The 71,790-nt window shown below is 44.5% G+C and overlaps 2 protein-coding genes and 1 pseudogene across 6 annotated transcripts; 2 read left to right on the top strand and 1 right to left on the bottom strand.

The window, feature by feature from the left end:
- Positions 1-25,309: 25,309 nt before the first annotated feature.
- PLAAT5 (phospholipase A and acyltransferase 5) lies at positions 25,310-51,219 on the bottom strand. Its single transcript, XM_079104070.1, is given in 7 exon segments — positions 25,310-25,480; positions 25,482-25,553; positions 26,921-27,183; positions 29,136-29,244; positions 47,375-47,483; positions 49,314-49,448; positions 50,341-51,219. Coding segments are annotated over 6 exon segments (681 nt in total). The 5' UTR covers positions 49,421-49,448; positions 50,341-51,219; the 3' UTR covers positions 25,310-25,459.
- Positions 41,579-42,593, top strand: LOC306639586 (CGG triplet repeat-binding protein 1-like; annotated as a pseudogene). Its single transcript has one exon. The product of its transcript is annotated as a CGG triplet repeat-binding protein 1-like (transcript).
- Positions 51,220-59,703: 8,484 nt separating the features above from the next.
- Positions 59,704-69,385, top strand: LOC306639560 (galectin-12-like). Of its 4 annotated transcripts, XM_079103229.1 has the most exons (11): positions 59,704-59,962; positions 60,187-60,398; positions 61,849-61,937; positions 62,045-62,258; positions 62,574-62,738; positions 63,005-63,124; positions 63,636-63,674; positions 63,963-63,989; positions 64,549-64,637; positions 67,092-67,242; positions 67,738-68,022. In XM_079103229.1, exons 1-11 carry the CDS (start codon positions 59,734-59,736, stop codon positions 67,882-67,884), a joined length of 1,482 nt encoding a protein of 493 aa, XP_078959355.1. In that variant the 5' UTR covers positions 59,704-59,733; the 3' UTR covers positions 67,885-68,022. The 4 variants fall into 4 exon arrangements, with proteins under 4 accessions (XP_078959355.1, XP_078959358.1, XP_078959357.1 ...); XM_079103232.1 differs by lacking the exon at positions 62,574-62,738; XM_079103231.1 differs by lacking the exons at positions 62,574-62,738; positions 64,549-64,637 and having other exon boundaries at positions 62,045-62,252; positions 67,738-69,385.
- The last annotated feature ends 2,405 nt before the right edge of the window (positions 69,386-71,790 follow it).

The following is a 71,790-nucleotide window of genomic DNA, read 5'->3' as shown; positions in this document are numbered from 1 at the left end:
CTGTGGAATACTACTGGAGTATTAGTACCAGATGGTACTAAAAATGCTGAGCTGCATTTTTCCTTACAAATATGAACTCCAGTTTCATTCATTATTCTTCAAATGATATGATTTCATTCTTCTTTATGGGTGACTAATATTCTGTTGTGTAAATATACCCAATTTTATTCATTCATTTATCCATTGACAGACATAGGGGCTGATTCCATGACTTGGCTCTTGTGAATTGTGCTCTGATAAACATTGATATGCAAGTATCTTTATAGTATGTTGACTTTCATTCCTTCAGGCGTAGGAGTGGTATAGCTGAATCTCCAGATAGTTCTGTTTTTAGATTTTTGAGGAACCTCCAGACTGATTTTCATAGTGGTTATACTAATTGACATTCATACCAACAGTGTGGAAGTGTTCCTTTTTCCTCACATCCTCACCAGCATTTATTGCTTTTGGTTTTCTTGATGGTAGTCATTCTGACTGGGGTAATATGGACTCTTAGTGTAGTTTCAATTTACATTTGCCTGAAAACTAAAGATGTTGAATATTTTTTCATCCATTTATTGGCCATTTGAATTTCTTCTTTTGAGAAGTGTCTGCTCAGTTCATTTGCCCACTTATTGATTGGGTTCTTTGGTTTTGGGTTAAGTCTGAGTTTATGTATTTTACACATTAATTCTCTATTAGAAGAGTGGCCAGCAGAGATCTTTTCCTAATCTGTAGGCTCTCTCTTCACTCTGATAATTTTCCCTTTACTTCCTTTACTGTGAAGAAACTTTAATTTGATAAAGTTCTATTTATTAATTCTTGAGATTATATCCTGAGTACTGAAATCCTACTTAGGAAGTTGTTGCCTGTGGTTGACTTGAAGTGTTTCTCTTGAAGTTTTTCCTTCTAGAAGTTTCAAAGTTTTCAGTCTTATTTTTAGGTGTTTGATCCATTTTTGAGTTGATTTTTGTTCAGGGTGGAAAAAGGGACTGTTTTAGTCAGAGTTCCCTAGAGGAAAAGATCAACAGGAACTTTGATTATATAAAGGGGATTTATTAGTGACTTAAATGACCAGAAGCTTGATAGTCCACAAAGGCCATCTGCAGGTTGGAGAGCTGTAGGAACCAGTAACTGCATAGTCCAAGATGCTGAAGCCTCAGAAGAAGAGGCATCAACAGTGCTACTCTAGTCCAAGACCAAAGGCTCCTGGAAACTCACTGGAGAATCACTGGAAGAGCCCAATTTGAAGAGTGAGGAAGTGAGAATCTGATATCCTCAGGCTATGGTAGCAGAAAACAAGAATGCTTTCAAGAAAAATGGAGTTCATATCTGCTGCTGCTTCCTTGTTCTTCCAACTCTTATTTCATCCAAGCCACCATCTTATTGATGGTACTGCCCACACTTAGGGAGGATCTCCAGTTCAGTTTGCTATCCCACATGCCAATTATTCCTAGAAACATCTTGACTAACTCACCCAGAAGCCTCTTAATCATCAGCATCTCTTGATCCAATCAAGTTGACAATTCAAATTAACCATTACAGGGACCAAGTTTCAATCTTCTACAGGTGCAAGTCCCGTTTTCCCAGCACCATTTGTAAAGAGATGGGATTTTGTCCAGTGCATGTTTTTGATACCTGTGTCAAGAACCACACGATTGTATGGGTTTGTCCTTGTTCTCTATTCCATTGGTCAATGTACCTGTTTTTATGCCAGTACCAGGCATTTTTTATTACTCTGGTTCTGTGGCATGTTTTGAAATTGGGTGTTGTAATTCTTTCATCATTGTTTATTTTGCTTAGGAATTATTGAACATTTGGGATCCTTTTTGCTTTCATGTGAATTTTCTCATTGCTTTTTCTAGATCTGTGAAGAATATCATTGATATTTTGATGTGGATTTCATTGAATCTGTAGATTGATTTTTGGTAATATGGCCATTTGACAATATTTTCTCAATCCGTGAACATGGGAAGTCTTTCCATTGTCTAGTGTCTTCAGTGTTCTATAATTTTCATTATAGAGGTCCTTTGCCTCTTTGGTTAGTTGTATTCCTAGGGTTTTTTTTAAAGCTAATATAAATGGAATTGTTTCCCTGATTTCATTTTTCAGCTGGTTCAGTATTGGTGTATAAAAAAGCTATTGATTTTTGTATGTTGGTTTTGTACCCTGTACTTTTTTGGGTTTGTTTGTTAGATCTAGAAGCCCTCTAGTGGAGTCTTTAGGATCTTCTAAGGATAGGATCATGTGATCTGCAAAAAAGGATTACTGTATTTCTTCCTTCCTCTTTGTATCCCTTTTAGGCCTTTTGCCTACTTGCTCTGGCTAAAATTTCAAGTACTCTATTGAACAGACATAGTAAGAATGGACCTCTTTATTTCATTTCTGATTTTAGAGTAAATATTTCCAGTTTTTCCTGATTCAGGATATGAATTTTTCACATATAGACTTTGCTGCATTGAAATAAATTTCCTCTATGTATCCCTAGTTTCTTCAGTTCTTTTATCAAGGGCATTGTAAAATTTTGTCAAAGACTTTTTCTACATCTATTGAGATGATTGTGTGTTTTTTATCTTTATGTCTACTTATGATACGCATTATAGTTATTAATTTGCATATTTTGAATGATCCTTATATCCCTCCAACTTGACCATGGTGTATGATATTCTTAATGTGCTATTGAATTTAGGTTGCAAGCACTTCATTGAGGATTCTTATGAATTGTTCATCAAAGATATTGGTTTGCAATTTTCCTTTTTTGTTGTTGTATCCTTATCTGGTGTGCTACCAAGGTAATGCTGATTTTGAGGAATCAATTTGAAAGTGTTCCTTCCCCCTTTTTTACATGGAATAGATTGAGAAGCATTAATTTTAGTTCTTCTTTAAAGATGTATTCAAATTCAGCAGGGAATTCATTTGGTCCTTGGCTTTTCTTTGTTGGGAGACTTTTCATGTTTCAGTTGCATGTTGAGGATTTTTATACTATCTTGGTTCAATTTTGGAGATCTAATGTGTCCAGAAATTTTTTCATTTCTTCTAGATTTTCCAACCTATTAGAATTTAAGTTTTCAAAGTAGTCTCCAATGATTCTCTGGATTTTAGTGACATCTTTTCCAATATCCCCTTTTTGTCTCTAACTTTATTAATTTTTGTATTTTCCCTCTTTCTTTTGGTTAGTATGGCTGGCTGAGGGATTATCAATCTTGTTGATCTTTTCAAAGAACAATCCCTTTCTTTAATAATTCCTTTGTATTGTTCTTTTAGTTTCTATTTCATTAATTTCAGTTCTGATACGCTTTATTTCTTTTCTTCTACTAGTTTTGGCTTTGATTTGCTTTCATTTTTCTTGAGACGCACTATTAAGGTATTTATTTGAGAACTCTCTGTTTTTTATTTTTTAATTGTAGGCACTCATGGCTATAAGCTTCCCTCAGAATAACTTCTCTGTACCTCACAGATTCTGTTGGACTGTGTTGCCATTTTAATTTGATTCTAAGAATTTTTAAATTTCTCCCCAATTACTTCAATAATCCATTGATCATTCAAAAGTGTATTGTTCAATCTCCAGGATATGGAAGCAACCTAAATGTGTATCAACAGATAAATGGATTAACAATGTGGTGTATATACACAATAGAATAATACCAAGTCTTCAAAAAGATGGAATTTCTGTAATTGGGACAGTGTGGATAGAACTAGAGGATATAACTGGATATGTTAATTTTGTTAATTAGCTTGATTGGATAATAGGACCCTCTCAATATCCCTGGGAAAAGCATTTGACAGAATCTGTCATTCATTTAAAAAAAATTCTACCAATTGAAGAGTTTCCTTAATCTGAAAAAGGGAATCTATGAAAACCCAACACAAACAATAGTGAACAACCAGACCATGAGTTAGGCAAGTGTATCTACTCCCATCACTTCTAATCAATATTTTTCCAAACATGGATCACATGCTAAGGAATGGCCTCTCTGCTTGTGAGAGTTTGCAGCCACTTCTAATGTTCCACAGGTGGCAGAAAAATTCATCTTATGACAACCTTTGTGTATGTGCCCCACCATGTCCTCTCCCTGTTAGAATAAAAAAGGCCATTGGCTCGCCTCAAGAATATACCAAGCCATTCTACTGCACAGGTTACTGCCACATTCCTCCCAAATGAGGCCTTTGATCCCACAACTCCACCCCACCCCAAATGTAATTGCCTGCAAATTATTGAGCATAGCAATCAACTGGATCTCTCTGATCCATCTCTGCTCAGCCCCAAGTTAGCACTCTTGGCAGAGGGAGAAGTCTTATGGACCAAGGTTAAGTGTTGGACTGGGCTTGCAGTAGTAAACTTACAATAATCCTTAGAGACTAAAGCACAGCCTCCTGGAAGCTCAGCTGAGAAGATGGACATCATCACCCTTACCTTCACTCTCCCTGGCTGAGAGAAAGCAGCTGGAAATGTACACAGATTCATGACATGCCTTTGGGGTAGTACATTCCCATGGGGCCATGTGGAAAGAAAGAGGACGTCTTGCTGTAGACAACAGAGAAGTCAAACATGTCCCTGAAAACATGCAGTTATGAGAGGTTGTTTAAAGCCTCTTGAAGAGGCAATAATATGTTGTTATAACCAACAGATGGTCTGGAGAGCCTAGTAAATATAAAAGACAAACTGGCTGATGGAGCATCCAGGCAGACAACCAGGATTGGTGACTCCACAGACATCATTGGACCTCTGCTTCCCCAGACTGACATCTCAAAATACACCTTTATATACTGATAAAGAAAGGACTAAAGAATGGGGCTTCACTTTGAGCAAACAGTCCCTGAATGGAAATGCAATGCTCAGGGAGTGATTCAGATTCTAGAAACCCTTCTGTAAACTGACAAGACTTCCACAACAGCACTGATTGGATGGGGGGATGCCACCCTCCAATGCACACAGAAATATATTATAGGACCCAATTTACAAGAACTACTCAACATGTCACTCAAAACTGCCTGTGATATGACAAATAAAATCCAAAGGAAGGCACAATGGTCAGATCTCCACAACAGCACTGATTGGATGGGGGGATGCCACCCTCCAATGCATACAGAAATATATTATAGGACCAATTTACAAGAACTACTCAACTAGTACAGTGAGTGGGGATGGGGACAATCCCTGAAGGAAGCAGGTGGACCATCCCAAATGGGATCCTCACTTGAACTGACTTTGGTTGTTCTCTCTAGAACAAGGGAACGTTAACTTAAATTTCATATGACTTATAATTAAAACACCAATGAAAAACAATATTTTGAATGTGGGGAAGGGTCATTATTATTGGGGAAGAATAGAAAATCATACCATACAGTTGTCAGATCCCTTCTGTGAAGCATGGGATTTTTCATGAATGCCATGGGAATCTGATGCAGGACTAATGATACAGCAAGGGTAACCCTGAACAGGAATTAAATTTGGGTACAAAGTGCTTTAAAAGAGGCTAAACCCCAATATTCCAAGTTAGAGGTGGCAATTGATAAGTGAGGGAAGCACATTATACAATCAATACAAAAGTCGATAGACATGTTCAAAATTTACAGAATGGCTCACTTATGCCTTCAGATCCTCCAATATTTATACCTCCAGGTTATGCAGTTCCATTCTATGATCACCTGTCCCTTCTCACCTTCAATAGAAATTAGCAGAGCAGGAGGATTCAAGATGGTGGACTAGAGGGTGGCTGCGTTTCATGTTGCTCCAGGACTCAGGACTCAAGAAGAGGAGATATAGAGAGACTTGGGACCAACTCAAAGCCGCCGGGTGAGTCTCTCCCGTTGGGGAGGCATCCCAGATGGGGCGGTAGCCCCAAACGCAGGGAACTTTGTGAAGTAGATTTGTCCCACGAAGATACCCCTCCCCCTGCTGGAGCAGTGAACGCAGACAACTGGGAGCATCGGAGAGGAGGACGCTCAGCACAGCGCTTGGACTCGGAGCAACCCACTGGGGCTCTGGGAGGCTGCCCAAAGGAGGGAGTGCATGGTGAACTGTTTGGACTGAAAGCGACCACTCCTAAACACCGGGGGCTGCCCAGAGGAGGAGGAGAGGCACGGGCTCGGCACGTCGCTTGGACTTGGAGCAGCTGCACGAGGGCTCCGGGCGGCTGTCCAGAGGAGGAGCGTGGTGAGTGGTTTGGACTCAGAGCAACTGCTCCTGAACACAGGGGGGTTGCCTGGAGAAGGAGGAGGAGTGCGGTGGGCAGTGGAGCGCTTGGGCTCAGAGTGACTGCACCAGGGCTACGGGTGGCAGTCGGGACGAGGAGGTGCACAGTGAGTTCCTGGGACTCGTGATGAATGCACCAGATCTCTGGGTGACTGCCTGGAGGAGAAGGAGGTGCACGGTGGGTCACTTGGACTCAGAGCGACCACACGGAACACCAGGCGGGAGGAAGAGGCATGTGGCGGGTCACTGGGACTTGGAGCAACTGTAAGGGGCTCCAGGTGGCTGCTCAAAGGAGGGGCCATATAGCCAGGCGATTAGGTGCAGAGCAGGATCCCAGGACCTAGGCAGCTTCTTGGTGGAAGAGCCGCACAGACAAACTGAGGGGCGGAGCGAAGGCTCCAGGACTGCAGGCAGCTTCTCTGAGGAGAGGCAGCCTAAGGAGACTCGTCTGCAAAGGGTGAGGCTTCCAGGACCAGGAGGTAGGTCCGGGTCCCTGGGAACATTGCAGAAGAAGGCAGCCCAGCCCAGGCGGTAGTTGTGAATTGAACGGAACCTCTAAGAGGGGAACTGACCAGCGGGACCTCCCCACTGGGTGAGTCTTCCCTGCCGGGTGAGGTTCTCCCACAAGGACTGTAAAACAAGAGGCACATCCCAAACTGGCCTTGCATCAGCCCACAACCTAGTTCCCCTTTGGATGAACATTCGTCAGCAAGTGAAGGTACCTCTGTCCACTAGCAGGGAATATACCCCACCGGAAGGCCACCACCCCTAGAGAGGCAGCTTCCTTGTGGAGCACCGCATTATCAACTTCCTCCAAGACTTCAGCCTACTGAAGGCTAAGAGGGGATATACTAGAAATCTTCAGGGATATTATAAGTTAATAGAGGAAATCTGCAATATCTCAGCAGTCCAGTGATACCTGTACAGTATGAGAAGCAAGGGAAGAAAATGTTCCAAACAAATCTAGATGTTACATCAATAAAATCCAATGAGAGCATGGCAGAAGAAATGACAGAAAGGGAGTTCAGAATGTACATAATTAAAATGAAAGGGAAGCAAATGATGAGATGAAAGAGCAAATGCACGCACTGAATGATCGCACCAATCGACAGTTAAAAGAGCAAATACAGGAAGCAAAAGATCATTTCAATAAAGAGTTAGAGATATTGAAAAAAAAAAACAAACAGAAATCCTTGAAATGAAGGAAACAATAAAGCAAATTAAGAACTCCATAGAAAGCATAACCAATAGGATAGAACACCTGGAAGACAGAACCTCAGATATTGAAGACAAAATATTTAACCTTGAAAACAAAGTGGACCAAACAGAGAAGATGGTAAGAAATCATGAACAGAATATACAAGAACTATGGGATATCATGAAAAGGCCAAATTTAAGAATTATTGGGATTGAGGAAGGCTTAGAGAAACAGACCAAATGAATGAACAATCTATTCAATGAAATAATATCAGAAAATTTCCCAAATCTGAAGAATGAAATGGAAGATCAAGTACAAGAGGCTTATAGGACTCCAAATATACAAAAGTACAACAGACCCACACCAAGGCACATTATTATGAAAATACCTAACATACAAAATAAAGACAGAATTTTAAAGGCTGTGAGAGAAAAGAACCAAATTACATTCAGGGGGAAACCAATACGGATATCAGCAGATTTTTCAATCCAGACCCTGAAAGCTAGAAGGGCCTGGAACAACATTTACCAAACCCAGAAAGAAAATGGATGCCAACCAAGAATCTTATACCCAGCAAAACTTACCTTCAAATTTGATGATGAAATAAAATCCTTCCATGATAAACAAAAGCTAAAAGAATTTACAAAAAGAAAGCCAGCATTACAGAACATTCTCAGCAAAATATTCCATGAGGAAGAGATGAAAAACAAAGAAGCAAATCAGCAATGGGAGGAACTATCCTAAAGGAATTGTCAAATAAAGGAAGAACCAAGTCGTGTCAAAATAAATAAATAAATAAATAAAATGAGCCAAATGACCAGGAATACAAAGCATATCTCAATAATAACCCTGAATATTAAATGCCTGAACTCATCCATCAAAAGACATAGATTGGCAGATTGGATTAAAAAGAAAGATCCAACAATATGTTGCCTGCAAGAGACTCACCTCATAGAAAGAGATACCCATAGACTAAAGGTGAAAGGATGGGGAAAAACATACCATGCACATGGACTCAGCAAAAAAGCTGGAGTATCCATCCTCATTTCAGATAATGTGGACTTCAAGCCAAAGTTAGTCAGAAGGGATAAAGAGGGAAATCACATATTGCTTAAGGGAACCATAAATCAGCAAGACATAACAATCATAAACATCTATGCCCCAAACAGTGGCTCATCCATGTATGTCAAACAAATCCTTCTCAATTTCAGAAACCAAATACACCATAACACAATAATACTAGGTGATTTTAACACACCTCTCTCACCACTGGACAGATCTTCCAAACAAAAATTGAACAAAGAAACCATAGACCTCAATAACACAATCAATAATTTAGACTTAACAGACATTTATAGAATATACCATCCAACCAAGAGCGAATACACTTTCTTCTCAGCAGCACATGGATCCTTCTCTAAAATAGACCATATATTATGCCACAAAGGTAATGTAAGCAAATACAAGAAGATAGAGACACTACCTTGTATTCTATCAGATCATAATGGATTGAAATTAGAAATAAATGAAAGAGTAAAAGAAGCTACTCAAACACCTGGAGATTAAAAAATATGCTATTACTTGATGAATGAATAACAGAAGATATTAGGAAGGAAATTAAAAAATTCTTAGAGGTAAATGAGAACAAAGAAACATCATATCAAAATCTCTGGGACACTATGAAAGCAGTACTCAGAGGAAAATTTATTTCATGGAACGCATTCAATAAAAGAAGTAAAAATCAACAAATAAACGACCTAACACTACAGCTCAAAGCCCTAGAAAAAGAAGAACAAACCAACAAGAAAAGTAGTAGAAGACAGGAAATAGTTAAACTCAGAGCTGAAATCAACGAAATGAAACAAAAGAAACAATACAAAAAATTGACAAAATAAATAGTTGGTTCTTTGAAAAAATAAACAAAATTGATAAACCCTTAGCACTCTAACAAAGAGAAGACAAGAGAAAACCCAAATCACTAAAATTCGGAATGAACAAGGAAATATCACAACAGATACGATTGAAATACAAAACATAATTAGAAGCTATTTTGAAAATCTATATTCCAACAAAATAGAAAATTTCGAAGACATCAACAGGTTTCTAGAGACATATGAATTGCCTAAACTGAACGAGGAGGACATACACAATTTAAATAGACCAATTTCAAGTAATGAAGTAGAAGAGTTCATCAAAAGCCTACCAACAAAGAAAAGTCCAGGACCAGATGGGTTCTCAGCCCAGTTCTACAAAACCTTTAAAGAAGAGCTCATTCCAATACTTCTCAAAGTATTCCATAAAATAGAAGAGGAGGGAACCCTCCCAAACTCATTCTATGAAGCCAATATCACCCTGATACCCAAACCAGACAGAGACACATCGAGGAAAGAAAATTTCAGACCAATATCATTAATGAACATTGACGCAAAAATTTTCAACAAAATTTTAGCAAATCGCATACAAAAATATATTAAAAAGATAGTGCACCACGATCAAGTGGGTTTTATCCCAGGGATGCAAGGTTGGTTCAACATCCGGAAATCAATAAATGTAATTCACCATATCAATAGACTTAAAGTCAAGAATCACATGATTATTTCAATAGATGCAGAAAAAGCATTTGATAAAATACAGCACCCCTTCATGCTCAAAACACTAGAAAAAATAGGAGTAGTGGGAACATTTCTTAACATTATAAAGGCCATCTATGCTAAGCCCATGGCTAATATCATTCTAAATGGTGAAAAACTGAAAGCATTCCCCCTAAAATCTGGTACAAGACAGGGTTGCCCCCTTTCACCACTTCTATTCAACATCGTACTTGAAACGCTAGCCAGAGCAATTAGACAGACCAAGGAAATTAAAGGAATACGAATAGGAAAAGAAGAACTCAAACTATCCCTGTTTGCTGATGATATGATTATATACTCAGAGGAACCAGGAAATTAAACCAGAAAACTTTTAGAACTCATAAGTGAATTCAGTAAAGTAGCAGGTTACAAGATCAATGCTCATAAATCCAATGCATTTTTATACATAAGTGATGAATCCTCAGAAAGAGAAATTATGAAAACTACCCCATTCACAATAGCATCGAAAAAAATAAAATACTTGGGAATCAATCTCACAAAAGAGGTGAAAGACCTCTACAATGAGAACCACAGAACACTAAAGAAAGAAATTAAAGAAAACCTTAGAAGATGGAAAGATCTCCCATGTTCTTGGATAGGAAGAATTAATATTGTCAAAATGGCCATACTACTCAAAGTCCTATACAGATTCAATGCAATTCCAATTAAAATCCCAATGATGTACCTTACAGAAATAGAGCAAGCAATTATGAAATTCATCTGGAAGAATAAGAAACCCAGAATAGCTAAAGCAATCCTCAGTAGAAAGAGCAAAGCAGGGGGTATCGCAATACCAGATCTTCAACTCTATTACAAAGCAATAGTAACAAAAAGGGCATAGTATTGGTATCAAAATAGAGAGGTAGATCAATGGTACAGAATAGGGGACATGGACACAAACCCAAATAAATACAATTTTCTCATACTAGACAAAGGGGCCAAAAATATACAATTGAGAAAAGATAGCCTCTTCAACAAATGGTGCTGGGAAAATTGGAAATCCATATTCAACAGAATGAAACTAAACCCCTATCTCTCACCCTGCACAAAACTCAACTCAAAACGGATCAAGGACCTTGAAATCAGACCAGCTACCCTGCATCTTATAGAAGAAAAAGTAGGTCCAGATCTTCAACATGTCGGCCTAGGACCAGACTTCCTTAACAGGACTCCCATAGCACAAGAAATAAAAACAAGAATCAATAACTGGGATAGATTCAAACTAAAAAGCTTTCTCTCAGCAAAGAAAACTATCAGCAATGCAAAGAAAGAGCCTACAGAGTGGGAGAATATCTTTGCCAATTATACTTCAGATAGAGCACTAATCTCCAGAAACTATAAAGAACTCAAAAAACTCTACACCAAGCATACAAATAATCCAATCAACAAATGGGCTAAGGAAATGAACAGACATTTCACAGAAGATGCACAAGCAATCAACAAACATATGAAAAAATGTTCAACATCTCTAGTAATAAGAGAAATGCAAATCAAAACCACCCTAGGATTCCATCTCACCCTAATTAAAATGGCGATTATCAAGAATACGAGCAACAACAGATGTTGGCGAGGATGTGGGGAGAAAGGTACACTCATACATTGCTGGTGGGGCTGCAAATTAGTGCAGCCACTCTGGAAAGCAGTGTGGAGATTCCTTAGAAAACTTGGAATGGAACCACCATTTGACCCAGCTATCCCACTCCTTGGCCTATACCCAAAGGACTTAAAATCAGCATACTGCAGAGATACAGCCACATCAATGTTCATAGCTGCTCAATTCACAATAGCCAGATTGTGGAACCAACCTAGATGTCCTTCAATTGATGAGTGGATAAAGAAACTGTGGTATATATATATACAATGGAATATTACTCTGCCATAAAGAACAATAAAATTATGGCATTTGCAGGCAAATGGATGAATTTGGAGACTATCATGCTAAGTGAGATAAGCCAGTCTCAAAAAACTAAAGGACGAATGATCTCGCTGATAAGTGGATGATGACACATAAGGGGGGGTGGGGAGGGGGTTAGTCTTAGGGTTAGGGTTAGGGTTAGGGAGGGGGGCAAGAATGGAGGAAGAAAGGACTGTATAGAGGGAAAAGAAGGGTGGGAGGGGTGGGGGGAAGGGAAAAAATAATAGAATGAATCAAACAACATTACCATATGTAAATTTATGATTATACAAATGGTATGCCTTTAACCCATGTACAAACAGACAAACAACGTGTATCCCATTTGTTTACAATAAAAATAAAGGAAAAAAAGAAATTAGCAGAGCAGCCATCAACCCTTAACCCACAAGAGTTGGGATGGAGTATTGATGATGCAGAGAATTGTAGCCATGCCTATGGCTATCATTCACTAGAAAAAGCCCCTGCCTCCTGAGAACCCAGACCTTGTCAATCATTGAATCTAGCAGCACAAAGTTGACTTACCTGAAAAACTTCCCAAATCTCTCTCCTCCCCCTTGAAGAAGAACAGAAATCAACAGCTCTCCAACTACAAGGTTTCATCGATCATTTCCCCCCAAAGATAAAAACTATTGTCTATAATTAAAAAGAATACATTTTTTTAAAAAGGAGCTTAAAATCTGTGATAAGCTTGTCTAGTCCACTGTATTCCCAGTCTTACTGTCTTACCAAATACATTTTTTTTCCTTGCCCCTCCAGTGACTTTTCTTGGATTCGTTGGGTCCTTTCCATGTGATGAGTGATCAGAAATGGGTTTGTTAACAGGTCAGACATCTCCTTCAGGGCATGATAACCGACCCAAGTTGCTAAGGCATGAGTAGCCCAAGGGAACCTTTAAAGAACTGAGGACTGTTTCTGAATCTCGAGGTTCTCCCTAGTGGCACATTGTAGGAACTGCACCTTTGAGAAAAGACCAGAGCCGGAGGCAATTCAGTAAGGTGATGGATGGACCAACAGTCAGAGACCATGACAGGGAGAGTTATACTGAGGCAGCAGTTAGGGGGACAGACTGCCTCCCTCCTGTGACAAGTAGATACATCCTTGGGGAAAATAAAGAGGAACAAATATTCTAAATGCCTTAATTAACTTAAACTCAAAATAACTGTGTGTACCAAACTCATCTGCCATGATGCAGAACTGGGGTTCTAGGTGAGGTGAAGCTGTATTTTTGCTAAGTTACATTTTTTTGTACAGTCTAGTTACTTATCTTTAAATAAAATTCTTTATGCTATATGCACACTATTGAGTAAAATCTGAACACCCCCAAAATGGAAATTGTCCCTGTATTAGCTTACAGGATCTCATAATAATGTAATATAATGTACAATGTTAAGTGCAGGACAGGTCATACCATGGTCACACCATGCCAAGGGATGGGAGTCTTTTTCATCAGTGAATCCCCAGAAACTAACCAAGTGCCCAGTAGGTGTGGTGGACACTGTTGTGAGCTGCCTGCTCCCCACTGCCTTCAGAACTGAAGCATGCCAGGAGAGTTAGTAGCTCTGTCGTCTCTCGGAGGGTCACCGCCCTCTTCCTTTGTATCCTGCATCGACAGACTAATGACAGGAGGGGTGTAGAGTCTGGGCCTCTTGCCTCTGTTCAGGGAAACACCATCGGGCCTTCTCAGCTGCAGTGCCCCCTGTGGGTTGGTTTAGGCCTTGGCTGTGACTGTCTCACAGTTCAGCTCCTCCCTCTGCCCAGTCCTGCCCCCAAACCTTAGGCTCCAAGTCTGTTTCCCGGGAAACAAGCTCTCTATAATGCTGAATTGAACTGAAACCACAAACCGTGAACCTCAAAACATTTCCTATAGAATGACTTAAGGGGGAAGATCTGTTAATAAGTGCTACTTACGTCTCATTACTAGGAAGCTTTTCGAAGGAATCCCAGGCATGAGTCTGAACAGAAGTAGGAGGACAGTTCCGTATGCCACAGCATATCCTGGGTCCTGTCGGAAGCCAACGTGCAGAGGCCCGAAATCATGAGGTAGGCCAGGGTCATGTGCTGTCTCCATCGCCAGCTTCACCTCTTCTCCACAGCGGGCATGTGGTTCCAGAGAACTGAGCCACCATGTGTTAAAGCCAGGCCATGAAGCCCTGGGTCCCGCCACACTGTCTTCTACTCCAGGATTTGACAGCCACTTAAACCAGAAGAGTCCTCACTTTGCTTAAGCTGTTTTGTCGAGTTTTTGCACTTTGCTTAAGCTGTTTTATTGAGTTTTCTGTCCGTTGCAGCTGAGACAATCCTAACTCAGTTCTACTCATAAGCACAAAATGACGGAGAGGGGAGCAAACCTCACAGGTCAGCACTGTCTTTTATTCAGCAGGGGAGTCAGGCATTGGATAGGCTCACTTTCTGGGTAGAAAATGGCCCCCGGTGACAGAAGAGGTCTGGGGTTTCATAGGTCACACGGAGCAGTGGCTCGTCAGTTTGGGCTTTCAGGAACAGGGCTGCAAAACTTTGAGACTTGTTTTTACTGGGTGGGGGGGTTCAGTGCTCAGTGCTTGGTGCTTATCTTGTCCTCTGGGGGTGGTTGGACTGTCACTGGGGCAGGATTCATATGTAGCTTTACTGTCACTGGGAAAGAACTTCCTGGGAAAGGATCGTTTTGTGCTCTTCCCAGGGACCGCTACTTTAGGATTGATGTGTCTCCTTCCCAGGGATTGTCTTGTCAGTAGGAAAGCATTTCCCGGGGAAGGGTCAGTATGCCTGGCCTTCTCTCCCCCAGCCCCTCCTCCCAGGTCACACTGTCTTGAAGGCTGTCATTTCTGTATCTTTCACTACTTGAGCATCAGGAATGCCTAGAGACACAAGATTAAACGAAGGTTCTTATCCCATATTTAGGGCTTGGCAGGTCAAGCCTTCTGTATACTCCTTTTTTTCCCCCCACTTTTCTTAACAGCATATCTGCCCAGATCCTTGTGGTGTGAATTCTGGGTTCCTGATGGACAAGACGAACCTCCCCAGCCCTCCCTGGGCCAGGCCTTGTGGTGTAGTGGTCCTCAGTGAGTCCCCAGAAGGCTGCTTCCCCAGTGACCTATAAACACCACTAAAGTACTATTTCCCTGTTGCCTTGTGAAGTTCTCGGGTGCCAGGAGAGGTGCCTCCCAGCTTCCCTGGACATTCACCAATGGGGCAGAGAGGTAGTTGAGCACAAAGCCCTCAGCGTCTGCACTTGAAGGAGCCACGCAGAAACTTCTACAGTCCCCTGAGCTGAGATGGTGGTAGAACCTGCTCCAGTTTGGCCAGACTGGGCTCCATGGGGCACCAAAGCCACACTTCTGATAGGTGTCATTGTCCAGGTGAGCTCTGCCAGAGTCACAAGGTTGGTGGCCTCTGTGTGGCATTAATCCACGAAGAGGTTCAGATGTTCCATGGCCCCCTGGTTGCTCCAGACTGACAGGCCTTGTTATTTCAGGTCTCATGAGCAGACACTGAATACGGGTAATCACAGCTCAGCATGCGTTAGCTTTCTGTCACCATGACAAAATGCCTGAGATAACCAACTTCTAAGGAGAAAGGTTTATTTTGGTTCATGATTTCAGAAGTTTCAGCCCATGGTCAGTTGGCTCCCTGGCTTTTGGTCCTGTGGCAAGGTAAAAGAGTATCAAGGTGGGAGCACAAGGCAGAGGAAGCTACTTCCCTCATGGAAGCCAGGAGGCAAAGAAAGAGACAGGAAGGGGCCAGGATCCCAATAGCCCTTTAAGAGCCTGCCCCCCAATGACCTAACCTCCTTCCACGAGGTCCCACCACCTAAAGATTTCACCACCTCCCAGTAGCAAAGAAGCTGGCAACCAAGCCTTTTAAGAAGACTTTTAAGACATGGGCCATTTAAGACATTTATCTAAACCACAGCAGTATCTATACCCTTCTGAGACTCTCCATCCCAAAGGTGCCACAGATCAGTTTTGAAAATGTATCCTACTCACTAACATCAACTACTACTCACCTAATAGCCAAGACCTGATTTAGGATTATCTGCACTTGACTCTGCCTTGCTCCTGATTGCACAGCCCAAACTGTCCCTAGAGAGATGCATCTCTGGCCCCTAACTACCTTCTTCTGTTTTTCTCTGGGTTCCTTATGAATAGACTCTTTGTTTCAGTCTCTTTCTTCCACCCAGGTGGATGGTACCACTCTAAAGGTTTACCTGGGCAAGGTGCAGATGAAGTTGCTTCGGTGGGGCCGGCTGTTGGGGGGTCCACTAAGTCTGAAATGGAAACAATGAAAAAAAGAACACAGAGCCACGGTGTGAGGGAAGGTCCTCCTAGAGATGTTTCCACATCATGGAAGACAGTACCTGGAACAGCATGAACAGTTGTCGTTGTTGGTCTGTTCTCAGGAGCCGAGAGCAGAAACTGCCGCTAAGAGCTTCCCGTCTGGAGAGGCCCCTCCAGCTGCCTGCCCAAAGTGACAGACCCTGTTTTAGTCCCCCTTTTACCCTGAGCAGCAACATCGCGCCTGAGGAGAGGAATCTGCTGCTAATGGAAAGTGTGAAGGTCACAGGGTCCTTATCTTTCTGACTCAGGACTCACCTGAGCACCACTCATGGTCCAGCAGAAGATGGGGACCACCGTGCATCACGACAGGAAGACAAAAAACCTGTGGCCTCCAGGGATTTTTTTTTCAAAAGTTCTTCTTAAATAATAGTTATACTCCATTTGTGCACAATGAATAGAATTTTTTTTAAAGGAGCTCTTCTTATAACAGAGCTAGAAATACCAGAAATTAATCATTTACAAAGCACTCCCCTCATTGCTATATGAACTCACTAGTGCTTTGACTTTGAACTTTAAGCAATCACTTAAAAAACAAACATAGATCATCTGACAGCTGCCAGCAGACAGACTGCAGACTGCCAGTGGAGTGCCAGCTGCCGGCTGTTGCCTGGAAGTTCACTGTTACAGTACCTGCAGGTTTGATTGCCACCATTTTGAGACAACAGCCAGACACCGTAGGACCCCTGGCCGGACTGACTGAGCCCCGTCTCCAGTATCCCTCAGCCCGACAGATCACTCCCTTCCTCTGGGGCCCTCACATTGACTGACTGCTCCCTGCCGCCAGGACCCTCACCAACTGACTGCATCCTATCACTGGGGCCCCTAACCGACTGATTGCACTGAGCCTCCAGGATCCCACAACCACTCCAAACACACCCAACCTCAAGGACCCCTGCCTGACCAACCACACCCAGCCTCCAGGACCTCCAGCCAACCACGTCCACACCCCAAGATGCAGCTCCCCATTTGCCAAGACATTTGGAAGCCAGAGGGGTCATCTTGGATAATCCCAGAAACCTTAGCTCCAATCTTTAGGTGGGGCAAATCCCATCCTGAGATGCCTGCTGGAGACTTGAAGCTCATTGTCAGGTACCTCTCATGCATCAGGCTACTGAAGACTGGAAGTGCTGATTACTATATGACTGTTATAGTGTAGATTTTCATTCTTCTCCTTATTGAACAATTTTAAGTTTTTATTTCTTTACTTTTTTTGGCTCTCTTTTCCTTGTGTTTACCTGTTCCCTCAAGTCTCTTTCTCCCTTTTTGCATGCTAACATCCAATTTCTTTTGATTAAACTCTCACCCTTTCTATTATCCAGAACTTCTGTATATTCTTTTCTATCCCATTAACAGCTACATCCTACATCCCTCTGCATCCCCATTGTCCTCCATTAGAAACTGCAGACCTTATTGCAAATCGGTTTGTTATACCGAAGATAATATTTGAACTTATTCTGTTTATTATGACAATTTTTTTATTGTCTTCATAGGGACTATTTGGTCTAGGATTGCACAGTGTCTGAATTGGGCAATGCTAATATTGATCTCCCCTTAAAGAAAAGACTTTGGAAACCTATAGGGCCACTATAAGCCTATAGGGGGAAATCAGCAATACCCCAGGTCTGCACTGCTAGAGGGGAAGATACATGAACAACATGAAAAATCAAGGGAAGAAAATGATCCAAACAAATCTAGATTCTATATTAATAAAATCCAATGACAGTATGGTAGAGGAAATGTCAGAAAAGGACTTCAGATTATACATGATTAAGATGATTCACGAAGCAAAGGATGAGATAAGAGAGCAAATGCAGGCAATGAATGATAATACCAATAAGCAGTTGAAAGGGCAACTGCAGGAAGCAAAAGATTATTTCGACAAAGAGATTTTCAACAAAGAGATAGAGATTCTCAAAAAAAAAAAAAAAAAAAAAAAAAAAAAAACCAAAACTGAAATCCTTGAAATGAAGGAAACAATAAACCAAATAAAAAAACTCAATGGAAAGCATCACCAAAACACTAGACCACTTGGAAGACAGAACCTCAGACAATGAAGACAAAATATTTAGTCTTGAAAATAAAGTTGCCCAAAAAGAGAAGATGGTAAGAAATCATGAACAGAATCTCCAAGAACTATGGGACATCATGAAAAGACCAAATTTAAAAATTATTGGGATTAAGGAAATCACAGAGATACAAACCAAAGGAATGAACAACCTATTCAATGAAATAATATCAGAAAATTTCCCAAACATGAAGAATGAAATTGAAAATCAAATACAAGAGGCTTACAGAACACCAAATGCACAAAATCACAACAGATCCACACCAAGACATATTATAATGAAAAAGCCTAACATTCAAAATAAAGATAGGATTTTGAAGGCAGCAAAAGAAAAGCATCAGATTACATATAGGGGAAAACAAATACGGATAGCAGCAGACTTCTCAACCCAGACTCTAAAAGCTAGAAGGGCCTGGAACAACATATTTCAAGTTCTGAAAGAACATGGTTGCCAACCAAGAATCCTATACCCAGCAAAACTAACCTACAGATTTGAAGATGAAATAAAATCCTTCCATGATAAACAAAAGTTAAAAGATTTTACAAATAGAAAGCCTGCGCTACAGAATGTTCTCAACAAAATATTCCATGATGAGGAAATGAAAAACAATAATGTAGGTCAGCAAAGGGAGGAACTACCTTAGAGAAAAAACACTCAAAGGAGAACCAAGCCAACCTAAAAACCAAAAATAAGCCAAATGACTGGGAATACTATCATATCTCAATAATAACTCTGAATGTTAATGGCCTAAACTGACCAATCAAAAGACATAGACTGGCAGAATGGATTAAAAAGAAAGACCCAACAATATGCTGCCTGCAAGAGACTCATCTCATAGAAAAAGACATCCACAGACTAAAGGTGAAAGGATGGGAAAAAACCTACCACACACATGGGCCCTAGTAAAAAAGCGGGGGGTTTCCAATCCTTATATCAGATAAAGTGGACTTCAAGTCCAAAGTTGGTCAGAAGGGATAAAGAAGGAACATTTCATACTGCTTAAGGGAACCATAAATCAGGAAGACATAACGATAGTAAATATTTATGGCCCCAAACAATGGTGCATCCATGTACATCAAACAAATCCTTCTCAATTTCAGGAATCACATAGACCACAACACAATAATTCCGGGTGACTTTAAACGCACTGCTGGTCACCACTAGATAGATCTTCCAAACAAAATCCAACCAAAGAAACCATAGAACTCAATAACACAATCATAACCTAGACTTAATACACATATATAGAACACTCCCATCCATCAATGAGCGGTTTCACTTTCTTCTCAGCAGCACATGGAACTTTCTCGAAAATAGACCATATGTTATGCCACAAAGCAGCCCTTAGGAAATGCAAAAAAATAGAGATACTGCCTGTGTTCTATCAGATCATAATGGACTGAGAGTAGAAATCAATGACAAAATAAAAAACAGAAATTACTCCAACACCTAGAGACTAAATAATATGCTATTGAATAAACATGGATAACAAAAAACATCAGGGAGGAGATAAAAAAATTCTTAGAGGTCAATGAGAATGACGATACAATATATCAAAATCTCTGGGACACTATGAAAGTGGTTACTAAGAGGAAAATTCATTGCATGGAGCGCATTCCAGAAAAGAATGAAAAGTCAACAACTAAATGACCTAAACATTACAGCTCAAAGCCCTGGAAAAAGAAGAACAGAAAAACAGCAAAAGTAGTAGAAGACAGGAAATCATTAAATCAGAGCTGAAATCAATGAAATTGAAACAAAAGAAACTATTCAAAATATTGACAAAACAAAAAGTTGGTTGCTTGAAAAGTAAACAAAATAGACAAACCCTTAGCCACACTAACAAAGAGAAGGAGAGAGTAAACTCAAATTACTAAAATTCGTGATGAAAAAGAAATATCATGACAGACACCACTGAGATACATAACATAATGAGAAGGTACTTTGAAAATCTGTATTCCGACAAAATAGAAACTACCAAAGACACTGACAAATTCTAGAGACATATGCTCCTCCAAAACTGAAACCGGAGGACATACACAATTTAAATAGATCAATATCGAGCAATGAAATAGAAGAAGCCATTAAAATCCTACCATCCAAGAAAAGCCCGGACCAATGGATTCTCAGCTAAGTTCTACAAGACCTTCAAAGAAGAACTCATTCCAATACTTCTCAAAGTATTCCAGGAAATAGAAAAAGAGGGTACCCTACCAAACTCATTCTATGAAGCTAATATCACCCTCATAACCAAACCAGGAAAAGACACATCAAGGAAAGAAAATTTTAGACCAATATCCTTGATGAATATAGATGCAAAGATCCTTAGCAAAATCCTGGCTAACCGTATCCAAAAACATATTAAGAAAATTGTGTGCCACGATCAAGTGGGGTTCATCCCTGGAATGCAAGGATGGTTTAACATCCATAAATCAATAAGTGTAATCCATCATGTCAATAGACTTAAGGATAAGAATCATATGGTTACTTCAATTGACGCAGAAAAAACATTCGACAAAATACAACACCCCTTCATGCTCAAAACACTAGAAAAAATAGGGATAGTAGGAACATACCTGAACATTGTAAAGGCTATTTATGCTAAGCCCATGGCCAACATCATTCTTAATGGAGAAAAACTGAAACAATTCCCTTTAAAAATGGGAACAAGACAGGGATGTCCTCTTTCATCACTTCTATTCAACATTGTCCTCGAAACTCTAGCCAGAGCAATTAGGCAGACTAAAGAAATTAAAGGGATATGAATAGGAAAAGAGGAACTTAAGCTGTCACTATTTGCGTATGACATGATTCTGTATTTAGAGGATCCAAAAACCTCCTCCAAAAAACTTCTAGACCTCATCAATGAATTCAGCAAAATAGCAGGCTATAAAATCAACATGCATAAATCTACAGCATTTTTATACGCAAGCAATGAAACAACTGAAAGGGAAATGAGGAAAACAACTCCATTTGCAATAGTCTCAAAAAAAAATAAAATATTTGGGAATCAATCTAACCAAGAGGTAAAAGATCTCTACAATGAGAACTACAAACATTAAAGAAAGAAATTGAGGAAGACCTTAGAAGATGGAAAGATCTCCCACGTTCTTGGATAGCAGAATTAATATTGTCAAAATGGCCATACTACCAAAAGTGCTACACAGATTCTATGCAATTCCAATTAAAATCCCAATGATGTACCTTACAGAAATAGAGCAAGCAATCATGAAATTCATCTGGAAGAAAAGAAACCCAGAATAGCTAAAGCAATCCTTAGCAGGAAGAGTGAAACAGGGGATATCGCATACCAGAACTTCAACTATACTACAAGCATAGTAACAAAAACAGCATGGTATTGGCACCAAAATAGACAGGTAGATCAATGGTACAGAATAGAGGACACGGACACAAACCCAAATAAATACAATTTTCTCATACTAGACAAAGGGGCCAAAAATATGCAATGGAGAAAAGAGAGCCTCTTCAACAAATGGTGCTGGGAGAACTGGAAATCCATATGCAACAGAATGAAACTAAACCCCTATCTCTCACCATGCACAAACACAACTCACATGGATCAAGGACCTTGAAATCAGACCAGAGACCCTGCATCTTATAGAAGAAAAAGTAGGTCGAAACCTTCAACTTGTTGGCTTAGGATCAGACTTCCTTAACAGGACTCCCATAGCACAAGAAATCAAAGCAAGAATCAACAACTGGGATAGATTCAAACTAAATAGCTTTCTCCAGCAAAGGAAACTATCAGTAATGTGAAGAGAGAGCCTACAGAGTGGGAGAAAATCCTTGCCACTCATACTTCAGATAGAGCATCAATTTGCAGCATATATATAAAGAAGTCAAGAAACTCTACACCAAGATACAAATAATCCAATCAACAAATGGGCTAAGGATATGAACAGACACTTCACAGAAGAAGATCACAAGCAATCAACAAACATATGAAAAAATGTTCACCATCTTTAGTAATAAGAGAAATGCAAATCAAAACTACCCTAAGATTCCATCTCACCCCAAGTAGAATGGCAATTATCAACAATACAAGCAATAATAGGTGTTGGAGAGGATGTGGGGGAAAAGGTACATTCATACATTGCTGGTGGGGCTGCAAATTAGTGCAGCCACTCTGGAAAGCAGTGTGGAGATTCCTTAGAAAACTTGGAATGGAACCACCATTTGACCCAGCTATCCCACTCCTTGGCCTATACCCAAAGGACTTAAAATCAGCATACTACAGAGATACAGCCACATCAATGTTCATAGCTGCTCAATTCACAATAGCCAGATTGTAGAACCAACCTAGATGTCCTTCAATTGATGAATGGATAAATAATAATAAAATTATGGCATTTGCAGGCAGATGGATGAAACTGGAGAATATCATGCTAAGTGAGATAAGGCCAATCTCAAAAAACCAAAGGAGGAATGATCTCACTGATAAGTGGATGATGACACATAATGGGGGGGGGGGGGGGGGGGGGGGGGGGGTTGGGAGGGGGGCAAGAATGGAGGAAGGAGGGACTGTAAAGGGGCAAAAGAGGGGTGGGAGGGATGGGGGGGAGGAAAAATAACAGAATGAATCAAACATCATTACCCTATGTAAATGTATGATTTCGCAAATGGTATGCTGCTACCCCATGTACGATCAGAAACAACATTGATCCCATTTGTTTACAATAAAAAAATTTTTTTTAAATAACATAAAAACTTTTCAGTGTTTTCTCCTAGCAAACTGAATAATCTTGAGTCAGCCAAAATGTTTTTAAAACACACACCAAAAAAGACCACTGGAATCAAGGAAAAAAAAAAAAAAAATGAGTGGTTTCCACTAAAGGAGCTGCCAGGTGACAGCTGGTTTCAAAAAGCACAGGAAATAGAAACTTTGAGAACAGAATTTCAGGTGGGCTCTAAACAGCTTCTTGGAGATTGTGTGTCGTTAGTTATTCTGCTGAAGTAATCAAAGAGGTTTCTATAGAAACATCATGAGGGTGGGAATGGGCTGAGGTCACCAGAATGCTGAGCCTGGCTCCTCCTCCCTCGGGCTGTGCCCCTCCATCCACATACTGCAGAGACTCCGGCATCATCCTTCTCAGAATCTTACTGTTTTGAACAATCCTCCCTTACTGCAGGACCCTCGGGAAATCCAGTCCTCTCTCAAAGATTTCCAGAGGTGGCTTTGTTTTCAAACCAGTATGGAACCTCTGTGCTCTGCTGGTTTCCTATGGAGCATCCCTGGTGGCCCGGAGCCTCTTCTCTCTAAAGCTACAACTTTCCTTGGGTACTGCAACCGTGGACACTGGCTCTTCTCTGTAGTCCCCACGCATAGCTGATAGCAAAGTTGAAGAAGGCAACAGGTGACACCGCCTAAAAACTGGTCTCTGTTCCTGGTCTCTCGATCCCTCCAGCCCTTTTCCTCTGCAGCCTCTGGCCTGCACCTCTACTGGTGGGATCCCTGACTGACACGTTCTCCACTCCTTATCTCCCTACCTCCCAGCTAGCAACACCAAGCCCCTCGAGGCCATAACAACCTCTGCAAAGGTGTTTCCTGACATCAGCTTTCTTTCACTGAAACATCTGGCTGGCATGCAGCCCTCGCTGACTCATGCGCAGTCACCCTGGGCCTCCCTCACCACCAGGGAAGGTTCATGTTCTCTTGGTTCCTCGCTTTCCCTACAATTTCTTCCTTCCTGCCCCTCTCCTCCTACTATCATCGGTGGGCATGTGCCTTTGTCTACAAAACTAAAAGGCCTCATCCAAGAGTTCTTACTCAAAACAGAGATTTCCATTTCTACTCTAAAATGCAGAAAATGCTACAGGTTTAAAAAAATAAATGAATGAATAAAAAATTTTAAAAAACCTCTAAGAAACCCTCACCTCCCCATCTTCAAGATGTGTGATATGCATTACAGAGCTCCCGAGTTCAGAAGCAGAAGGGTCTACTGTCCAGCAAGTGGCCTGTGCCCTGTGTCCCCTGCTGCTCTGACTCCTCCCAACTGACTCAGAACTTCTCCTCTGGCCAGCCCAAACCAGTGCTCACAGACTCAGGCAAAGGCAGGGATTCACAGGGCTTGGTACTTGACAGACACTCAAAAATGTCCTTCCCATGAATGAGTGAGCACAGCCCCCGATAATCCAGTTTGTCTGCTCCACAGAGTTCAAACCAGACTGAAGCCAGAGATATCTTTCTGCTCCAGATATAAGCAAGGGATGGATGAGTTTATCATTTAAAAGTCACTAAACACTTGTTGGTGGGTGAGATGCTGTTAATCACACAGCATCCAGTTAGTTTGGTTAGAGATTAATATGGTCCATAAATTCAAAACCATCTTGAGATTAAAGGGTTCACTCAAAAAAGGACAGGGCTAGTTTAAAGCTAAAAGGAACAGACTTCATTAATTATTATAAATTCCTGGTACTTGGAAGTACCAAGTCTCAATATAGATCCCATAATGAGTAAAGAGATGGAAGAGGTGATTGGAAGTTCACTGATTTTCCAGGTGTGCAGAAATGAGGGTCTGCTCTGTCTACAAGCACCCAGGACTACCCCACAGGCAGAGAGAGAGGCTGCTTAGGAAGGTAAGAGAGCAGGCCAACGAAGACACATGCCCAGACTCCAGCATCCAGGACGCAGTCGAGTATGGATCGCGAAGAGGCCAAAAAACTGAAGCGTCTCATTGAGAAAGGCCACCAGGCAATCCTAACCGATCTTATCTGAAACCCTCCCAGAGTTCCACCTTGCTGCTCTTCCATGTGCTGGGTATTTTGTGTGCATCTCCAGAGCCACAGGGGAACTGGGCTCTAGTTTCTTGGGTGGTCAGCCTAAGAAACGGCATAGCTCCTTCCTCCCCAAGGGTCAAATTCCACAGTCCGTGAAAATGCCTCACACAGGCCTGGCGCATAACAGACACACAGTAGAGAGGGGTTCTTCCCATTTTGAGAGTTCGTGGTCACATATATTGGGTGTATTTCTGGAGGGGGAATTGGATACATTCTAGATTCTTCCAGAAGCTCACAATTTTCTTAACAGGGCCATTGAGAGAGGGAGGCAAGGGAAGGAAAAGAGGCATTCTCTTTTTGCAGTGCCAGTAGGTTTTTCCTCGATGTGAAATTTCCAGCACTTTCAGGCAGTTACCGGTTTGGGGCCTGATGCTGTCCACAACAGCTGAGATGACCGCGCCTGCAGCCTTTGCTCCTTCCATCAGGGCGTGCTCCACCTGCAAAGCACAGCGGGTCGGCAGGGCTGTCAGCACCCACTCTAGCCTGGCACTCTCTGCTGCCGCCACCCACCCCCATTCCCCTCAGGAAACCAGCCTGCCCGGAGTCTTTTCCCAGATAAGGAACCAGCCCTGTGGGTTCCTGTGGGTTCCTGTGGGGGAACCTCAGAGCCAGGGAGGGGAACTCACTTGGACAGAACTGCAAAGTAAACTAAATATCCAAGGTTAGCCCTGGACTTGGACCCCTGACTTCTGGGCCCAGAATTCCTCAGAAGGCCCCAATCGTGGCCTCAATCCTTGGGGTCTTTCTTCACATACATATGCTCATGGGATGGGAGATCCCTCACGTCAGAGCCCACCTGGCCCCTGGCACTGGGGGAGCACACAGAATGGAGTGCAGGAGCAGAGGGTGCAGAGACCAGAGGAGGGAGCCCAGGAAGCAACAAGGGGACGGGGAGCAGGTTGGAGGCCTGGCCAATGCTCACTGACAGGAGACCAAGAGTAGGATTTGAGCCCAGTCTGTTCAGAGATCATAAAAAAACAGAAGAAAAAATGGAAAAAATTGTTGATCCACCTTTAAACCTTGATGTTTTGCATCCATGTAAAAGGGAACGATACACACTTCCTCCGTTTGATATCATGAGGTTTTATCAAGGGTCAGCTACTAACAAGAGCAGCTCAAATTCTTACAGATACATGGGCTTCCCAGATCTCTCGTGCGTGTACTGTATGCCCACATTTAATTCATCAAGGGGGTGGGAGTATCACACGGCCAAATGCAACAGAGAGACAGGCTGGCAGGTACCAGAGAAGAGCCAGCAAGTGGCACATCATGCCCCTAAGATCCACAACCAGGTTCTGCAGAGGCTCAGTATGCAAGAACACTGGCCCAATGGCCTGATAAATTGGTCGTTCAAGAAAAGCTGGAATCCAGATCTCTTAATGCAAAATTTCTATATTTTTCAATGTTGGCAAGTAACTTTAAAAATACATAACAACAACAGATCATCCAAAATGGGACCAGCAGTCTGCAACTTTAACAATACGGCATCTACCTCATTCTGTCCCATTTTGGAAAGGAAGACACAGTCTCAGACGTGGAGCAACTAGACAGAGAGGCCACCCTGTTACTGGGCTGAGCTGGGACTCCCCCCCGGGGGTTTCCCCATCAGCCCAGCACTTTTCCTGCACCTCCCTGGGGAACGGAGGTGGGGATACTTCCTGAACCACACGGTCCTGTGAAACCAGAAAGCCCAGCTAGCACAGATAGTATAATGAAGCCAGTGAGGCCGTCCCCATCCCTGATGAGTTGACAGAGCCCAAGAAAGCTCTAGGAGAAGCCACCATCGGAGCAAGCAGAGCCCCACCTGCTGGCTCCTGTGCACGCCGTATCTGAGGTCGTTGACGAAATGCTCACAGTTCCCTTCGATCAGGCTGTACTGCACGATCTTGTTGACCATGTTCTTGGTGCGCTGGATGATCCTGTCCACCGGCAGGGGCACGTAGGTCCCGTCCAGTTTGTTGTTGATCTTCCAGGAACACCCCTGCAGCACATCCTCCAGGCGGCTATATTTCACGACTGCGCGGTTGCTAAAGACAGAGGTGATGCTGCCAACCTCAAATTCCTCACCTAGAGAGCAAAAGGGAAATAAAGAAAAAGTGGGAAGGCGGCTGGGGGGGGGGGGGCAGGGGTGGCGCTGGCTCAGCCAACCGCTTGGGGGGGTGTGGATCAGACGAACCCCAAGGACCCTCTTTCCAGAGAAGCCTTTTGCCTGCACTCTACACTCCCACGAGAATCTTTTAATATCCATTCCAGACTGACCCGACCAAGCCTGAGGACTTGATTCTTGCTTCCTAACCAGAGTTCACTAATCTCTACCCTCTGGGTAGTGTCAGCTTCTGGGTAAGGGGTGGTCACACTCACAATCGCATGCCTCCCTCTGTGTGGCCACTGAAGGGGCACAGGTGGGGCAAGGCTGTGAATGTCCACTTTCAAGAGTGCCGGCCCAGAGTCCCTGGACCTTTATCTCTAGTCAAACATGGGGATTTTCACAAAGGGTTTGTTTGCAAATGGGCTACACAGCTTTGAAAAAAAAGACATGTGAAAGCTGCTGCCTTATGATAATTAAATCCTTGGCAGGGATAGAGAATCAGAGGGTAAAGAAACTGCTGAAGGCCAGTGCATGGTCATTTTAAAAAACAGCTGGAAGAGAGGACTCTGAATGTTCTCACAAAAACAAATGATAAATGTTTGAGGTACTGGATATGTTAATTACCCTGATGCAATAATTACGCATTGTGCACATGTATCAAAACACCACACTGTACCCCATAAGTATCTACCATTAATGTGTCATTTACAAATGAAACCAGAAAAAAGGGTTTTTGCTGCAACTACTTGGAAAGGCAAACCCATTGCAAGTTGTCCAAGAGCATGAACTCTTGTTCTTCCCTTTATGGATCTGAAGGAAATGTGCTGACTTTCTAAGATCCAGGGGTAGGCAATTCAACATCCGGGAACAGAGATGGCAGAATTCATTTTCACAGATAGATCTGAGGGAGTGCGTAACTGTTAACCATCTCTTTGTTTATGAACCGAGTCTGGAAAGGAGAGGTGGAGAGGAGTTCTTCCATTCTTCAGTTAGGCTCCTAGACAGGGAGGGAGGACAGGAAATGGGGGCAGGAAGTGGGTGGGGCTGAGAAGAGAGGTAGGTGGCCAGAGAGGGACTCAGCTCCGAGGGAAGGTCCCAGCAAGGTGAGAGACTGAACCAAAGCAAAAGGACAGCAGGTGGGGATGAGCCTCCACAACAGGCTGTGGCCAAAGGCCTGGGCACAGTATTCTTTGGTAATTTCATTCTGAACAGGCAAGACTTACACAGGACGCAAAATTCAAAAAATTCAAAAGGTGTTGTAGAGTAGTGTCAGAGTAACTTCCTCCCCCACCTCCAACCTTGTCCCCTGGGTCTCATCTCCTGAGGCCACCACTGTGCAATTCAGTTTTGTTTCCCATCCTGTTCCAGTACCTCTCCGCTCAAATCTCCACTAAACTTCAATTCACTACAAGTTCAACTTGAGGCTGGAGTTAATGCTGCTTTGAGAAGAGATGAGCCCTGGTCTACATTTGGGGTGGAGCATCCTGGGGCACACTGCAGCCACAGGACTGCAAGGTGAGGAGCAGGTGTCATGGGTGATCAGGAGCAGGAAGCAGCATTTGGGGACAACAGGAAGCAAGTGAGATGTAAGCATCCCCCCTCTCGGGGTATTCACAGAAATATGAGGAAGGAGGTTGAACTGCTGTTGGTACAGAATGGAGGCTCACATTCTTAAATCTGTACTCTGAGAGGGTGCTCTAGAGGGCCAGGGAACTCGGGGACACTCTGTATTTGTGTCCCTCTCAGGCTAGACACTCGGTGGCTACCGCTGAACAAAGACCAAACTCTACTTCACAGTTAATGAAGGTCCAAGAATGTTCCAGGGTGTTTTTGCCAAAGAAAGGCAGTAGCTGAGGAACACAGCAATTGATTCTACTTCTACTTATACTGATAACAGCAATGTCACTATTCCGGTAGTGCATTCTCTTACTCGGGGGAGCCAGATGGACCACACAGTCATCTTCTACGTAAATGGCCCAGTGCTCATAGCCAATTCGAAAAATCTCAATTAGGTCTCCGGGTCTGGGTCTTGGTTTGACCTGTAATAGGGGGAAAGAAAGAAAGATAAACTGCACACACCCAAGGAACTCCCAAGACCCCTCTGGGAGATGAGTGAGCTACCGGTCAGCTTATAGATCCCCTCCCTGAAGTTTGTCTCTCAACAGAAAGAAACTCAAGCTGGAAGAAGCTCACAGAAGACTGCTGGACCCTCTCCCCGCTACCATCCACGTGACCAAGCTGTCAGAGCTGTCTGCACCCGCGATCACGCACGACCTCGGCTCCACAAGCACAGTGTACCCCCTAGTGAGTAGCTGGGCTACTTGCAGCATTTCCCCTTTGACGTGCGCATGCTGTGCTTCATGGGTAGAAGGCCCGCAGGGGTACTGCAAGAGGAGGGGCCCTGCAGAGTTTGGGGCCAGGAAAGGCAGGACACTGGCAAGTGGTATGAGGACGGCTGACCAGTGGTATGAGGTAGAGCTCTGCCTCAGCAGGGAGCCCTCGGCCCTATCCACCCTGCAGTCTTGACCTGGTCATAACGCTTCTGGAGTCCACTCAACGGGGAAACCAGGCCTGCTTGCACACAGACTGCACACCAGCTCCAGCCTGGCAAGATCAGTGAACCCCGTTATCAAGGGAGTTGGGTCACATCTCCCCGACAAGCTCTGAACCTCTTCTGCAGGTGTCCCTCCTTGAGTACTCTCCCTCAGCCCTGGGAGACCCTCATTTTCTTTAATCATGGTTTCATAATTCTTAAAACTCCTCCTGTTTAACTACAGCGTGGCTTCTATCTCCTGATTGGACCCAAACTACCAATAGACTGTCAAAGAGGAGAGAGTGTCCATCTAACAGGGATTCTGTGTGTGTGTGTTTGTGTGTGCGCGCTCGCACGCGCACGCACGCACATTCCTAATTTTGTCAATTTGAGTTCTTTCTCTCTATCTATCTAAAGATTTGTCAATTTTATATTTTCAAAGAACTAGTTTGTGGCTCTGCTGATCATTTTTCTCTTCCTTTGTTTTCTATGTCATTGGTTTTTGTTCCAATAACTATTTTCTTCTTTGTCATTGCTTTGGGTTTAGTTTACTTTCCAGCCCCTCCATCCCAGTTTCCTAAGGCAGGAGATTATTGATTTGAGTCCTTCTTTTCTAATAGAGGTATTTACAGTTATAAATATTCTCCTAAGCACTGCATTTCATAAAACTTCATGTTTTGTTTTCACTTTCATTCAGCTCAAAGTATTTTCTAACGTCTCTGCTTCTTTTTTGACCCATGAGTTATTTAGAACTGTTTTATTAATTTCCAAATACTATGATTTCCCAAACTGATATGCTGTTATTGGCTTCTAACTTCTAATTTCATGCAATCAAATAAAATATTTTGTATTATTTCAGTCCCTTTAAGTTTACAGAGACTCGTCTTATGGTGTAGAATATGGTCTAGCCTGAAAAACATTCATGGACACTTGTGATGAAGTTCTGCTGTTATCACTAAGTGTCAGGACAAGCTGGACTGTTGCTCAGATTTTCTATGTTCTCATTGATTTCTTGTGTAGTTGTTCTGTCCATTATTGAGAGTGGGATGTCGAAGTTCCCAAACTATTATGTCTGAATTGCCTATTTCTTCCTTTAATTCTATCAGGTTTTGCTTCACGCACTATAGGGTTATGTTGCTGGGTGACCCTATGTTCATAACTGTTATATCTTTCCAGGGATTTAATCTTCTGTCATTATAAACTGTCCCTCTTTCTCTCATAATATTCTGACACTCCTGCTGTAGTTACCATTTACATCTTTTTATATCCTTTTACTTTCAACCCATTTGTGACTTTGCATCCAAACTTTGCATGGGATATAAGTTGACCTTGTGCTACCAAGTCAGATGACCTCGCTTCTTTTGAAACATTTAATAAAATGGATTTACATTTGTCTTTTTGCTATTGGTTTTCTATAAATTGCATGTCTATTTTTTTTTGTTCCTCCAATAATCTTTTACCAACTTTTTTGTATTAAATGCATACATATCTTCTAATGTATCACTTTAATCTCCGTTGAATTTTTATATTTTTTAATTATCCTTTTGCTGATTGCTCTGTGGGTTGTTACAATATGCATCTTTACTTATCACTAGCTACTTTAGGTTAATATTAACTGAATCCAGTAAAGTGTAGGAACTTTGCTCTGGTCTCGCTCCTTTCCCTCCCATCTCCCTTGTTCTATTATTGTCGGACATATCTACATATGTTGTAAACCCAATATCATGTTAGAAATATCATTTTATACAAACTTCCATTTTTTAAATTAAGGGAGGAGGGACATACATATTATATATACATGTACATGTACATATACATGTATTTCATATTAACTACATATCTGTCCTCTCTGGTGCTACTTCTTCCCATCTAGTTTCATATCCTGATTTGAACTACTGGGTCCTCCCTGCTTTGCACTACTGTTACCACATTTATTACATCTTTGCACGCTAGAAGACCAAGAATAGAACTGATAATTATTATTTCCTCCAATTTCCTTTTAAATTAGCTTCATGCTCTTTTATAACGTAATAACCTTTCTGGTACTGTGATGGTGTGGATCTGGAATGTCCACCAAAGGCTCATGTGTGGAAGGCGTGGTCGTCCGTGCAGCAGTGTTCAAAGGTGGGACTTTGGGGAAGTGACTGGCTCATGAGGGCTCTAACCTCATTAGTGGATTAATCCATTGGTGATTTCATAGCTGAATGACTATTAGGAGGTAGAATCAGTTGGAGAATGTAGGTCCCTGGGGCATGTCCTAGAGGGGTATAGCTTGTCCCTGGAGCTGGTCTCTCTCCCTTCTCTCTCCTCTCCTCGCTGGCTGCCATGAGCTGAACAGTGTCGCCCTGCCACACCCTTCAGCCATCAGGTCCTGCCGTGCCCCAGGTCCACAGCCGTGGGGTCAGCTGAGCATGGACCGAAACCTCTAAAACCGTAAGGCAAAATAAATCTTTTCTCCCTTGAACAGTTTCTAGTAGGCATTTTGTTAGAGACAGAAAACTATACAGGTGCTCTGCATTTCTTCATGTGGATTAGAATTACTCAGGTCAGGCTGCCTGCAATCTTGGCCTTCCATGATCCTTTGCACTGAGATAACCACTGTTTTCAACAGGATCTCCGCCCATGGAACTTTCCACACTGTGCTCCTAACAAAGTCACTTTCCTCCCAGGCCACTGTCAGTGCTCCCGCTGTGCCCCACCCACCCAGGGCGCTCCGAAACCCTGCAGGCCTCTGCTGTTCTTTCTGAGATTCTGAGTTCAGGAGACCTTCTCCAGTTAAGCTTCTTGAGTACTGTACGCTTTTGACCAAACTTCCAGACTCTTTAAGTGGTGCCTTGAGCGATTCTGTCAGGCTTTACTTTGGCTTTGTGGGGAGAGGATGTGCTAGGATCTGTACTTCGCTATTCCAGAAATCCTGCAGTCTGTGGGAGGATGACTTTTTATGGGAACAAAGCAGACGGTGTTCACCACAATACTTCAGAGAAGGAATCGAGGCCAAGAGAAATTAAGAGATTTTCCCAAAGTCACGTAACACAACCCCGACCAGAACTAGGTCCTAGCCAAACCAAATCTTAAATGGGAAATGTAGTGGCAGGCTAGCACCCGCTAGAGGGCCCCCCAAGCCAAGCTTCTCACCCAGAAAGGAAAAATACAGTACAGAATTGAAAATGGATTTCATTTTCTTTTGCCATAGGACCAGGAAAAGAGAAGTGGATGTAGCCCTCCCTAAACTCAGGAAGGTGTATGTCTGGGAGCTCAGGGTTGTGAGGACAGCATGCAATGGTGACACTGATCAGAAGTGACACGATGGTGGCAAATGGCCAGTGATGGATACGGAGAGGCAAAGGCAGCAAGAAAAAGTCACAAGAGGGGAAGAGCAGAGGAGAGCTTCCTCATCCTTTGTGAGAATATTAAAAAGCAGCAAGTAGCAAATTGAGAAGATTCTCCTTGTGATTCAAATGTTAATAAGAATGTATCATTTTAAGCAACTGCCTCTGCCTTGATAAATAGCAGAGAGATCTAAAAGCAATGTTTTAAAATGTCCATGAGGAAGTCTGAATCCCACCCATTTTGAAACTCTTTTTTAAAAATGAACACAAGGGTCACAGTGGCTCATGCCTGTAATCCCCGCTGCTCAGGAGGCTGAGGCAGGAGGAGTGCAAGTTCAAATCCAGCCTTGGCAACTTTGCGAGACTGTAAGCAACTTAGCAAGACCCTGTCTCTAAATAGAAAATCAAAAGGTCTGGGGATGTGGCTCAGTGGTAAAGTGCCCCTGGGTTCTATCCCGGTACCAAAAAACAAAAAAAAAAAAAAAAATCAACATGGGTTCAAATTTTGCACATGCTGATGCAGGTAAATAGTTGAATTGCCTTTAATATATAATTTAAGTACATATAGCTCTTTGATTCATGGATTTTCTAATTAGTTTTTCCATTTGCACGAAGGTAAACTGAGAGGGGAAGATAACTTGCTCTGGTTTAATGTCATTAACTGGACATAGGCACTGAGCCAAGGCCATTTCTACCCGCTATACACATGATACCCAAAAGCCGGTAGGCCTGTCCTCACTGACATGGTTGCCTAAAGGCCACTAATATCTCAGTCCTGACTCTGGATGAGAAAATAAGAAAGGTCCAGGGGCAAAGGAGGAGCAATTTGTGTAGATGCAGGTTCAGAAGCTCAAATCAAATTCAGCCCTTTCTGGCACCGACCAGGATGGAGGCGGAGGTGGCAACAGCAAAGCCATGGGGACGGCTTTGCTGAGTCAGCCCACGGGACACCCAGGTGATACGTGTTACCCTTGAGCCCGACCCCCACCTGACCTCGCTCTGCTGAGTGGCAAACCCCAGCACCCACGTGAGTCCTGCCCGTGCCACTCCCCTCCACCGGCCAGCGACTTCCCACAGCACCCACGGCACAAGAAGAAGCCAGCCATCTGAAGATCCCTCTTGGTCTTTCCTGGCATGAACCTAGTCAATGGGTAAGCAGTGCTGGTCTAGGCCAGGGGGAAAACTAGTGAAAACCGACTTCCTGCCATGCGGGATGGAGACAAGCTTTGTGGGACAGGGAATAGAAAGCCCAGGGACTGGGGGCGGGGAGCCAGTTTGAGGAGTTGAAGGACTTCTCTTTCTTTAAACACTCTCTCACCTGCATATTGCCCCTTGGTGGGGCAGTGAGGTCAAAACTGAACCAGATGCACAGACTTTGGATTCATCGAGTTACCCACTCTAAGTTTTCTCCCACATGTGAACTGATCGTATCAGCCTGGTTCTCATCTCGATTCCATCTTGGGATCACAGTGGCGCTGTGAGAGGGTCTGAAGGGCCTGGAGTATGGCCTGGGTGCGGAGTTTCAAGCCCTGCCACGGGTGATAGTGAATGCGGTCGAGGTCACCCTGCTCTGGAGACTCTTTCGGGTTCCCCTCCTTCTCTTTACTGTCCCATCTTCCTGGCCTTTTTGTGAATCACAGAACCTATTGGGCCTCCAGTCCCACCGGACACTCCAGTCTTCAATTCCAGGGTAAGGTTTTCTGGACTTCTCCTCTCCTGGGAATAAGCTGTTACTTCAAAACCCTCCATTTGTGAGCTATTTATTGCCTTTGCCCAGGCTGGCAGCTCAGCTCTGGCCCTTGTCCCCTAAGCGGGTGCCCACTTGGAAAAACTGGTCTTACATAAGGCCCCCTGGGTAAAAACGGGCTCTGGACGTACTATAAATTCAACAGGTGTGGTGCAGAGAAAGCGGGGGAGAGTTTTTTTCTGCCTGTAGCAAGTGACAGGGAAGCAGGTCAAAGATCACAAAGGTCGTTATTTTCAATTCCTGGGACTAAAAATATGAAGCCTCTGGGCTGTTTCTGGAACACACTGACTCCTGGCTCAATCCCTGACCAGGCACTGGAGCAGATGCAGAAAGCTAAAAGCAGAAGAAAATCCTCTGTTAGGAACTCTGCTTTCAGATGATCCTGATTCAAATGATATCTCAGAAGTGAACCTGGGGCCTCAAAAGTCGACATGACAGAAAATATAAAATATGCATAAGAATAGTTCCCCACCCAGCCCTCAGTACCACTTTCCGCAGTTGTCCTCTGCAGTCACCACCGTCCCAAACTGTTGGATGGAAATTTCCAAATTCCATGCAATTTAAATTGCCTGCTGTTCTGAGCAGCATGTCAGATGAGACTGGGAGTAGAAAGGGAGCGGACTCTGGTGGAGACTGAGGTCTTTCTAGTGTGGACTCACCAGGAGACAGAAGGTGAGAAACCAACCGGAGGCAGGAGGCAGACAACTCTGCAGGTGCTGGTTGTGAAGGGAGGAGACACAGGGGGAAATATGGGATCCACGGGGCCTGGGGGTGGGGGCGTCTCCTAGACAGGAGAAACAGCCGCAGGGTAAAACCTGGAATGAGGCTCCGGCAGAGGCGGGGACATGGCAGATGGTAGAGAAGGAAAGGTAATCGGCACCAAAGGAGTCCTGGGGAAGAAAGAAGAGGGGCCAAGATCAAGAGCGTGTTGAGGAGTCAGCCTTCATAGACAGAGAGCTCAGGGAGGGCCGCTCTCAAGACAGAGGTGTATTCTCGTGAGTTGCTCACAGCCTCTCCTGACCTTCTCCTCCCGACTTCCTTCAGCCACACAAAATGCTCCCAGCCAGTCAGTCTCTGTGCTGCCCTCCAGGTGGACGATCTCCCAGATCGTCCGTCACAGGATTTTCTTCTCCGTGCCTTTGAGATCCCAGCCTGGGTCTGACTTCAGAGAGGTCTCTCCCCACCATGCAGTCCAGAAGCCATCGACTGGGTGGCTTGAACAACAGACATTTACTTCCCTGCTGTTCTGGAAGCTGGGAAGTCCAAGATCAAGGTGCAGCAAGGCAGGTGTCGTTCTGAGGACTCTCAGAGAGCTACTGTCTCACCGTGAACTCACGTGGCCTCTTCTTCCCGTGTGTCCACAGAGGGCGGGTGGGGAAGAGAGAGAGGGCTCCTTGGTGTTTCCTCCATCTCCCTCTCCCTCCTCCCCCCCCCCTCCCTCTTTTGTACCAATTGTTTTTCTAAAGGACACTAGTCCTATCAGCTTGCCCCCTCCCCATGACCTTGTTCACCCTTCACTACTTCCTCACTCCAAATGCAGCCGCACTGATGGCTGCGGCTTCACGCACGGATTCTGGAGGAGACACACATATGGAGTGCCTGCCACCACCTCCGGGCTGGATGTGGAAAACCAGGGGAGAGCAGTTCTGGCAACACAGAAAGCCCCGAGGACAGGAGGAGAGAAAAGGCTGGCTCATCAGAGGAAGGCAGAGAAACAGAGGAGGCTGGGGTGGCTGGTGCAGGTGAGCCGGGGGAGGAAGACGGAGATGATGCAGGATGCAGGGAAGAGAAAGGAAAAGGCAGAGGATGTGGGGGTGGGGTGGGCCTAGATCCATGTCCAGAAATCTCTAAGGCTTCACTTCCGGAAAAGAGCAGGTGTTCCTCACATACTGGGAGGACAAGAAGCCTTCATTTCATCTGCCCTTCTCTCTTGGTATGAATTTGTCCTCTACAAAAAGCACTAATTGTATGCATTTTAAAGGGGAGTATATGGCTTGGTGGCAGCAGCAGAAACAGGAGTCCAATAGTTGAAGGGCTGCCATCTGGGGCTGCAGAGCCGCCTGGGAGAACCAGGAACATGAGAGAAGGTAAAACCAGCACACCCGTCAGACACCTGCAGAGACACAGAGCAGCCTGAAGGGATCTGCCACCATGGGCTTTAGTCACGATACTCCACAATAGAGAAAAGTAACCAAACCATGTGTCCGAGTTATACGGGGTCCCCTGTGGGGAGCTGGTAATCATGCTGCTTTCCCCCCTTTTACTGTAAGTTCTTATTTTCTTCCCTGTTTCCCCAGATAATCCGGGAGGACCTGGAGAACAAGGACGAGAACATCCTTCCAAAACTCTGCTGAACTAAAAACCACAAAGCAGCAATGCCACGGACGCCCCGTCTCATGGTTAAGTCAGATCCTTTCACCTCTTACTTCATGTTTTGCCAGTAATATGTTGTTCTACAGATCTACTCTATGCTTATAAGGTTACCAAGTGGAATTCCACAGCCAACCCTTAAAAATGCATGTCTTTACAAAAATTCTCCGAAGAAGTCAGGAAGCGTTGAGAGGCAATGGCCACCCTGCAGCTATGGTAACTTTCTGCATCATAAAACTTGCTGAAGAAGTTAACGTGATATGGTTAAACTGAAAACATTTATCAGAACGCAGACCTTTTGCTATGCCATACGGAGGCCCTGTGAATATTCTTAACTTGTTCTGTCCTCTGTTAATTTAAATCGGTCCTCGGAAAAAATCGTTTGAACAAATGGTCTTGAAACATGCTAGAAATTGTTGGGGTATCCTGTGAAAATTCCCTCCTGGGAGAACCTGAAACTCTCATTGGTTGTTGAGCTCGATAATTCATTAGTTTGACAATAATGTTGTAATGACTGACATCTCTATAATTCTAAACCATCAGTCTACAGACTCAATTGATGCTTTCCTCTTCTATCGCATAATGAGAACTAAAAACCCATGACTGCTAGAATGACTATCTTTCCAAAGAGATCAGGAGTCCAATATCATTTCAAAGAAAACAATCTCAGGACCATGGTGAGCCCAGCAGTACCTGTACAGTCAAGTTCTTCGGCAGATCCTGAGTCCCTGCAATCATATCTCATGAAAACTACTGCTTGAGGACCCCTTACAAAACACTGGGTCCAAGCCCTTCATATTCCTTATAATCACAAGTCTCTTAAAAAGATACTACATAACATATATTATAATTATAAACATGTATATCTCCAAGGGATCTGAAAACATGTCTCCATAAAAACTTGTACATGAACGTCATAGCAGTTTATTCATAGTAATCAAAAGGTGGACACAACCCACATGTCCATCAACTAATAAGTGGATAAACAAAGTGTATATACATCCAATAGAATACTATTTGCCAATAAAAACCAACGAAGTATGATCCATGCCAAAGCATAGATGGATCTTACAGGCATTATGCCAAGTAAAAAAAGACAGTCACCAAAATTCACATATTGATTCTCCATGCATGAAATGTCCAGAATAAGTAAACCCCAAGGACCAAAACCAAAAAAATAAAAATAAAAATACAACAACAACAAAACAACTCAAGAATTTTTTTAAAGTTTTTTAAGTTGGAGATGGACACAATACCTTTATTTTATTTATTTATTTTTATGTGGTGCTGAGGATCGAACCCAGTGCCTCACACATGCTAGGCGAGTACTCTATCGCTGAGCCACAACCCCAGCCCTCAAACAAGAATTAAAATAATAAAATACAAGTAGTTCTAGCCAATAGGATATAAATACAGTAAAATAGAATCACAAGAAATACTAAAAACGTCATCAAAAATAAGAGAGAGCAAACAAAAAACAGATGAAATAGCAAATAAACAATGAGATGATAGGCTTAAATCTAACCATATCAATGGTCATATTGAAGTATTGGAATAAGTACCCCAATTAAAAGATTTTTAGACTGGGTTACAAAAGTAAAACCCAACTTTATGCTGTCTACAAAAAAAAAAAAAAAAAAAAAAAAAAAAAAAAAAAAAAAAACCACTTTAAATATAAAAGCATAAATTGGTTAAAAGTCAAGATTCAGGTACCTTGCTAACACTCATCAAAGAAAGGTGGAGTGATTACGTAAACATCAAGCAAAGTAGATTTCAAAGCAATGACCATTATGAGGAATGAAGAAGGTAATTTCATAAAGATAATGGGGTGAATTCATCAAGAATAAATAACAATCTCAAATGCTTACATGGTGCTCTGGTTTGGATATGATTTAATTGTGTCCCCTCACCAGAAGGATGGTGTGATTGAAGCTTGCTCCTGGGGGGAGCTATGTGGCTTAGTGGGAGACGCTTGGGTCACTGCAGGAGAGCTCCTGGAAGGGACCCATCTGGAACCCCTTCAGTTCTCAAAAGAAGATTGTTACAAAAGTACAACCCTGGCTCCGGCTCTCTCTGCACCCCTGGTTTGAGACTACTCATCCTACAACACTCCAACCATAATGAGATGCCACACTTCACCCTCTCTTGAGGCCAAATCACTGGGGACACCTGCTATTGAACTTTGAGCCTCCCACGCTGTAAGCTAAATAAACCTCTCTTCTTCATAAGCTGGCTGCCTCAGGTACCTCATTGTTGTAAGGTAAAGCTGACTCATATACATACCTAACAACAGTCCATCACAATTAAGAGTAAACAGCATTGTGCAGAGAAATAAACAAATCACAATTATAGTCAGAAATGTTAATACTCCTGAGTAATAAAACTGATAGAAAATGTAAACTGAAGGCATGAATAACACTATGAACTTGTTTGCCTTAATTAATATTTATAGAACATTCTCTCCAATAATAAAACACAGGTTTTTCTCAAGATCTAATAGAATGCTTACCAAATGCTACAATTGAGGCCATAAAACAAGGCTCAATAAATTTAAATGGATTTATGTGATTCAAAGTACACTTTCTGACCACAACAGAATAAATCATAAATTAATAGCAGAAAGATATTTCAAAAAATTTCAAGCCTTTGAAAATTAAATCTTTTGCATAACCAATGGGTCAATGAAGAAATCAAAAGGGGAAAAAGGAAGTACTTTGAACAAAAATGAAAACACATATATGAAAACTTAGGAAATTTCACTAAAGGAGTGCTTTGGGGAAAAGTTTATAGCAATAAATGCCCATAATAGAAAAAGAAGGAAGGTCTGAAATGAATGACCTCTACTTCTACCTTAAAACCTTAGAAAAAGAACAAATTAAACCCAAACTAAGCAGAATGAAGAAAATAATAAAGAATAGCAAAAAGCACAGAAAACAATAAGAGAAAAATAAAATAAAGAACTAGTTGAGAAAAATCAATAAAATTGATAAAAAAAAAAAAACTATCCAAATTGATCAGGAAAAACTCTCACCAAACTGATAAGAGGGAATTCACAAAACACCAATATCAGAATGAGAGAGATGACATCACCACAGATTCTATAGATAATATGTTGTTTTTAGAAGACCATTATGGTTACAGTTTGGACTTGAATGTCCCCCACAGGTCTATGTGTTGAAGGCCTGGTCCTCAGCCATGGTGCTATGGGGAGGTGGTGGATCCTTTAGTAAGTGGGGCTTAGTGAAAGGAAGTGAGGTCATGAGGTATGCCCTAGAATAGGGATGTTAGGACTCCAGCCCTTCCCTGTCTTTCTCTTTGTTTCTTGGCTCTCACGGCCTCCTCTTCCACCATGAAGTACTGTGCTGCCACAGGCCCAAAGCAACAAGGACAAGAGATTATGGGCTGAAATCTCTGAAACCATGAGCCAAATAAACTTTTCCTCCTTTTAAGTTTATTTATCTCAGGTTACTTGTTGCAGTAACCAAAAACTGACCAGCACAATTATGAACCACTTTACACCAAAAAATTTGACAAGTTACTGTACTGAAGTGGAGAAATTCCTTGAAAGGCATAAACTATGAAAGCTCACTCAAGAAGAAATAAATAACACAAATGTCCCCATAGCTAATCAAGAAAATTGATTTTGCAGTTAATATTTTTCCCACAAAATAAACTCTAGGCCTAGATGACTTCCCTGGTAAATTCTACAAAATATTAAAGGAGGAAATCATGCCAATGTACACGAGAGAAATCATGAAGTAGGAATACTTCCAAATTTGTCTTGTAAGGTTATCATTAGCACGATAACAAAAGCAGACAATTACAAGAACATAAAATTAAAAAGATTGATATGTTTTAGGAACATAAATGCAAAAATTTGAAACAAAACTTTATAAATTGAATCAAACACTACATTAAAAAGTATAATCCATAAAGGTCACATGGAGACCAGAATTGCAAGGTTGGTGCAACGTTCAAACATCCATCAATGTTATTAAAACTGAAAAAGAAAATGTGATTACCTCAACAGGTACATAAAAAGCGTTTTTTTTTTTTTTTAATTTAACATTCATTCTTTTTTTAATTATTTTTATTTGGCTTTTAATTTTTTACAGACTGCATTTTGATTCATTGCACACAAATGGGGTACATAATTTCGTTTCTATGGTTGTACACAATGCAGATTCATAACATTCATTCTTGATTGGGAAAAAGAAAACTTCCAACAAAGAAAAGGAATTTTCCTCAATCCAATATATAGTATGTACCAAAAACCTACAATTTACATTAATTTAAACACTAAATGCTTTCCCTTTTAAGGAAATTAGACAAAGAGGGAAGGGACAAGGCGCCACAGGCGGGCGCTCCTCCTCCCTCACCCCCTGGCTCCTCCTTTCTCCTCCTTTTCTTCCTCTTTCCTTTCCCGCCGGGTCTTGTCCACTTCCCCCAACAGCGGCCTGGATTTTATGTAAAGGCAGGACTTCCCGACACCTCAGGGAAAATAGGGTGCAAGCCCAGAAACTATTTCCCCACCACCACTTGTTGAAAAACTGATTTGAAGGCGCCTCCGGGTCCAAACAAACGAAAAGTGCCAGAATTTGATGTGTCTCAAGTTTTGCGCTGGAGACCCTTCACTACTAAGTATCAAGAAAAAATACAACTGGAAACTAACCCGAACCTAATTCAAGGTCAAAATGGAACGATTTGTAGTAACAGCAGCACCTGCTGGAAACCGTTCTAAGACTGCTTTGTCTGTGACACCCCTGATGGTGTCACTGAGCTTGGAGGTGAGCTTCATGAAGGTGGAGGAAAGCTCTTCTGCACTTCTTGCAATGTGGTTCTGAATCACGTTCCCAAGTCTGCTACTAGTGACCACCTCAAGTCAAAGACTCATACCAAGAGGGAGGCAGAATTTGAAGAGCAAAATGTGAGAAAGAAGCAGAGGCCCCTCACTGCATCTCCTCAGTGCAACAGCACTGGGCAAACCGAGAAAGTCAGCGTTATCCAGGACTTTGTGAAAATGTGCCTGGAAGCCAGCATCCCCCTTGAGAAAGCTGATCGCCCAGCAGTCCGTGCTTTCCTGTCTCGCATTGTGAAGAATGGAGGCTCCATACCTAAGTCAGAGCAGCGGAGGAGAGCATATCTGCCTGATGGATATGAGAATGAGACTCAACTCCTCAGCTCACAAGATTGTTGACAAGGAGGTTACCACCGTTGTGATCAAGATAAATAATGTGGAGTGTTAAAGTTACGTGTTGATTGTGTGGTTCATTTTTATATTTATTTCATGTAAAATCATGTGATTCAGAATAGTTTTGCAATGTGTATATAGTTGCAGGCAAAAAAAGAAAAAGAAAAAAAAAAACTCACTACAAAACTTATTGTTAATTTTAGTCACCAATGGTATAAAGCAAAACTTAGATATAAGAGTGCTAGGATACCGACAGAGAAATAATAAGGAAATTGCTTTCTACACTTTTAATTTTTCCATAAAATTTTATAAGTTTATTTAGGTAAGTAGACTAGATTAGAAACAAGTTTACTTGCTTTCATTTTTATCTGCTTTGCCTCTGGTGGTGTAAGGTTTTTTTAACATGAATGGTAAACAACTGGCTAGAAAATCTGGTGAGATTTTTGTAGTGGAGATCTGGTAGCATTCTGCATAGCTGTTTGGGTGAGGAAATAGTCAGTTCTGTTAAAGGCCAACCACATTCAGAAAATGATCTCTTCCTGAATCTCCCTGTCCTGTAAGGTTGTAAAAGTAGTGTGGCCCAGCTAAGTTCTCTCCATCAGAGATCCAAATTATATTTTTAAAAAATTTAACAGCTGAAAACTTGAACCAGAGTTTAATAAAAAATTGTTAAATATTTGAAAACATTCAAGTTAAAAATGTTTATAAAACATATTTCTATTACAGAGCAGCGACAAATGATGCCCTGTGTGACTTTTAGCGCGAGTTTTCTTTGAGGTCATTTTTGCTACATATCTTCATTTAAAAAAAGAAAAAACCAAAGTGAGAAAAATACTGAACATCTTAAGTGTCTTAAAAATTTAAGTTTCTAATTCAAATTGTTAATGGCTGTCTGATTTTAGATTTTGTTTTGTTTTCATTTTTAAAAGCCTGCTACTAAAATCACTTGTCAAAATTTGAACTTTTAATTTTTCTCATGTTTGGTTATGTTAAAGTAGCACAATAATATCCTAGAGGAGTGCTCTTATTGGTAAAGCACACATTCAAGGAGACCAGCAGCAAAACCCAAAATGTGTTTTGCTTTAAGTTCCTGAAAAGAATTTGCAGGCAACCAAGTTTAATTTAAATTTTTTAATATGGTAGAAGATCTAAGAAGCTAGGAAAATAATTGAGTTATATAGAACTGTTTTTAGAATACAAAAATAAGGTTAGATATACAATCATTCCAACTTTTTGAAACTCCATGTGATTCAGACTACTCCCTATTGTTTGGGTTATTACTTTGCACTACTAGTAACTGTGTAATGGAAGACCAGGTTAGAGCACAGCAGTGATTGATGTTACACTAGAAAAATGAGTAGTTCACATTTTCTAGCAGTTATTTCTTATTTGAAGATAATTTGGGTTCTCTTTATTTTAATGTGTTCTTTCAGAACACATTCACTATATCTAGGGACATAGCCATTCTGTTAGGATTATATCATGTCCTTAGAAGACTTTTCCATCCTATAGTGGTAGGTGTATTAATATTAATGTTTCTTTACTGATTATGAACCATTCATTTCCTGAAACTGGTTACCTTTGTCTTGTGGTTAAATAAGAATGATTGTTTTAGCCTGCTCAAACTGATACAGATCCGTGAAACCATGATTGACATATGTTAGGTAACAAATGAGAATGTCCAAGAGGCATATGCTGCTTTGGAGGTAAAGTGAACGTGTGTACAGAAGCTTTCAATCTTAACTATATAGTGTGAGTGTGATGCTATCCTATTGGAAAAATAGCAAAATTTTTTTATTTTATAAGTTGTATGCATAAACATAAGATTTGTAATGTTTCATTTATAAACTGCCTTCAACACATGCTTAACTGCTAATGGTGTTTTCCCAAAGTATGGTAGTACGTCTTCCAGAATTTCACTATATGCTTACAGTAAGTAGTTCCTAGCTTGTTGAAATGTTGAATTTCTTAATTGGTTTTGTTTTTGATTATATGGGGCATATAGCAAGGCTGAAGGACATTGTAATCATTTTTACAGGGTGAAAATTTAGAAAGATTTTTGTATGAGAGCCTTTATATTTTATCCATTATCATCTTTGATTAGGGCTTCCCCCCCCTCCCCCAAACACTACTTCCAGTTAATACATTTGACCCTACCGAATTTCAGGGACCAGCAAACCTTTAAAAAGTTCTGCATCTTACCTGCTGTAATCAACTAAGTATCAGTGTGGGATTGTTCTGAAGTATTAATTGCTTAAAAGCTATTTTAAGTACACTTGTGAGATCTTCAAGCTGAAAGTTCCATGTTAAAACTTTTGCCTAAAAGAATTTGTTTGTGCGTATTAATGGAAAATACCTACAAGCAAAATAAAATTTAAGGTGGCCCAAAACAAAAGCCACAGTTTACCATTTGAGGCTTAGTCTTTGTTAGTGCTATTTTGACTCACTTCAACTGCCATTAAATGAGGCAGATAACCTTTAAACATGTTAATTTGATTCATTTACATGGAAGATTAGTTCTATAATTTCATTTAAACCTTACCTAAAATTTCTTTAGCTTCTGGTCAGCACTGATTAAAATGTGAATAGTGAAGTGGCTCTTTTTAACCTTGGTTTATATCAACCTATACTATCATAGATTTCTGAGATAAATAAAGTTCTTCTCTAGTGGTATTCTACTTGTATCCAGAATACTGTATTAATTAAAATTTTACCATGTTAAAAAAAAAAGAAATTAGACAAAGATGCTTAATAAGCATTATATAGAAGGTTCTAGCTAGCATAATTTAAGAAAAATGAATGCATCTAGATTAGAAAGGAGTGAAGCTGTCTTTATTTACATTTGATATGAACATCTGTCAAAAGTCCAATGGAATCCATCAAAGTAAGTTACTAAAGCTAATAAGTCAGTCTAACAAGGTTGAAGAATAAGAGATAAATATACAAAACTAATTCCATTTACTAGCAACAACCAAAAATCAAATTTTTATGTTAAATTTGAAGGGGGGTGGAGTACCAGGGATTGAACCCAGGGGTGCTTAACCACTGAACCTCATTTTGAGCCCTTTTTATTTTGAGACAGGGTCTTGCTAAATTGCTTAGGGCCTCACTAAATTGCCGAGGCTGGCTTTGAACTTGTAATCCTCCTGCCTCAAGCCCAAGTCACTGGGATTACAGGCGTGCACCTATAGGCCCAGTTTAAATTTTTTAAAATTCTAATATCATTCCAGTAATATTGAAAACATGAGATACTGCCCAAAGATCCACAAATATTCCAAAAGATGTAAAATATATGTACAATGAAAACTATAAAACATTGCTAATATAAATTAAACAAGATCTAAATAAAGAACACTTTTTTTAGTGGTGGGACGTTTCCATACTGTCATTGACGATTTTCTAAAGATTCAGTGAAATTTCAATCAAAATCTCAGCAGACTTTTGTTAGAACCTAGAATGGACAAAAAAATTTGAAAGTATTAAAAAAAAAAAAACAGAGTTGGAGGACTGATATTACTTGCCTTCAAGAGTTATTATAAAGCTACAGTAATCAAGATAGTGTGATATTGGCTTCTCAATAGACACACAGAATCAACAGAACAAAAACAGAGTCCAGAAGGGACCCTCAAGTATATGACAAAACACAAAGGCAATTCAATGAAGGAAAGACAGTTATTTTAACAACTGATACCAGAACAACTGTATATTCTTAAGGGAAAAAATAAACTTTGATCCATATGTCACAAAATATACAAAAGTGAATTCTGGATACATTAAAGATAGAAGGGTAAAATATAAAAAACTATAAAATATCTAGGGGAAAAAAAGAGAAATTTTTTGTCACTTTGGAATTAAACCGAGACTTCTTCAAATACAGACCAAAGACACACATTGATAAAAGAAAAAAATTGTAAATTGGGACTTCATGCAAAATTTAAAAACTTGTTCTGAAAAAGATAAGCCACAGAGAAATATATGTAAAGCATAATCTAGCGAGGGATTTATATGTAGAAATTATGAGAAATTATGAAAACATACAAACCAATAGAAAAAAAAATTGACCACAGATCTTGAATACTTTGCAAAGAAGGTATACATGGATAAACATGAAAAATATGTTCAGCAGCATTCATCATAAGAAAAATGCAAAATAAAACCATAAGAGATATTTAACATCTACTAGAATAAATGCGGATGAGGATGTGGGAAAAACTGGAACACTCAGACACTGTTTGGGAGAACGTAAAATGACACCTATCTGGAAATCAGTGAGGTAACAGACACCGGCCTTTCATAGCATCAACCCATGGAAAAGATGTACATGTCTGTACAAATCCTCATACACAAATGTTTCACAGCTGCTTTATAGTCGTAGTAACCGACAATGAGAAACAACCCAAATGCCCATCTACAGCCGAATCAATAAACAAATCAGGATACATCCATACAATGAACTAGTGCTCAGTAATTTAAAAAAAGAAGAGTACTGACAAGCAACCACAAGGCTATAACTCAAAAATAATCATTGTAAAATTCTGTGAAAGAAGATGGACAAATAGAGCACATACAACATGATTTCACTCCAATAAATCTCTAGAAAATGCGATACTGATCCACAGAGACAGAAAGAGATTGGTTGTTCCCTGGAGGTGGGGGCATGGTAGGACAAGGGAAGGCAAATATAAAGAGGCAAATAAAATTTAAAAAAAAAACTTTGGTGCTTGATGGAGATGCTCACCATTCAGTCATGGCAATGGCTTCACCATTATATACGTATGTCAAAAGCTATCAAATTACACATTTTAAATAAGTGGAATCAAATATGGATCAATTATACCATGGTAAGATTTTTTTAAAAAAAAAAAAAAAAAAAAGCATAACCAACATCCCAATCATTGTGGATTCTTATTAGATGCGATCTAAATAAAATACAGTGTAATATACAGAGTAATTTCCAGAGGGTCAAAATACTCACTCCAAGAAAGCTTGCTAGACTTACCTCAGCTGCTTGATTCATTGACTTGCCCTCCCTCTCAGCCTTGGGTGTTGAATTCAACTCTACTCTCTTCTGGGTGGGTGTGGTCTCCAGGTTAACGATGGACTTCTCTCTAAATGATTTTGCAATCACATCCTTAACAACACTATTTCACAATCATTGAGAAATCTGTGTCTCCATCACTTCAGACCTTTTTAAGACCTTGCAGTTTTGACTTGGTAGGAGACATTTCTTTCCTCCAGGCTCATTTCTGTGAAGCCAATCGCTTTCCTACAGAACAACTGCTACTTCTTGCTTTTCTGCTGACTATTTAAAATGCTAGTCATAGCCATGAGCAGCGTGAAAGTGGTCAAGTTCAAAATGGAGCCGCTGATGTCAACCCCACAGAAACAGAGCTGGCCAGACGGAGGCCACCAAGGAAGTGCTCTCGTGCACAAATTACCCAATAACAGAAACGGGGAATTCCACAAAATAACAACCTTTCATAAAGACCACTGCCACCTGGAACCAAGACTCTCTGCAGGGACGCCTGCCCAGCAACGGGCTGTCCAACTTGGATTAGCGCCACCTTGGCCCTGGAATGCCCTTATGGCTAGAGGGTATTGTTTTAAAACCGTTTATGTGATCTGCCTCATCTTCCCTTTAAGTTTCCCCTTACCCCGCTGCCTTGGAATACATTCATGGTTTCCACAGCATGTACAATAGTCCTGCTTATTCCCAAATAAACATCATTATTCTTTAGAACTGATTGATCCTCCCCTCCCCACTTCCTTCCCTCCCTTCTCTTCCCCTGCCTCTTCCCCTTCCTTCCTTCCTCCCTCTCTCTCTCTCTCTCTCTCTCTCCCCCTCTCAGTTGATGACAGTTTTCAGGGTTTCTTTTTTTATTTGTTAATTATTCTTTTTAAATATTTGCCAAAGTGATACTATAATATGGACTGAGAGGCTGCTTTTGCTAAAAGCAAAAACTTTACTTGGGCTTATGAGTGCAAACAACTTGGCATCTTGGGCTTCATTTTGCATCTGTCTCATTTGCACTGAATCAGTCGACTTGGATTCCAGCGACCGCAGGTCCGAACTGTAAACACCTTGAGATATGTGGAAACTACCCCCCCAAGCAATGGCAACGTTCTCATCGCCACCTACCATGCCCTGTGCAATCTACGATGATCCTGAGACAATGATCAACGAGACCACAGTTGATCCACAAGACTACTGGACCCTGCATACTTCTTTCTGGTACCCCTTGCTATATAATCTGGGTGCTCACATCAATTCCCCCAGAAACAGCTGGAAATAGCTCACTGGTGAAAGTTCCTTTTCTGCTTTTCCTCATTATTTTTTTTCCCATTTGGTTTCTGGGGTAAGTGGCCAGACTTGATTTGCTGGAGGCCCTTAGTGCGCCTTCTGGCCCAGGAATCAGGTAACAATATTTGCACACTAACTAAAAAAAGGAGAAAAAAAAAAAAAAACAGCACCTAAGATTTTATAATGAATTATAAAATGATCCTGAGATAATGATCAACGAGACCACTTCCCTTCTCATCCCAGGGGAAAGCCCCCTGAACTCTTCAGTTGTTTCTTCCAATAATTAACTGAGAAATCTTCTTAAGCCACACAGCACTATAGCTGTGTGAAAGCAATGTGAAAGAAATCAGCACATTTTGTCCCTTGAAACAAATGTTGCCAAAGAGAACTGAAATGGAAGACCAGATCGTGCCACTGAGATCATCTATCTGAGTGAAATATTTTGAAGTCAAAAAAAATTCCAGGTATGAATCCTACTTCTGGTGCCCGCTATTCAAACTTGAGCTAGTAAATCAATCTGCCTGAACCTTTAAAATGGGCAATATCTGCCTCACAGAGCTGTCCAGAGAGTGAAATGAGAAGGCGTGTGTACACAACCGCTCTACCACCAACTCCACTCAAAAATGGCTTGCTTTACCTTTCCCCAGGACTTGGCTCCTCTCCAGAATTACAGGTCTCTTCAACACAGGTCTTCCCCAAAATTTCAGCCACGTGGCATTTTTTTTTAAAGGAAGCAATCGTCATATTTTTAATGAAAGTGAATTGAGTCAATCTGCAAGAAAAATTCCATCATTCATTGTTGAGTGAGACCAACCAGCAACACCATAAGCCTCCTACTAAAGGGATTCAAGTTTTAGAAGTCTGGAGAAAAACCCAATGACTAGAAACCGTCGCAAGGCATGCCACAGCGAGCAGGTCCCAAGCCTATGCCATCTGTTACCAGGAACACGCCAGTCTCCTGCTCGATACTGTTGGTGGTAGGCTGACTCGCACAGAAAGCCCCTCAAGATTTGTTTTACAGAACACCCAACAAAGTCAATTCCTCTGTGAAAGAGTAGTGACCCCCTTATAAAGAGAAAAAGGTAGAGACCCTCTGATATAAAACAAATATGTCTAGTTAAGATTGACCAAACCAAAATGGGTGCAGATGAAATCACTGAGCTGTGCTGACTGTGGTAAATACAAGGACAGTACCCGAGATAAAATAATGTGGCCATGAGTTAAGGACATTGTGATCAATTCTGTGAAGCAACCCATCCCTTCAGAGGCCCCAGAAGCTGCGGTTTCAGATTTGGGTAGTCTGGCTCCCCACCAGGTGCAGCCTGAAACAGGTAAGTTGGAGCTGGCTGCTTGCACTCCTGGGGGGGGGGGGGGGGGCCGGAGGATAAAGGCCCCTCTTGTAAGCCTGCCAGGATTTTTTATGGTTTTCAACTTTAAAAACGAGTTTGCTGAAGTCACTCCCCACTACTGCCCCACTTGGAGTAGTGGTCCTGACATGTCTGTCTGTTTTCTTTTTCTTTTTTTCCTCTCTTTTCCCAAAATAAACTTTTTTTTTTTCCTACTTTAGTTTCTGGTGGTCTCACTATGTGTCGATTACGGGACCCCACAACATTTTATAAGCTTCCTCCCATCCAAAGACCCAGCCCTTTCGTACAAAGACTCACCCCTGGTGAATGCTTTCGCCCTGTTCTGACGAGTCCTGCTGAGGTTGCTTGGGCAGGAACTGGACCAGTGCTTGGGATCCCACGGACTCTTCTAATTCAGGAGGGGGAAAACGTTACTTAAGCCACAACTGCCCTCTAAGGGGCTGAAACCTGCCAGGGGAGTTCCAGCCCGTACCCTGAGCTCTGCAAGTGTGGACTTGGAGCTCAGGTCTAGAACGGTGCCTGTCTCCTGGTTCCTCAATAAATTTTCGGATAAAGGAGGTGCCCGCGGGAGCACAGCTCTCCGAAGGGGACACTTTGGGATTGTCGGGGAGAGAACCTTTGGGAGGATGAAGATAGATAGGTGAGAAGGGAGTACCCGGATGCCTGGCCCGCTTTGGTTAACTTATTTAACATGATCAAAAACCGTCTACAAGAAGGGGTCCAAAGGCACCGAGCATGCCCAACGACCTGCCAGCACTTGGAAAGCAATCCAGGAAGGCTTCCAGGCCCCCAGCTCGTGGGGAGAAGGGGCATTTCTGGGGCCGACCTGGGTGGGGCACCGCTGGACGTCCTGGCTCAGGTCGACAGTCACTTGGCCGGATGCTGGCGGGTTTTCGGGCGGGCTTGAGGCGCGGCAGAGGCAACTTGGCGAGGTGGCGCACGTACTTATCCCTCGCAGCCGGGCTCAGGCCCATCCCGCTGCTGCGGCCCCGCCGGCCCCCAGGCCTCGCAGGGGACAACGCTCCAGGCGAGTTCCCAATCGGCCGGCCGGGGGTCCGCGGAGCCGCGGGATGATGGCACTGGGGCCGGCGCGGCGAGGGACAGTGAAGGGGGGAGGGCAGAGGAGCGTGGAGCCGGGAGCGCAGCGCGCAGTAAACGGCGGCGGGCGCGCGCGCGGGTACAACGGCGCGGACGCGGCGCGGCGGGCGCGTCCTGGAGCGGAGAGGGGTGTGGACGCGGGGGCTCGCGGCGCCGGGGGCTCTGCGGAACTTGAGAGGCGAGGCAGGGCTGGGGCTTGGGGGCAAGGGCTCCCTGGTGGCGCCTAATTTGCCTGGAGAGGAGTCTGAGAGCAGATTAGAAAGTTCCATTTTTTATTTTAAAAAATTAAGATAAATATACAATGTAATATGCGATGCGTACAAAATCACATGGAATGTGGTTATTAAAATTGCCCATGACTACTCCGTCCTGCTTACGAATTTGAACACACCTGCTACGCATGCTTCACCTGCCTTCCTCCTTCGCCCTACCTCCCTGCCCCTGCGCCCTGAGTTTTGTGTCTATGCGGTCCTTGTTTTGCTTTGGGTTTTGTTCATTGTTTTGGTTTGGCTTTTTGAGACAGAGTCTCACTATGATCAACAGGCTGGCCTCGAACTTCTGGGCTCCAGCCATCCTCTTGCCTCAGCCTCTGGAATATCTGGAACAACAAGTGCATCCTGATGCCCCTGGCCTCGCCCTTTTTCTTTAAGTTTCTAGATCCCTTCTTTGCATCCCTAGTACACTGTTTTTTGTTTGTTTGTTTGTTTGTTTATTGCATATTTGAAGCTTTCTTTAAAAAAAGGTGAAGCCCTTGGGAAGAAATTAGGTCTTGAAAGCAGACCCTTCACGGAGAGGATTAGTGTACTTACAAAGGAGGCCCCTTTGTGTCGGCCATGGCAAATAACTCATTGCTTTGAACTCCACAGACTTGGACAGTTTGATAGCTGCATCTGGGAAGCTCTCGGTGTGCCGGTCCTGAAAGACACACCCATTTGCAGGTGAATGCTGTTAATAGGGCCCATTCCATACCTGGCGTGGGATTTATGGTTTCATGGCTTTGAATTCAGATGCCTGCTTCCCTGGGGTCAGAGAAATAGTGCTCTCAACAGCCTTGAGGCACCAGCTGTCTGGAGCAAGAATAAGAAAACCCACAAATAGATGAGCCCCAAATAAACTCTTCCTGCTGACTTTGTTTACCTTGAAGAACCCTTCCTGACAATAAATCCCTCTCATGTGCTTCCCTTTAAATAAAGGATTCACGGGCTTTTTCCTTTGCTAGGGATCAGACCCTTCCAGTCTAATCCACCTACCAAACCCCGACTTGTGAAACTATATTTCTTGTCTTTGTGTCTTTATTTCTTTTTTTTTTTTTTACATTTTTTAATTAAAAATCATAAATTTACAAAGGGCAATATTGTTTGCTTCATTCTGTTATTTTTCCCATCCCCCCCACCCCTCCCACCCCTTTTCCCTCTATACAGTCCTTCCTTCCTCCATTCTTACCACCCTCCTTATCCCTAACCCTAAACCTAACCCTAACCCTAACGCTAACCCCTCCTACCCCCCATTATATCCTCATCCGCTTATCAGCGAGATCATTTGTCCTTTAGTTTTTTGAGATTGGCTTATCTCACTTAGCATGATATTCTCCAATTTCATCCATTTGCCTGCAAATGCCATAATTTTATCATTTCTCATGGCGGAGTAATATTCCATTGTATATATATGCCACAGTTTCTTTATCCATTCATCAACTGAAGGGCATCTAGGTTGGTTCCACAATCTGGCTATTGTGAATTGAGCAGCTATGAACATTGATGTGGCTGTATCTCTGCAGTATGCTGATTTTAAGTCCTTTGGGTATAGGTCAAGGAGTGGGATAGCTGGGTCAAATAGTGTGTCCATTCCAAGCTTTCTGAGGAATCTCCATACTGCTTTCCAGAGTGACTGCACTAATTTGCAACCCCACCAGCAATGTATGAGTGTACCTTTCTCCCCACATCCTCGCCAACACCTATTGTTGCTTGTGTTCTTGATAATCGCCATTCTAATTGGGGTGAGATGAAATCTTAGGGTAGTTTTGATTTGCATTTCTCTTATTACTAAAGATGTTGAACATTTTTTCATATATCTGTTGATTGCTTGTACATCTTCTTCTGGGAAGTGTCTGTTCATTTCCTTAGCCCATTTGTTGATTGGATTATTTGTATTCTTGGTGTAGAGTTTTTTGAATTCTTTATAGATTCTGGAAATTAGAGCTCTATCTGAAGTATGAGTGGCAAAGATATTCTCCCACTCTGTAGGCTCTCTCTTCACATTCCTGGAAGTTTCCTTTGCTGAGAGAAATCTTTTTAGTTTGAATCTATCCCAGTTGTTGATTCTTGCTTTTATTTCTTGTACTATTGGAGTCCTGTTAAGGAAGTCTGATCCTAAGCCAACAAGTTGAAGATTTGGACCTACTTTTTCTTCTATAAGATGCAGGGTCACTGGTCTGATTCTGAGGTCCTTGATCCATTTTGAGTTGAGTTTTGGGCAGAGTGAGAGATAGGGGTTTAATTTCATTCTATTGCATATGGATTTCCAGTTTTCCCAGCACCATTTGTTGAAGAGGCTATCTTTTCTCCATTACATATCTTTGTCTAGTATGAGAAAATTGTATTTATTTGGGTTGGTGTCCATGGCCTCTATTCTGTACCATTGATCTACCTGTCTATTTTGATACCAATACCATGCTGTTTTTGTTACTATTGCTTTGTAATAGAGTTGAAGATCTGGTATTGCGATACCCCCTGCTTTGCTCTTTCTACTGAGGATTGCTTTAGCTATTCTGGGTTTCTTATTCTTCCAGATGAATTTCATAATTGCTTGCTCTATTTCTGTAAGGTACATCATTGGGATTTTAATTGGAATTGCATTGAATCTGTATAGGACTTTGAGTAGTATGGCCATTTTGACAATATTAATTCTGCCTATCCAAGAACATGGGAGATCTTTCCATCTTCTAAGGTTTTCTTTAATTTCTTTCTTTAGTATTCTGTAGTTCTCATTGTAGAGGTCTTTCACCTCTTTTGTGAGATTGATTCCCAAGTATTTTATTTTTTTCGAGGCTATTGTGAATGGGGTAGTTTTCCTAATTTCTATTTCTGAAGATTCATCATTTATGTATAAAAATGCATTGGATTTATGAACATTGATCTTGTAACCTGCTACTTTACTGAATTCACTTATGAGTTCTAAGAGTTTTCTGGTGGAATTTCCAGGTTCCTCTAAATATATAATCATGTCATCAGTGAACAGGGATAGTTTGAGTTCTTCTTTTCCAATTTGTATCCGTTTAATTTCTTTGGTTTGTCTAATTGCTCTCGCTAGAGTCTCAAGAACAATGTTAAATAGAAGTGATGAAAGAGGGCATCCCTGCCTTGTTCCAGTTTTTAGGGGGAATGCTTTCAGTTTTTCACCATTTAGAATGATATTGGCCATGGGCTTAGTGTAGATGGCCTTTACAATGTTAAGGAATGTTCCCACTACCCCGATTTTTTCTAGTGTTTTGAGCATGAAGGGGTGCTGTATTTTATCTAATGCTTTTTCTGCATCTATTGAAATAATCATGTGATTCTTAACTTTAAGTCTGTTGATATAGTGAATGGCATTTATTGATTTCCAGATGTTGAACCAACCTTGCATCCCTGGGATAAAACCCACTTGATCGTGGTGCACTATCTTTTTAATATGTTTTTGTATGCGATTTGCTAAACTTTTGTTGAAAATTTTTGTTTTGATGTTCATTAAGGATATTGGTCTGAAATTTTCTTTCCTTGATGTGTCTCTGTCTGGTTTAGGTATCAGGGTGATATTGGCTTCATAGAATGAGTTTGGGAGGGTTCCCTCCTCTTCTATTTTATGGAATACTTTGAGAAGTATTGGAATGAGCTCTTCTTTAAAGGTTTTGTAGAACTGGGCTGAGAACCCATCTGGTCCCAAACTTTTCTTTGCTGGTAGGCTTTTGATGACCGCTTCTATTTCATTGCTTGAAATTGATTTATTTAAGTTTTGTATGTCCTCCTCGTTCAGTTTAGGTAATTCATATGTCTCTAGAAACTTGTTGATGTCTTCAAGGTTATCTGTCTTGTTAGAGTATAGATTTTCAAAATAGCTTCTAATTATGTTTTGTATTACAATCATGTCTGTTGTGATATTTCCTTGTTCATTCCGAATTTTAGTAATTTGAGTTTTCTCCCTCTTTCTCTTTGTTAGTGTGGCAAAGGGTTTATCAATTTTGTTTATTTTTTCAAAGAACCAACAATTTATTTTGTTAATTTTTTCGATTGTTTCTTTTGTTTCAATTTCGTTGATTTCAGCTCTGATTTTCACTATTTCCTGATTTCTGGAATTGAGAAGGATTTGTTTGATGTACATGGATGAGCCAATGTTCGGGGCATAGATATTTATGATTGTTATGTCTTGCTGATTTATGCTTTCCTTAAGCAGTATGTAATGTCCTTCTTTATCCCTTCTGACTAACTTTGGCTTGAAGTCCACATTATCTGAAATGAGGATGGATACTCCAGCTTTTTGCTGTGTCCGTGTGCATGGTATGTTTTTTCCCATCCTTTCACCTTTAGTCTATGGGTATCTCTTTCTATGAGATGAGACTCTTGCAGACAGCAAATTGTTGGATTTTTCTTTTTAATCCATTCTGCCAGTCTATGTCTTTTGATTGAAGAGTTCAGGCCATTAACATTCAGGGTTATTATTGTGATATGATCTGTATTCCCAGTCATCTGACTCATTTTTGTTTTTTGACATGATTTGGTTTCTCCTTTATTTGGCTATTCCTTTAGGCTAGTTCCTCCCATTGCTGATTTGCATCGTTGTTTTTCATCTCTTCCTCATGGAATGTTTTGCTGAGAACGTTCTGCAATGCTGGCTTTCTTTTTGTAAATTCCTTTAGCTTTTGTTTATCATGGAAGGATCTTATTTCATCGTCAAATCTGAAAGTAAGTTTTGCTGGGTATAAGATTCTTGGTTGGCATCCATTTTCTTTCAGGGCTTGGTAAATGTTGTTCTCGGCCCTTCTAGCTTTTAGGGTCTGGATTGAAAAACCTGCTGATATTCTTATTGGTTTCCCCCTGAATGTAATTTGATTCTTTTCTCTCGCGGCCTTTAAAATTCTGTCTTTATTTTGTATGTTAGGTATTTTCATAATAATGTGCCTTGGTGTGGGTCTGTTGTAATTTTGTATATTTGGCTTATATTTTGTATAAGCCTCTTGTACTTGGTTTTCCATTTTATTCTTCAGATTTGGGAAATTTTCTGATATTATTTCATTGAATAGATTGTTCATTCCTTTGGTTTGTTTCTCTAAGCCTTCCTCAATCCCAATAATTCTTAAATTTGGCCTTTTCATGATATCCCATAATTCTTGTAGATTCTGTTCATGATTTCTTACCATCTGCCTCCCGGGCAGAGCTTCACTGGTTGGGGGAGACTCACCCCGTGGCTCTATTTTAGTCTGAGTCTCTCAATGCCTCCCCTTCTTGAATCCTAGGTTCTGGAGCGACTGGAGATGCAGTCACCCTCTAGTCCGCCATCTTGGGTTGCCCCCTGTGTCTTTATTTCTAAATATTTCTTCAGTCCTTTAATTTTCCCAGCTGACTCAACCCTCCTTTTGGTGTTCTGGCCCTTGCTGCCCAGATGGTAACAAGACCCTAGAGAGCTGGATAGCCCCTTCCATCATGTCAAAATGTTGAGGTGGCTGTCTATGAACCAAGAATCAGCTGTAGGGCTTGGGCCTCTTGGCCTCCTGAGAGAAATAAATCTCTGCTGATTTTAAAGTATTCTTTCATAACACACCAAACAGATACGAGAAATGATATCATGCTATATGTTCTCTTCCGCAACTTTCTCCTTTCAAGACCATTTCTATAATGTATTGTTGTCTAGAATCGTAATGCATTAATTCATTTTCTTTTCCTTTTTTAAATTTTTTTATTTTTTGACTGGGATTAAACCCAGGGTGCTGTACCACTGAGCTGCATCTCCAGTCCTTTTTTGAGACAGGGTCTCACTAAGTTGTTGAACCTGGCCTTGAACTTGTGATCCTCCTGCCTCAGCCTCCCCGGTCGCTGGAATTAAAGGCATGGACCACCATTCCTGGCTCCGAATTCATTTTCACTGTTATAAAATAGTCTATTATGTGCTTATACGGTGATTTATCAATCCAGTGGCAAAGTCACTGGGTTGGCTAGTTGTTTGACTTTCCGGTTTGGAGTTGGAAACAACTGAAAAGATAGCAAAGTGCGCCCTGGTGTATGCATGCAAGAGATCCCATGGGATTTACTGTGTAGGAGGAAACACAACTTATCAGTTTCATCAATTTCGGTTCCATCTGCAATTTGTTAGAATTCTTCTTTATTTTACATCTTCTTCACTACTTAGTACTACAACAATTCTTAATGTTTCCATGTGAGTCAACATAAAATAGTCTTTTACTAAAATTTTAATTTGAATTTTTCTGGTCACTGATAAAAATTGAGACATAGACACACAAGTATATACATATTGGCCATGTAGATTTCTTCCTTTTAAAAAAGCCAATCAACCAAAACACCATAGGAGAAACTAATAGGAAATGGTTGAATAAATTCTAGTAGATCAAAACAGTGGATTTCAAAGGAGTCATGCAAAAAAGTGCTTTCAAAGCACATACGCCTATCTGGGGTATTTCATATGACGTATTAAGAGAAAGCCCACAGCACAGTAGGCTGTTCACTCTTGCATAACAAAGTGCATGTGACATGCACATATATAAAGAAAGACAAAGAGTAAGTATACTAGAAACAAAGCCCAAAGAAAGACATTCGTGTCTTTTGCCTGCTTTTCCTCAAAAATATCTTTTTATTGATTTGCAGAAGCTCTTTGTATATCATTGATATTTACCTTTAGACCATTATACTCATTTGGATATATAGTCAGCCCTCCATGTCTTCAGGATCTGCACACTCAGATTCAATCAAGCACATTGAAAAAAATAATTGTAATTATATGCTCCCCAGCAGAGATCAGTGATAGAGCAATTGCCTGCCATGCACAGGTCCAGGTTGGATCATTCCACACTTAAAAAAAAAAAATTATGTCTATATTGAACATTTACAGACTTTTTTTCCTTGTTATTATTCTCTAAACAATACAACTATTTACGTAGCATTTGCACCTTAATCTTGGACTTCTGGCCTCCAGAACATTTAGAAATGTTCTGTTGCTTAAACCACCCAGTGTTATTTTGTTATGGGGGCCCTACCCAGGAATACATCCTCCCTCTTTATTTCTCAGCAAACGAACCGAGTCTGGGTGGGGAAAGGGTTCCTGTGACCGTGGGCCACGAGGTCTCTGGTGCTTGGGGCTGAGACCAGGATCCAGGTCTGATTCATGCAGGCTCCCATGTCCCCGCTCAGCTGGTCGCTCCACCTTCGGTTTTCCTCCCAGTGTACATAGATCACTCTTCCTCAACACACCCCTGATCAGATTTCCCCACAGAAGCACCTTCTGCCACACAGCTCCTCCCACCAGCAGGGTCTGAACACACTCCTGGGCTCAGTACCCAGAGCCCTGTCCCTTAGCCGGAGCTTCTCAGACATTAATGTGCTCCAGAGTCGCCTAGAGGGCATGCTCCTGGGCCTTGCCTCTGGAGAGGCCTCTTCCACGGGGCTGGGGGAGATCCCCAAATTTTGCCTCTCCAACAAATTTCCAAGTGCCCTGAATGCTGCCGAGGAGCACAGGTAGGGTAGCCATGGCTCAAATACCTTATCCCAGGACCTCGTGAACTCTCCCCTCCAGCCCAGAAGCGGCTGACTCTTGCCCCATACACTTGACCCTTTGCCCAGCTGGTCCTGCCAGGAATTGCCCACTGCCAAGTCTGACACTGTGGTCAGATCCAGGGACCTCCCAGCTCAGGCTAAGTTGAGTTGTGCTACTCTGGTGTGTGCCTGTGTGTGTGTGTGTGTGCACCTATTACACATATACAGAAAGACCTTTTGATCAGCTCCACTCCCTGGTACCTTCCCAGCCTCCCTCCTTCCTCCCCTGCCCCCCTTTATGCCACAGGCCATGCTCCTATTTCCATGGGCTCCCTTCCCCCAGCCCCTGGGTTTTCCTGTGGCCTCTCTCCACATGTGAGGGAAAGCATATGGATACTTACTTCCTTGGGTCTGGTGTATTTTGCTCAAAATAACGGCCTCTGGTTCCATCCGTTTCCTGCAAGTGAGATGATTCTGTTGTTCTTCATGGCTGAGTAAAACTCCACTCCAAGGGCAAGTCTTCCTGACGCTCAAAGCAGGACTGGGAGGACTCCTACCACGCAGAGGCCTGAGCCCACTCAGACACAGGCTGCTGAGGACACGGCAGTGGCCACCCTCTTATATGCAGGTGAAGAGAAGGAGGGCCAGAGAGGAGTCAAGCTGCCCCAGGGCACACAGTGCAGGGCAGAGGCTGAGCAGGAATCCAGGTGTCCGGGTGCAGTGCCTGCTCCCCCTGCAGCTGGCTGCCTGCCTGAGCCAAGGCCTGGCCTCCCTCCCTTTCCCCACTTTCTTTTTTTTTTTTTTTTTTTTTTTTTTTTTTTTTTTTTTTTTGTGACCCCAGCTGGTACTTGGCACCATGGCTGTTGCTGAAATGGAGCCACAGGGGTCCATAAAACTTGGGAAAAGGGGAGTGGAGAAAGGGCAGGAAAGGAGGGAAGGAGAAGAGACCTTTGGTGACCAGGGGAGGAAGAACGGGAAGCCCCGCCCCCGCCTCCCCCGCTCCACTGTCCAGGAAGCTGGGGACGGGGCTGCTGCTGGAACCTGCACGCCTGTCCAACCCTTGGTCCGACCCACTGAGGACTCAGGTGAGCCCGGAGAAACAAATCCAAAGAGGCCAGCCTCTGGCTCCCCTCCGTGTGGTCACGTGCTTCAGACCCAGGGGGCCAGTTCCTCGGTGGCTTAGTGCCAGCGTCCCACCCTGGACGCGGAGTTTCTGCCGACCAGTGGCAGTGCAGTCAGAGCGGCAGGCTTTGCTCGGCACCCTCCGGCTGGGCGGGTGTGGCTCTGCGGCTGGACCCCACCCTGCCAGGTTGGCTCCAGGCGGCGTTAGGACCCTGCGGAGCACAGGTGAGAATAACAGCTGGAAGAGCTCCCTGGCCGCTGAGGACCCCGCAGGGGAAGGTGGGTCCTGGATCAGGATCCGCAGCCCCAGTAGGAGCGGCCCCGCCCCTCATGTCACCGGGAGAAAGCCTGGACCCGGTTCCTGACAGCTTCATCCTGCAGCCTCCAGTCTTCCACCCGGTGAGCAGCTGCCTGCATCTGGGACTTCCTGGGCCCCAGGAACCTCCCTTGCCCCTGGGCAGGGACTCCCCCTGGGTGCTGGGCTGGAGAGGACCTCAGGCTTGGGCCCTGCTTCCCCAGCACCTGCCCAGTTCTAGAAGGCTCTCTTGAGTTTAGCACAGTGAGTGGCTGAGCAGCTAATTGCATGTGAGTGGCTGCTGGACATTGGTAAACTGGTGACCCAAGGCTGTGCCCCTACTGGGAGAGTGGCTAGCAGGATGGGGGAGTGGGTGGGATCCTTGCAGGGGACACTGATAAGTGGGAAGGGTGGCCTCATCTCCAGGCTGGAAGGGACAGTTCCAGGGGACCCTCCCAGCCAGAGGTGGGGGTGGGGGTCCCTCTCCTCCTCCTCCTGTTCATGAGACTTGAAGCCAGGCGATGCCCCAGGGGACACCCCGCTGGCACGCACTAATCCTGGCTTTGCCTTACTTGGCGCTCTCCTCCCCCGAGGGCGCTCAGTTAATTACACACCCTGCCTGGGCCTGTGCAGTGGAAGCCACTGAACTGCTGAGCCCTGCTAAGCTGCGGGTGGGCACTGGCCAGTGGGGACCCTGGCCTTCTGTGTCCCCCCAGGAGCCTGCAACCTGGACTGAAGCAGGTGCCCAGGCCCCAGGACTGCTTGCTTCACAGACTGGGGTCTGTGGCCCGGAGGGCAGCGCTGGGCACTCCAGCTCCTTCTGGGTGGTTCGCTGCGCACTGCTGGGAGTCGGAAGCAACGCGTGAAGGCCGCCCTCTGAGGCTGCCCGAGTTCCCTGCTGTGCCGTCCACATCCTGCAAACAGCTCTGTGGGACCCACGGTGCCAGGCGGGGCCTGAGCCCAACAAAGGGAAAGATGAGGCTGCAGCTCTTGGGAGGCCTGTGGCCACCCAGGGAAAGCAACCAGAGAGGCAGGGACTGGGACGGTGTGGGGTTGGAGGAAGGCCAGGAGGAAGGCCAGGAAGCCTGCGGGCCACTGCGAGGTTCCCCGCAGGCTGCTCTTGAGGGGCAGCTCTCAGCTCCAACTCGTCCATGCTTTTTGCCTCAAGGTCCCACACTCTGGCCATTAAACAATCCTCAAGAAGCCTCAGTAGCAGGCTTCGGGGGACCAGGGTGGCACCAGTGAATGACAAGCCTCACTGGGAACACAGCAGCCTGTTGCGCCCTGGGAGCTGGGGACGGCTAGCTGGTTGGTGCTGCAGGGGAACCAAAGGGGAACCAAAGGGGCTTCCCCAGCATACGCAGCTTTGATTTGTCCAAGACGGGCAAGATGGCGGTGGAGGGCGTTTCAGAGAGAAGGGATTTTTTCCTGTAAGGACGTTTTCTGTTTGGGGTAGGAAAGCTGATTGGTCCTGTTCCTCCCTCCCCACTTGCTGTACATGGGGTCTCTTGGGCCTTTCTCCAACCTGCATGCATGGTTTCTTCCCTCCTTCAGGTGATTCCGTATGTCACAACCATTTTTGGTGGCCTGCACGCAGGCAAGATGGTCATGCTGCAGGGTGTGGTCCCGCTGCGTGCCCACAGGTAAGAGGGAGCTCAGCTCAGGAGGCATCAAGCCAGGGGCTCCTCTCTGCTCTGGGAGCTGCTGGGTCTCCGCCCAGAACAGCGCTTGAGAGCCGCCTCCCCCAAAGGTTTCAGGTGGACTTCCAGTGTGGCTGCAGCCTGTGCCCCCAGCCGGACATCGCCATCCACTTCAACCCTCGCTTCCACACCACCAAGCCCCATGTCATCTGCAACACCCTGCTCAGCGGACGCTGGCAGAGGGAGGCCCGCTGGCCCGGCCTGGCCCTGCAGAGAGGGGCCAGCTTCCTCATCCTCTTTCTCTTTGGGAACGAGGAGGTGAAGGTGAATGGAAGGGATGGCGTCCAGGGTCCTGAACTTGTCTCCTTCCACCCATCCTTCCCTGGACCCGCAGGGCAGCTGGAAATCTGGTGCTGGCTCAGGAGAGGCCTCGACCGCCACGGTCAAAGGCGGCACTCCAGCTGCCAGCGCAGGCTCAGCCTTTCCTTCACGGGGAGGCAGGTGGATGCGAGGGGGAACCCAGGTCAGAGCGAGGCTGTGCCCTGAGCCGCCCCAGCCCCTCTAAGCCACTGAATGCTCAGCTCATCGAATCCACCCTCCACCCTGTGAGGTGGGCACTTCCTCATCCCCATCTTACAGCTGAGGCAGCCGGGACAGGAGAGGGTTGCCTGCAAGACCCTGGCCTCTGAGATGAACTCCTGCGGGAAAGACAAGGCTCTCCAGAAGCCTCAGGACCAGGCAGCCAGGGAGAGCGGGACTGAGGGCGAGGACAGCGCCAGCCTCTCCAGCCTCGCTTTCCTCCCTGTCAAAGGGTTTGAGGACGATGCTGTGGGTCTGCTGAGAAGGGGACGGGCTTGCTCGGAGGCAGGGAGGGACATGGAGCGCCAGCGCTGCCGTCTGCCAGCTCTGGGACCTTGGAAGGCCTCTAACTCCTCTGTACAGTGTGCTCTCCCTGCGGAGCTGTGTGAAGCCACATGAGGACACCTCTAGGCTGAAGTCCTTGCCAGAGCTTGGGACAGTCATAAGCCCGCGAGGCTCAGCTGCTGAGCCTGGCCCGTCTGCCTCTCCAGGTGAGTGTGAATGGACGGCACTTTCTCCACTACCGCTACCGGCTCCCACTGTCTCGGGTGGACACCCTGGGCATATTTGGTGACATCTTGGTGAAGGCTGTTGGATTCCTGAACATCAGTGTAAGTGCTCTTGGGCCAAAGCGTGGGGTGTGGTGGCCAATCGCCAAGCAGGCCTGGGACCCTCGTACCCACCAGACCAGGGGACAGAGAGGCCTATAGACCAGGAATAGCCCCGGGGCAGGGGTCCTCCGAGGTGTCCCATGTGAGCGGGGTGAGAGAAGAGATGGTGACGGCAGAGAGGGAGCAGGAGCTGGTGGCAGGAGTCTGCTGGCTGTGGGGTCAGGTTGAAGCTAGGAGCAAAGATCAGAAGGGGAAGAACTGGCACGTGGGCCCCCAGGCTGGCTCGCTGGCTCTGTCGTTCTCCCCTGATAGACTGATTCAAAATACAGGTCTCTGAGACCTGCTCCCCGAGTGTCACTCAGTGAGTTTGGGAGCCTAGGATTTGGCAGGTTCCCAGCACGAGATCTGGGAGCCACGAGGGGCTGTGTGGGAAGCAGGCAGGGCGGCTGGGGGCCAGGCAATGGCTGGGGCATTCAGGGGTCCTGGACGTTGTTCTCCTCTTTCTGGACAGCCGTTTCAGGAGGGCAGCAGAGAGTATCCCATGGGACACGTGAGTCTCGGGGGCAAGGCTGGGCCCTGTGGTCGGGCACAAGAGTGGGTCAGTCCCTGCTCCCCTGGGGGGCCTGCAGCTGCACTGCTCGGGTCCAGCTGCCTCCCTCCTGCCGGGGTCTGCATGGACGGGGCCTCTGGGTTCAAGAGGACCCACTGGAGCTCCAGTCACTCACCCTCTGCTGTGAGCGACGCAAACCCCAAAGCATGGCCAGGGTGGAAGGAGGGTAGCGAGAGGGACCTTCCCCAGGCAACACCAATGGCCTCCTGTGCCTTTCCTTCCTGACAGCCCTTCCTGCTGCAGAGTCCCAGGCTGGTGAGTGATGCTCCCTCCTTGTGTCCCCTGGAGGTTGGCCTCCTCTCTGCTCCCTCAGGGCTGGGCGGACGACCTGAGTAGGAGGCTGTGAGCTCCCGGCAGTGGGAAATGCCCCTGGTCTCGGGGTTTCCCTTCCTCTGTGGGAAACTGCAGCTGTGGGTGGGCCAGGCAGCTGCAGCTGAAATCCATCCTCGTTTGACCTTTTCTGCACTTATTCTGTAAAAAGATATCTGGTGTTCTCTGTGCCAGGCCAGTGCCAGGCTGCACGACAGAGGCACGCGGCCGTCCTAGCCCTCCATTCGGCCATTGTAGCTCAGGTCACAGCCTCAGGTCTGGCACATGGTGCTCAGACGCTGGGGCGCTGGGCTGGGCCTGGACGCAGGGGACGCTCTCAGCAGCCTGTACCAGTGTCCAGTCAATGAACAGAGCTGTGTTTCCCTGTGCGGCAGACACTTGGCTGGCCCAGGGTGCGCCCTTGGCCCTGGGGGTAGCCCGTGCGGCTGTTCCTGGAGGCAGGCGACCCTCCCTGAGCTTTCCCGTTGTCCCCGCGTTCCTTCAGCAGGTGCCCTGCTCACGTGCTCTTCCTCAGGGCCTCTGGCCTGGGCAGGTCATCATAGTTCGGGGACTGGTCTTGCAAGAGCCCAAGGAGTAAGTATCCAGCAACCGTCACCCGCTATGTTTCCCAGCGCTACCGTTTCACCCCTCTTATGGTGGGGAGACAGAGGAGCAGGGAGATGGCCTGCCCAAGGCCACAGAACCATGGAACCAGCGGGCCCAGCAGCCCCAGTGCAGGAGCCTCTTCCCTCCTGGTGCCTCTGCTCCAGCCACAAGCCCTGCATCTCCATCCAGGAAAGGGCCTGTGCAGACGCAGACGGAGACCCTGAGAAGGGAGGTGGCCTTCCAGAGAGACCCAGTGCTTCTTTTAGGAACAGCCAGGGCCCCTGAGTGGGGAGAGAGTCATGGGAAGCCAGGACCTGGAGGCCAGGACTGGGAGGGACATGACTACAGGGTGCTGCCCGGCTTCTCCTCCAGGGGGCGCGCAAGTCCTGAGCTTCTGCTCAGGTCTGTTCAGACAAGGGCCTGCAGCCCTCCTGGAGGAAAGGCACTGGGTGTCATGGCTTGGGAGACCACATTGCCAGGAAACTTGCCACATGTGCAAACTCAGGGCAGCGGCTTTTCCTCTCTTTGCCTCAGTTTCCTTATTTGTTAAGAGTCTAATAATCATGCTGGCTTCAGGTTGGTGCTTAAAATAGACAGTACCTGGCGCCCAGTGCATGCCCCGCCACGTGGGTGGTACCACGTTGTCTTGGAGAAGGCAGGGAGGGGAGCGAGGGCAGCACCCTGTCCTCTCCCTGCTTCGTTGACGTCTGTTTTTAAGTCACTGACCGCCTACGCCTTCCCTGTGTGCTCCTGATCGCACATGAGATGCGGGCATGAGGCACATCCTGGCTAGTATGGCTGCGAACACAGGCGGGACTCGATTCCTGGCTTGCCTCTCGTTAGCTGTGCCTGCTTGGGAAGGTCTCCTGAGTCTGAGTTCCCCATCAGATAAAGGAGGGTAATGTCGAGGTGATGGGAAATGATAAGGTGCCCAGTGATCAGGTTGGCACCCCCGCCCCAGAACTTGGAGGCATGTGGGCACGTTCATACCCTGTCTCCAAACCGTGACGCTGGTATTGGTGACACAACAAATAACCTAACTGCCATTTCTCACGGGCTGTCGATGCACATGTCTCAGAGGACAGACAGGCCACTTGAGTAGGGAGGACCAGACTAGGAGGGGTGTGGAGTGGGAAGATCATTTCCCAGGCCCAGTCTCGCCAGATCTTCTGGTTATTCTTAAAGATAATTTGCAAACCCTCTTTTACATAACCTCTGTTTGCAAACAGGTCTGAATTCACAATGGGAGAATACTGTGGGCCCGCAGAACCTTCCTCAGGCAGGCCTGCTGTGCCCGTGGGCGTCCCTCAGACCCTTGCCTTCCGGGGTCCTTCCCAACATTCAGCCCTTGCCTGCTCCTTCCCACAGCTGGAAATGTGGGAGCCTGTTCCTGGCATGGAACCACTGGAGGCCTCAGAGGCCCTCCCCAGGAGGCCTCTCCCAACTGTCCCTCGGCCTGCATCCTGTCTCTTTGCTCCCACCTGCTTCTTGCTGGGATCCAGCCCACAGCAGCTGCAGGGGTGGAGAAAGGTCACTTCAGAAGACACAGACTAGTCTGGGGGTCCTATTGGGAGGCAGATGGCAGGCAACAGAGAGACCCCCAAAACTGGAGTCATGAACCCTGCCCATGTCCCAGCCTGAGGCCCCAAGGCTGCTCCTAGTAATGGAGTCAGTCCCCTAGCTGGCTGTTCTCACCTTGAAGTGGCCCATAGACCTCACAGCACAGGGTTTCTGTGAGGATTAAGGCAAAGGCAAACCCTGGCTCCTGTAGGACACCTACTGTGCGCCAGGGACTCGCTACTCTTCAGGGACATTACCTCCTTGGTTCCTACTTGTTTTCTTTGTGTGTCCTTTTGAGGTTAATTTTGTGTCCTATATTAATATTCTAAACAAAAGGTGTCATTTCAGTACTTACTACGCGCCAGGCGCTCTCCTAAGTTAACCCTTACATTACATTTAATTCTAGCAACAACCTCAGAAAGCAGACACAGCACTCTTACCTCCCTGAATGACATTAACTGGACACAGAGACATTAAGCGACTTCCCGAGGTCACAGGACTAGAAGGCAGCAGGGCCAGGGTGGAGCTCAGGTACCTGGCTCTACCCACTAGGCGGCCTGCCAATACTCAAGACCACACTTGGCAGGTTACTGAATAAATGTCAGCTACTGTTGTTATCATCCCAGTCACCCATTTTCAGGAGACGGTTTGAGGCTGAGGCCGGGTAACACCGCGACCCCCAGTCAGGAGACGGCACCTCAGGGAATCAACCTCAGGTCCTGCCACTCCTCTGAGCCGCCACGGGTCCCAGGAAGCAGCCCGAGCCTGTCAGAGGAGACAGCCCTGGAGTCTGCTGCATCTTCCAGAGCCTGCTGCTCCCTCAGGGGCTTCAGCGGCCTGAGGACAGCGGAGGCTGATCCCCTGCTCTGGCCGCCCCTGCAGGTTGGCTCTGAGCCTGAGGGACGAGGCCGCCCGTGCTCCTGTGACACTCAGGGCGTCCTTCACAGACAGAACGCTGGCCTGGGTGTCGCCCTGGGGACGCAAGAAGCTGATCTCAGCCCCCTTCCTTTTTCACCCCCAGCGATTCTTCGAGGTGGGTCTGATCCAGCGGACACATCCCTCCAGGAGGGCGAGCAGAGCGGAGTTTCCAACGTGATCTGGGGCGGGGGCCTATCCTGGCAGGGTAGATGTCATCGGGCTGGGAAGCCAGGCCAGCCCAGCAGAGAGCACCTCTAGGCACTGGCCCTCAACCCTCCACACCGAGGCCGGGGTTCCAGGGCCCAGAAGCCCAGGCGTAATGAGCGCAGGCGGGGCCAAGCATCATGTGTGCAAAAGCTCCCCCGGTGGTTCCAGTGAGCGGCCCGGGTGGAGACCCCTTCTCAGTGGGAGGCAAGTTAGGTTGCGGAAGGTAAACTGAGGCCCAGGGTCAGTTAACAGCTTCGTGAGGGCCACAGTGGGCTGGTGACAGACGGCCTCTCTGGGTCTCGCATTCACACCCTCCAAGGGGAAGAGGCTCCAGACAGGTAGCACAGAAGCAGGCAGTGAGGGTCTGCTGCAATCCCACCACCCACTCAGGCCTCCTTCCCAGGTGCTGCTCCTGTGCCAGGAGGGGGGGCTGAAGCTGGCACTCAATGGACAGGCCGTGGGCACCACCAGCCTGGACCAGCATACCCTGGAGAGGCTGCGGGAGCTCCGGATCCGTGGAAGCATCCAACTCTACTGTGTCCACTACTGAGGAGGATTCCAAGGGGACTCGGCCAGAGAGAGGAAGGCCAGTCCACTCCCAGGGCCCATGGACCGGCCCACTCTGCGGCCTTCACTAGACCCTCCTCCCGCCACCATGGTGTCAGTCCTGGTTCATGTCTGGGTCACAAGCCTACGTCTGTGGGGAGCTGGGCCCCCAGCAGAGGAGGCACTGCGGGTAAAGGTGGCTCCAACTCTGTCCTCCACCAGGGGCCTGGATTTGGGTCATCTTCCTTCAGGGCCTAGCGCCCACTCATGTGGACGGGTTTTGCGGCCTGATAAGAGTACTGAAAAGTACAGTTGTTTAAAGAATTCAGACATTTATTTCATTCTTACCTGAGGTTCTGGAGAAGGTAGCCCAGGCCATGGGACAGCTCTGCCCCTCCTGCCCTGGAGCTCTCCGGCCCTGTCTTAGACGTCACTCTGCCGTGACCAGGACACAGCACCGGCCATGTGGTCGGAGCTCTGCTGCTGCCCTGCCTGGGTGTCGGCCGCTGAGGAGCCACATAGAGATGAGACCCCCTATTTCCTAAGCCCAGGCCCAGGACTGAGGCACTCTGTCCACGCTCCCACCTCATCACGAGCGCTCGGTCATACGCGCGACGTCTGTCCAACGTGACGCACACCTCAGCTGCTCATGACCTGGCCAGGTCCCTCACAGGGCCGCACTTCAGAGAAGCTCACTACCACCAGCCCAGGAGGGAGAGAACCCCACGCCTGCCGGTAACCCACGGGGAGTTAGTGCTGCTCACATGGTCACCTGCCCCACGAGCGCCTGTCAGTCAGCTGGCCGCGCACCCCACGGAGGTCCACAGGTCACCATCCAGCCTGGCACTTTGTGCTGGACCAGCTCTTATCATGCTTGTGGAGGACACTCTGGCTCCCACGATGACAGAATGGCAGACAATGCCTTTCCAGGAACTTATCCTCATCATTAAGTGACACGTGACTGTTTTTAGCAGAATAACTAGATCAGGAAAAAAAGGAAGGCTACTGAGAATTTGAAGCATATAATGGAGCAGCTGAAATGAATAAGTATTTTTAAGACTTGGCACCGACTCGCAGAGTGCAGTACTCTGAATAGTCTTCCCTGTCTCCAGGTTCCAAGATTGCCATGAAGCATCTTGTAGATTCCCCAGAGTATGGATTTCACAGCAGACACGCCCCGACTGTAGTCTAGTACAACTGGAAATCAGTGAGAAAGACCACTGAGGAGGAGCCACCTAGAAACCGAGGTTTCCAGAAGGTCCAGGTCACCGAGGAGAAGACACAGGGTGGAGGGGTCAGGAACAGCAGATCCCAGGCTCCAGCAAGGCAGGGGGCGGGCAGCTCAGCCTCGCCTGGCCTGCCCACCTGGCGCCGAGCCCGTCCTGGGTCCCCATCCTCCTTACGGTGAACCCAACGGTGCCCAGGCCTCCAGGTGCTCTCAGCTGTTTCTCAGCTTTTAATTCTCCACAAGAACTTCTGGAAGACACTTGTCAGTTTCCACTAGTAACAGTTCTTGTCGTCGTCGTTGGTAGAAGTGAACTGAACGTGTGGACACTCAGTGGCGAGGGGTGTGCACCTCGACGTTGCTGCCTTTCAGTCGTAGACACAGGCTCTCCCACTTTATTGAGGTCGTCTTTCGTATCTCTCAGTGGGTTCTACTTCTTCTACTTTTACCAGCACCTGCGCAGTTTCCTTAGACTCATGCCCAGGCCCTTGGTAGCTTGTCCTCCGTGCTGTGTAGTCTTTCACTTCCCAAGGCTCCTTCTGCCATGTGGTAGAAGCAGGCAGCACAGGGGGCTCGACGCCACCCTCTGCTTCCCTCCCCCTCCTCGCCTCCCTTCCTCTCTTCCTTTTCCTCTGCTCCCCTTCCCTCTCTATATGTTTATATATTTTTTCTTTTCTTAAAAGTTATGCTTGGTTGATGCTGGTACAAAAAGCACCACCTTTATGCACGGTTCTCTTGTTTCTAGCAACGTTGCTGGATTCTTTTAGTCCTTTGAATAGACAGCCATAAATGCTGGTGAGGATGTGAAGAGAAAGGGTCCCTTACACAGGGTCAGTGGGATGTAAATTAGTGGCCGCACCATGCACATCAGTATAGAGTTTCCTCAAAAAACTAAAGAACTAGAACTACCAGGAGATCCAGCTCCACCACGCCCGGGCACATGGTTGAAGGAATTGAAGTGGGCGCACCATGGAGACACCTGCATAACTGTGCCATCGAGGCAGAGTGCACCACAGCCAGGGCATGCAATCAGCCCAGGTGCCCGTCAACAGGTGAATGATGAAATGTGGTGTCTGTACACGATGGAGTTTTATTCAGGCACAAAGAAGAACAAAACGATGGCATGTGTGGGAAAATGGACAGAACTGGAGACCATAAAGTTGACAAAATACGTCAAACTCAGAAAAGTATCCCATTTTCTCTCGTATATGAAGGAAGGAGGGGAAAAGAGAGAAAGATCACCGTGACAGTAGAAGGGTGACCTTTAGGGAAGATGAGACAAGCCAGGGGGAGGGAGGCAGAGAGGGTCAGGAGAGGAATTGGAGGGGGGGGGGTGAAATTGACCAAATCATGTTCTATGCACATATGGTTAGGCCACAGTGAAATCCGTCATTCTGTTCCATTAATATGCACCCATTAAATATTCACAAGGTGCTCTGATGTTATTCTGCCTTAATGTACCCAGAATAAATCCCACTGAAGTTGGTGACGGTTTAATCAGTACGTTGCTGCAGCCCATTCACTGGTGTTACACCTACATCTGCATTACATTTTTTTGGGGGGGTGCTGGGAGTTGAGCCCAGTGCCTTGTGCTTGTGAGGCAAGCACTCTATGAACTGAGCTATATCCCCAACCCTTCTCTGTTGTTTTCTGCTGCTCATTTTATGGATTGTTGCTCTTATCTTCATTGATCCCTTCCTTCTGACCAGGTTTAGACTTATTTTCTCTTTTCTATCTTCTTCAATTGGAAACTCAGTATACTGACTTTTAATTTTCATCTCTCCAAAAACATGCATTTAGTTCTTTAAAGACTCTTCTCAGTGCTGCCTTAGCTCCAACTCACAAATGTTGATTCGCTGAATTGTGATTCTTGGCCCTTTAAAATATGTTTTAGTGTCCATGGAGACTTCCAATTTGACACATGGCTTATTTGGAAGGGTAGTGTTCATAGCAATTATTGGAGATTATTCTACATTCTTCCATTATTGAGTTGTAGTTTAATCCCATTTTTCGGAGGAAGTATACATCAGATGACTTCAATTATTTTTAATTAGTAGGGTTTTATTTTTTCAAAGATCTACAGCAATGACCACATTGTGAATTTCTTGGGCTCTGGAAAGGAGTGTGTGTTCTGCTGCTTTGGGTGAAGGGTTCAGTGAATGTCAATTAGGTCTGACTCTGTGGTAGTGTTGTTCAGTTTTTTTGGATTCTGGATGTTGTTGTTGTTGACAGGCTCCATCACTTGAGTGAGAGGAAAGTCAGGTCTCCAGCTGCAATTGCTTATTTGCCTGTTTCATTTTTCAGACATTTTTTTTTTTTAACTCCACAAGGATGGGGCTGTGGATGCCTACACACTTGGGACTGTTATGTCTTAAACATATGGTTTAACAACCAGGTCAGAGACAGCTGAAGACCTACCCACAAGGTTGACTTTTGACCGAATCCGGAAACTTGGCAGGCAAACAGCTGTGGCGGTAGCATACACCTTGCCCTGGGTGATCAGCATGACTCACTGCGCCCAACAATTTTCATGAAGAATGGTTTATGCTGAACGCTGCCTGCCTTCTGGGAGTCCAGAGCTTCAGCACAGCAGGGAGCAACTACCTGACTCTCCCGGGACTGAGACCCTGGACTTGCACGCTTGGGATCCTCTCGGGTAGAAACGCTGCCCACGAGTTGCCACAA

This window comes from Sciurus vulgaris, assembly GCF_902686455.1.
Source record: "Sciurus vulgaris genome assembly, chromosome: 11".
NCBI lineage: Eukaryota > Metazoa > Chordata > Mammalia > Rodentia > Sciuridae > Sciurus > Sciurus vulgaris.
Note: the sequence above shows the minus strand (reverse complement) of the source record. Positions and strands in the feature narration are given on the sequence as shown.

Bases quoted from the DNA above. Each gene is read 5' to 3' on its own strand.
- LOC306639560 (XM_079103230.1), top strand. From the start codon at position 59,734: ATGGCTGTTGCTGAAATGGAGCCACAGGGGTCCATAAAACTTGGGAAA. The intron at 60,399-61,848 runs GTGAGCAGCTGC...TCCCTCCTTCAG, and splicing joins AGCCTCCAGTCTTCCACCCG to GTGATTCCGTATGTCACAAC. The intron at 62,259-63,004 runs GTGAATGGAAGG...CTGCCTCTCCAG, and splicing joins TTGGGAACGAGGAGGTGAAG to GTGAGTGTGAATGGACGGCA.